Below are 67428 nucleotides of genomic sequence, written 5' to 3'. Positions count from 1 at the left end.
AGGTGGACACCCTCAAGCTGCCACGCTCACAGCAGTCCCACCAGTTCAATGAGCTGGTGGATATTCCTGTGGGGGTCGGACAGGCCGTTCCTGATGTTCTCCAGCAGGCATCTCTTCAGCTCAAACACGGCCTCACTGTACCCCAAGCTCACGGCAGCCATGGGAGGCGCTCCGTGCCACAGGCCAGGAACATGCCAGACGTGCTGCTTCTCAGGGTCACAGAAGGCCAGGTCCGCCAGCGTCCGGAGGCCGTCTCCCTGCTTGTCCACGTGTGTGGAGGCTCTGCTCATGTCCGAGGGTGACTCCAGTAGCGGCCTCCTCTCCCGTGGCTTCGGGCCAGGGGCAGACGTGTCATGAAGGTTCTGGTACACAAACTGGTAGTTGGGCATGTGCCCCGTTTTCTCCAGCCGCAGGAAGGCATGTAAAATAGCCGGTGGGATATCCCTTGTTTCCGCTAAGCTGACCACGGTGACATCGCTCAGCCCCATAATCAAAGTGGCCAGGGAGGCCTCCAGCTCAAAGCGCTCCCCAGCTGTGGCTGGGGCGCCTGCTATCAACCCTCCTGAATCTATTACCAGGATGTGGTCACAGCCCAGGTCCTGGCTGAAGCTCTCGGCCACTGTGACAAGCTGCATGAAGGCCCCTCGAGGACCCCGACCCCTCCCTGTGGCAAACCGAAGCCCAAACATGGTGTTGAGAAGAGTGGACTTCCCGGTTCCGGGCACGCCCAGCGCTGACAGCACTACCAGCCGTGACCTTCTCTCCAGGCGCGTGTGCAGCTCCTTCAAGAGCCCCGTGACCCAGCGCAGGGGGGTGCTCCGCGTGCTCCCGTCAACCAGCTCCAGGGGCAGCCCCCTCACCAGCAGCTCCAAGGCCAAGCCTGGGAAGTGGGCGAACCGCCTCTGGCCTGTGGGCAGCTTCCCAGCCTCCACCAGGCAGCTCTCTGCCTCGTAAAACTGTCCCATCTCCCGCAGGAAGTGCTCCACCCCCAAGGGCTCCGGCCAGAGCGGCTCTCGGTCCCCAGCCCCACCCTGCTTTGGTCTCAGGGTCGGAGCTGCCTCTGGAAGCTGCCTTGGCCTTGGCTGGGCCACCCAGGCCAGGCCCCACTCCATCCACCTCAGGAAATACTGCCTCTCGCCCAGAGAGGGGCAGCTGATGCCTGCAATGAACTCCTGCATGCCCCCCGCAGGGTCGTGGCCACTCTGCTGCGTGCGAAGTTCCAGCAGCCGCTGCCTCAGCTCGGCCCGGCGCTTGTCCGCCGGGTCCCCGGCCCACTGCGCCTGGCACAGCTCCTTCTCCACACGAGCTGCTTTCCTCCACGGCTCGCCCTGCAGCCTCAGCTCTTCCCTGCGGTAGGCATCGGGGTCTCGGATGCTCCTGGTGATCCGCTCCATCCGGTCCTTTGCCCGCTGGCACTCCTCACAGTCCTCGTCCACCTTCAGCCCCAGCCTTCGGGCTGCATGGGCCATGTCCTCCACAGACACCCTCCTGCAGGGGGACCGGGCCACGCTCGCCACGATGGCGCGGACCCTGCGTGTGAAGCGGGCACCATCTGTGCTGCTGACCTTGACGAGCACGTGGGAGTGGTCCATCCTCAGCACAGGGGTCAGCCTGTTCAGGAACCGCAGGTTGGAGTTCCGCTTCCCACGGTAGGGACTCAGGATGAAGTAGTACTTGGTGGCCGACCCTTTCATGGAGGACAATAGCTTGTATTCCTTCTTGCTGATGTTGTCGGTCAGAATGAACACGGCCGAGGAGACCTCTGTCAAGAGCTTAAACTGCAGCCAGTGAGACCCAATGTCACCTCTGAGGTTCAGAAAGGCCACGGGTTCTGGGCAAAGGTCCAGGTCCTCCCTGCCGGTGGGCAGGAGCCAGGAGACCTCCACCAGCCCGTCCGCGATCTCCCGGGGGCTGGTGCCCAGGCTCAGGTCCCGGTGCCAGAAGCAGTCGCGCTGCCTGTGGCCCGGGCTGAGCACGGCGTTGAGCAGCTGGGACTTGGAGTTGCTGCTGACCTCCATGCGCACAAAGGCGAAGGCAGGTGCCCGGGCCAGGACCACACTGTCCTCCCTGAGGCTGCCCGAGCCCCTCGGGGGCTGTGCCCACCACGTCCGCACGACACCCCGCATGGCCCACAGCAGGAAGGTGTGGGCATGGTGCTCCGAGTCAGGCAGAACGAGTGGGAGCGCAAACTGGCAGAGAGACATCCTCAGCACGATTTCCTGCTGCAGGAACCCATCGGAGGCGAGCAGCAAGGCACAGAGCAGGTCCAGGGGGTTCACGGGCGTGTCGGGCGTGGGCAGCTCCGAGAAGGAGTAGATGTCCGCGGAGATGTCGTCTGCTGTGTCCCAGTAGATGACCTCCTCCTCCATCTGGCTCTCCTTCTCCGCGGGCCGGGCACCCGAGGGCGAGGCCAGCACTGCAGTGCTCCGGGCCTCAGTGCTGCGGGCCTGCAGCTTCCTCAGGAAGGTCCAGGGCAGGTCTCTGGGGGCCTGAGGCGCCCAGTTCCTCACACTGTCACTGCTGATTTGCAGGGCGTCCTGCAGGCCCAGTTTCTGGGCCTGGTGTGTCTCCAGTCCCAACAGCGACAGCATTTCCTGCAGCCGGCTCCTCTCCACTGTGGAGGGAAACGAAGATGTAAGTGCTCGCTGAGAGGGTGGGGCCCAGGGTAGAGGCAGGAAGGGGCGCCAGCAGCAGGACGCCCTGGGCCCCTAAGACGAAGACACACATGCATCACACCACCCAGTCCCAGCACAGGCAGACCCGTGGGACAGGAGAGGGGTGAGGACAGGCCGCCAGGGCCACATGCAGACGTCTACATGGCTGCTTCTCTGGAACTACGGGCTCCAGCAGCACCAAGACCAGAGCAGCCGCCTGGGTGAACGCTGTATGTCAGGAGGCAGGCTCCCCACACTCGGCAGCAGTGAAGCCCTCACACTGTCACCGGAGATTTTCCACGGTGACACCATCACCGAGTCACTTGATTTTCTTATTCATGTTCTTTTCTCTTTTCAAAACTGGAGACAGGGAGTTGTTACTAGGTACACAGTGCTGCAGATCATAGCTAATCTATTTTGCACTCTGAGGCCAAATACTATGGGTTTACATTTTCATTGTATTCAAGTATTTATTAGAGATTATCGTACTTCTGCACTTATTTATTCAGATCTTCACATGTCAGCCATTACGATACAGACTCTTACAAACTCGGGATGCTCATAACAGTCAGGCCCTGCCAAGTTTCATCCACTTCTCTGTGTTGGCCATGGCTCTCACCAATTTCCATACTACACATAATTAGTCGCTTTAAATGCTACATAAGCCAACAGAATAATTAAACCTCCTGCTGCTCTCCAGGATTCTCTCCATTCCTTTCTCGAGAGAGGAAGCACCGCCTGTGATGCTGCCGTAGGTGCTCATGGAGCCACATGGGACGGGCTCAGGGCACGTGGGGCCAGCAGCACTGGGCACAGGGACACATGTCTCACTCCCCTGCAAGGTCCACCTGCTGCCTGTGCCTGCACGGGCACTCAGCGGGTTCTCGGGCCGTGGCTGCCATCGGACCCGGGCTGGAGACCTTGTTGCAGGGACACAACTTGTGGGGAGAGGGACACTGGAGAAGAAACCCTTCAGGTTTCTGAGTTTTGTCAGAATGAAACCAGGGACATTGTTTTTCTCATCAGACATGGAACAACTGTCCTTATTTTTTAAGTAGTTAAGTACAGTAGGGAAAAGCCAGCACAAACAAGCCTATTTAAACGCCAACTGCTGCCCAGTGTGTGACCCTCTGTGGATCTGTACATGAAACCACAGACCACATGAGCGGTGCACAGACTGGCTGGGCTTTAGAGTCCCTCGGAGAACTTGTTTAAAAATAACATCCAAAGTGCCAACTCACTATGTTCCTCTCTAACGTGACACTCCCAGGGGCTTGTTTTCCGGCAGAATTACTAATATATGAGTTGATATAAAGGGCTGCTGGACTGGAGGTGAGTTTGATGCAGCCAGGGTGAGAACCAGCAGCGGTGACGCTATTTCCTTCAACAGGACAGGACGCTGAGCAGAGAACGTGAGAGGAGACACATACCTGTTGGAAAGTCACCGTCCTGAGCCTCGTTCATACCATCTGCAACAGCAAAGGAACAGGCGTGTCAATCAGACCAGGGGCCGGGACCCACACCGGTTAGTTTAAGCTACACTCAGAGCCCTGTGTTTCTCACTAAGACAGCAAGTTCTCCTGACTGTTCAAAACATAAAACTTCACTTAGGTTTCACTTTGCCCATTCCCTACCCCTGCCCCACCCCCCACCCCCTCCACCCACCCCCGTTACCAAACCCTGTGGCTTCTACCTCCATACTGAAGCTCGCAGTCATCTCCTTCCATTTCTCTCCATTCCAGATCTGGAAGAAAAATGCATATGCGCTGAGTCTGGTCAGCAAGTTAGAGCGACCACATGTCCCAGCAATTCCATGTCAGGGGTACACCTCCAAACACTAAAACAAGGTCTTGAAGAGATATGTGCACACTGTGTTCTGATATCATTATTCACAATAGCTAAAACATAGGAGTGTCCATCAATGAATACACAGATAAACAAAACGGGGTCTGTATATATAATGGCAGGTTCTGCAAAATGCTGCAGCATGGAGGAACCTGATGCTGAAGGAAGTAAGCCAGTCAAAACCAGACAGATACTGTTCAGAGTCCCTCATTGGAGGTACCTACAGTACAGACAGACAGAGTAATGGTGGATGCCAGGGGTTGGGGGAGGGGAAGGGGGTGTTACGGTTTAATGGGTATAGAATTTCTTATTTACAGGGTGAGTAAAGTTATGGGATGGATGGTGCTGATGGACACAGTACAATGTGAATGCATTTAATGCCATTGAACTGTACACTTAGAAATGGTTAAGATAGTAAATACTATGTCATGTGTATTTAACAAAAAAGGGAAAACCTTTGGGGAAGAAAACCATTTTACAGTGAGTGATTCTGTGGCAGTTAGCACAGTCACCAGTTGTGCCACCTCCACTTCTTGTCTACTTATCTCCAAACATTTCCATCACTTGAAAGTAAGGCTCTGTCCCCAGGAAGCAGTTTCCCACATTTCCCCTCTCAACCCCTTGAGCCATCCTGCACCCACGGCAGCTGCACCCCTTACACTCCCACCAGCAGTACATGAGGGTTCCAGTTGCTCCACATCTTGGCCAACACTGGTTCTTTTCTGTTTGTTTGTTTTTTTATAGTTTTTTTTATAGTTGCTACTCAAGTGGGTGTCAGGTGGTATCTCACTGAATAAATATTTGTTTGAATTAATAAAACAAAACGTGACTGACCCAAACTTATTTACATATTTTGTGGAGTTATTTTTGCGTAACACTATTAATATCCAATAAAACACATTAATTTGGAGACATACCAAATCTATGAAAGATACATCCAAAGTGAGTTCCCAGGAGAAATGAAGGTGTCTGGAGTGTGGCCACACCTTAAAGCTTAAGTCACGAGGGGCAGCTACAGCCCACCTTGCAAATCTCTAGAGCAGCGGTTCTCAACCTGTGGGTCGCAACCCCTTTGGGGGTCGAACGACCCTTTCACAGGGGTCGCCTAGGACCATCGGAAAACACATATATAATTACATATTGTTTTTGTGATTAATCACTATGCTTTAATTATGTTCAATTTGTTACAATGAAATTGGGGATCACCACAACATGAGGAGCTGTATTACAGGGTCGTGACGTTAGGAAGATTGAGAACCACTGGTCTAGAGAAAGACAAACCAGCGTATAGGGACCATGACCAGAAAGACCCCAAGCCCCAGCCTGCCCAGGACAGTTCCAAGTTATACCTGCGGTTCCAATAACATACACCTTTCCCTCTCAGAGATGCCCAGATTAGAAACTGGTCAGTCAGCCCAGACATGTCTCGGGTGGCAGTTATGATATGCTCATATGAGACCAATGGACAGCAGTGTGACATCACCTGTGTAACACTGAATCCTAGTTTGAATATAAAAGAGAAGTTTAAAGGACTCCTCGATGGAATATTCTGTGAATGGAAAAACAAAGCCTATGTTTATTTACTTTTTAGGTGCATGACCCCTGGCCAGGGCGGTGCTGGGAGCAGCATCTCGAAGGGACAGAGAGCCTGTGCAGTGTCTGCTGGGGGTGGGCGGGCCCAACCTTACCTGCAATGGCCACAGCTGCTGGTCTCTCAGAGGCTTTTATTTCGGGGGCCACTTCTCCCAAATCTGACTGTCTGAAACAATTTCAGAAGGATATTAAAATTAAAATAATAAAATATCACATTGGCTGCATATCAAAATCTCTTGGGGAGCCTTTAAAAACTACAAATCCTGTTCGCACCCCAGATCCTCGAAACCAGACTCTCAGAGGCTCTGAGTCCGGGCCAGGCGTCACTGCTTCTGAAAGTGCCCTTGGTGGTTCTGATGTGCAGCCACACTGAGAGACATGGGCCTGGAAAACCAGGAGCCATCACAAAGACATAAAAATATACATACCCTCTGACCAGTAACTCCACTTCCACCCTAAGGAGATAATTAAGATTTAGTTACAAAGATGTTGATATCAGCTTTATATATCACAGAAAACAACTGGACACATTTTAAAAGCAAAGTCCAATAACAGGGAGTTCTATGTAGTCTTATTCTGCTACCATTACAAAGTATTCTATGGATCTCATTTTGTAGACAAAGCCATGTTGGATAAGATGTTGTGGAGCCTGGCCGGTGTAGCTCAGTGGTTGAGTGTTGACCTATGAACCAGGAAGTTCGATTCCCAGTCAGGGCACATGCCTGGGATGTGGGCTTGATCCTCAGTGTGGGGCGTGCAGGAGGCAGTTGATTAATGATTCTCTCTCATCATTGATGTCTCTATCCCCTTCTCCCTCTCCCTTCCTCTCTGAAATCAATAAAAAAATATATTTTTTAAAAAGATGTTGCAGAATGGTGTTGGGGGGAAGTCAGGCGAGAGTGTGCACAGAGCAATGATGATTTATCTGCAGGTAGACACAGGAGAGCCAGAGGTGTTCACCCAAAGTGGACAGTATGGGCAGGGAGGGGTGGTCCTGACTCTTGAATAGGTGTGATAAGTACAGTCCACTTCAGAATCCTATTTTAAGTGCGTCATAGGGATGAGGAACCGTGCTGCCTTGGTCAGGAACCAGGGCCCACAGCTGAAGATGGACACACAGATGAGGCGTGGAAGAAGTCAGACAAAGGACTCACGGAGCCGCACTGGGAATGCAGGTCCACGTGTGACCTTGTGATTCCTGCCTGCATGCTCGTGTGCACATATGTTTGTGTGTGTGCGTACACATGTGTAGATTTCCTAGCTCTGTCCACTGACAGGGCCACAGCAGCAATGAGCACACCAAGCACACCTTAAAGTCATTCCTCGCTAACAGGCACCAACTCTCCATGGAGAAATGGTTGATGCCAGACCTGGAGCAGAGAAAGAACCGGGCGAGCCTAAGTATCTAATTTCAGAAAATACAAAGTGCTCAAACATAAATAAATAAATAAATTAATTAATTAATTAATTAATTCCAGGGCATGTCACAGGACACAGCAGCCAGCTGAAGGGGTTCCCACTGCCACATCTGGGACAATTTGAGCACGAACAACACTAAATACAGTTATTAAAAGCCACTGAAAAGCAGGAATCAATGAGTGCGTGCAGACAATGAGCAGAGCAGCCAATGGGGGACGAGGGTGCTTGTCATGACAGGATGTCTCCATGGAGCTGCGGCAGCTGGAAGGGCACAACGTGCAGCATCACAAACAGAAAACACCACGACGCCAGGTCCGGGCAGAAACGCTGGCAAGGACGAAGTGTCTGTCCAGCTTCGCAATGTCTTCTCCGACAGCCTGCCAGGTACCAGGGAGAGAACCCCGTAACCCCGAGAAGGGAGGGCTGTGGCGGAGAAGGCTGAACCCTGATGGAATCATGAGCACAAACCCAAAGTGAAACTTCATGCCAGATGGGGAGGAAACTGCATTTTCCCAAAGTATGAGAGTCATAGCACAAACAGAAAGTATTGAGGACATGGTCCAGACTGAGTGCTGTAGAGGCAGGAAAGCAAAACGCAACACCTCACCCTCGACTGGATCTTGAAATAGAAGGAGAAACTTTCGGGTCTGCTGACCAAATTGAAATATGGGTGCTGTCCATGTTAAGTTTACTGATGCTGACAACTGTACTCTGGTTGTGTAAGAACATCCCTATTCTTAGGACATAGACACAGGAGGATTCAGGGATAAAGGCGATGATGTATGCAACTTGCCCTCTAATGCTTTTTAAAAAATGGCACATGTGTGTAACTTATGTGTGCATGTGTGTATACACATACAGACACATAGAGACAGCGAGAGAAAGAACGACAAATGAGAATGGCAAATGAGCTAAATTATCAAGAATAGGCCACTCTTTTTTAAAAATATATTTTTATTGATTTCAGAGAGAAAGGGAGAGGGAGAGGAAGATAGAAACATCAATGATGAGACAGAATAATTGATTGGCTGCCTCCTCCACGCCCCCCAATGGGGATCGAGCCCCCAATCCAGGCATGTGTCCTGACCGGGAATCAAACCCTGACCTCCTGGTTCATAGGTCGACACTCAACCACTCAGCCATGCCAGCTGGGTTAGGCCACTCTTGATAAGGGGAATTTTTATTTTTATAATTTATTTCTAAGCAGAAATTATTTTTAAGTAAAACGCTTAAAAGTTAATACAGGTTATATATTTCTGGGTATAGTATCAGTTTATTCTGTCTTATTTGAAGTCGTTAAATACAAGCATGTACTTATTTAATAAAATTAGAAGGGCTATGAAAATGATGCTGTGGGGAGGGGGGTCAGGACCAGAACACAGTGTGTGGGTGCCTCAAGGAGACCCAATGCTCTGGGGCCTCTTCGAGCCAATGTCAGCTGTGGTTTGTGGCAGGCACCTGGGAGACACACAGTCCAGCTCCGCTTAATCCACCAGCAACACAAGCGCTGTGTGCACCAGTCCCCGCGCCTACCCGCCCGCCCCCCCACCCCCAGGAAATTTCAGGAACCGCACTGGTTATGCCAGCATGTTCCTTGGGTCCCCCTCTGCCCTCTCTGAGGAGTGCCAGTCCCCATACTGGTCACTGTGCACTAAGTAACTGACTTCATAGGAACTGCTGCTGGCAAACATGGGTGTTCACCTTCTCACTGTTCTGCAGAGAACATATATTGCTTTTGTAATAAGGGAAGAAAGCAACCGTAAAAGGAAACAGCAGGATGGGTTAAAAAGAGTTCCCCTGAGGGCAGGTATTTAAAGCCCAGGTGAGAACAGCAACAAAACCTCACTTTCATCCAATGCTTTTTGTTGTTAATCTTCATCCCAGGATATTTTCCCATTGATTTTTAGGGAGAGGGGAAGAGAGAGGGAAAGACAGAGAGAAACATCAATGTGAGAGAAACACATCTATGGGTTGCCTCCTGCACGAGCCCTGACCAGGGCCTGGGAGGAGCCTACAACAAAGGTATGTGCCCTTAACCGGAACCAAACCTGGACCCTTTGGGCTGCAGGCCAACACTCTATCCACTGAGCCAAACCAGAGAGGGCCATCCAATGCTTTTCACTGACAACTCTGCTTCCAGTACCTGAGCTGTGTCCTTCCAGTCCCCATGCTGGAGCCATAACCTCCACTGTGACTATTTGGAGAAAGGGGGGCACCGCCTGGGATCAAATGCGGTCATAAGGCGCAGCCCTGACCTGATGGGACTGGTGTTCCTGCGGGTGGCTCTCTGCCTGTGGGCTCAGGAAAGGCCACAGCAAGAAGGCAGGCACCTACAAGCCAGAAGTGGAGCCCCAGCAGAAACCAAACCAGCCTGCAGCGTCATAAAGGTCTGCTGCTCAGTCCCCCAGTCCTGGTACTTGGTTGGTCACAACAACCTTGAATCGTGGGAGCCTCCTCAGGCCATCCACAGCTGACCAGACCAAGACAGAAAACCAACAACCCTTCCAGCAGCTTCAGACATGGGCAAGGGGGCTTTCAGCACAGCAGTGTTTGAAAGCCACTGATATCATTAATATCTGGGTCTGATTCCAAACATACGACAAATATAGGACACAGAAAAGTACAAAGAAAGGCCTTTGCTCTTTGCAAAATACTCGGCGTGTTAACCCGTCTTCTCCTTTCAATCTAGTCACGTTGCTCTGCAGGTCATTCCATGAACTGACAAGACTCAGGACTAACTCTATGGCTTGTTCCATTGCTGAGGGGGCTACTGAGGTTTCCTCTCCTGTCCTCTCCAGACACCAGGGCACAGGCACAGGCGAGCCCAGCGCAGGCACTGCCTGGGGCACGCACGGCACCACACGGGCTCCCCTTCCTGCTGGTGCACCTCCCCACACACTTCTCTCCAGGGCGAAGGGTGATAGACTGCTTCTCAGTCAGGAGATGGATGTCCTGCTGTGCACGCTGGACTTCCTTCGCGTATGCAGGTAGCATCAAGACCCTGACCACTGTGCACTGCGGGTGGGAATGCAGACTGGTGCAGCCACTGTGGAAAACAGTATGGCGTTTCCTAAAAAAATCAAAAATGGAACTTCCACTTGACCCAGGGACCCCACTTCTAGGACTATATCCCAAGAAACCAGAAACACCAATCAGAAAGGATATATGCACCCCTATGTTCATAGCAGCACAATTCACCATAGCTAAGAACTGGAAATAGCCTAAGTACCCATCAGCAGATGAGTGGATTAAAAACGGTGGTACATCTACACAATGGAATACTATGCTGCTGTAAAAAAGAAGGAATTCTTACCATTTGCAACAACATGGATGGACCTGGAGAGCATTATGCTAAGTGAAATAAGCCAGTCGGAGAAAGATAAATATCACACGATCTCACGCATTTATGGAATATAATGAACAGCATAAACCAATGAACAAAAACAGATCCAGAGACAGAGAAGCATCAATCAGACCGTCAAACCTCAGAGGGAAGGTAGGGGAGGGTGGGGGTTAGGGGGAGAGATCAACTGAAGGACTTGTATGCTAGCATATAGGCCTAACCAATGGACAGAGACACCAGGGGGGTGAGGGCATGAGTGGGGGACTGGGGTGACAATGGGTGGATAAATAATACACATATGTAATACCTTAATCAATAAAGAAAACAATTATATTAAAAAAAAAAAAAAGAGGGAGAGAGGGCTCCGCCACGGCAGTGGGTGCTCGCAGCGCCGCCCAGGCCGTCACCATGGTGAAGCTGAGCAAAGAGGCCGAGCAGAGGCCAAGCAGCTCTTCAAGGGCGGCCAGTTTGCCATCCACTGGGGCTTTATCCCTCTCGTGATTGACCTGGGATTTAAGAGGGGTGCAGACCCTGGAATGCCTGACCAACTGCTCTGAGCTTACTTTGGCGATAAAGGACTGTTTGGTCGTCTGGGTTTGGAAGCAGTCAATGGACAGTAACAACGTGGAAGGTGTGCCCTCTGGCTGGCACAAGAGACGGGACATCGTTCACACGTTCACCAATTGAACGGCACGGGCTCTTCTCAGACGCCTCTGCGGCAGAGTGGAGCCTCTACTGACTTCTTCTTTTTTTTTTTTTAAATATATTTTATTGATTTTTTTACAGAGGGAAGGAGAGAGATAGAGAGTTAGAAACATCGATGAGGGAGAAACATCGATCAGCTGCCTCCTGCACATCTCCTACTGGGGATGTGCCTGCAACCCAGATACATGCCCTTGACCGGAATCGAACCTAGGACCTTTCAGTCCGCAGGCCGACGCTCTATCCACTGAGCCAAACCGGTTTCGGCCTCTACTGACTTCTTTATGGTGGATTGTATCCAAATAAATATTTTTAACAATGTTAAAAAAATAAAATAAATACATAAAAGAAAACAGACCCTGACAATTCTCAGTGTCTGCCTCGCTGGCTGCCTCTCCGAGGACCTACCCCAGGGGCTTTGTACTTACACCTGGAGAGTCTGGCTCAGGAGACCGCACACACACACACACACACACACACACACACACACACAATGGAGGCGCCTGTGACCACTCAGAGCTGTGCGCAGCTTGCAGTGTCCCTCGGTGCCCAGAACCGCATCCAAACCTCAAGAACTGGGCCAATTCCTAACAACAAACCCAGCTCCTTCCCTGACGGTGCCAATCAAACACGAAGGCACAGAACATATCCACACAGAAGAACCACCGGGGAGCACACGTGCTCTGCTCACTGTAGTGTGATCGGCAGCATGTGGTTAACTGCTTTGGATAATGAAGATTCTGACAAAATTTTTGCTGTTTGATGCCGACAGCTTTCAAGACCTGCCACCTGTGCTTGCCTCGGCAGCACATATACTAAAATTGGAATGAAACAGAGAAGATTAGCATGGCCCCTGTGCAAGGATGACACGCAAATTTGTGACGCGTTAAAAAAAAAAAGAGAGAGAGACCTGACATTTGCCCCTCCAGTTCCACATGTGGGCCCGAAACACAACAAAGCCAAAGCCAGTTACTCTGCTCATGAAGCTTCACAAAATTATTACAAACCTTCTCAAACCCTCTTGGTGTATGTTATGGGTTGAACTGTGACTCCCCCCGCCGCCCCCCCCCCCCCGAAAAAAAGAAAAGATTTGTTCAAGTCCTAACCCCAGACTCTTAACGGGAACTTGTTTGGAAATGGGTCTTTGCCAATGTACTAAGTTAAATTAAGATGAGGCCACACTGGGATAGGATGGGCCCCTCGTGCCATGGCTGGGTCCCTGGAAGGGGACCATCTGGACACAGGAAGACATGACACTGGAGGCTGAGATGCAGGGAGGTGTCTCCCATCCCAGGAGCACCAGGATGGACAGCAGCTGCCAGACACTCGGTGAGAGGCACGGGACAGACTCTCTCGAGCTTCCAGAAGAAACAACGCTCCAGCACCTCCGTTTTGGACTTGTTTTGCTCAAGCCCAGTGTGTGGGGCTGCTGCAGCCCCAGTTCTCCCCTCGAGCGACTGTGTCTTCTCTGCTTCTTACGAGGACATCAGTCATTGGATTAAGGCCCAGTCTCAGCCAGGGCAACCTTATCTTAACTAGTCAACTCTGCAAAGAGCTGACTGAAAAAAAAAAAAAGGTCACATTCACAGGTGCTACAGGTTAGGACTTCAACAAGTTTCAGGAGGAGGGTGGGCACACGTGAACCCACAACAACATCCATAACTAGGGGTCATACCTCTGCAAGGTGACCAAGGGCCCCGGCATCCGCTGGCCAGGGGGCACCCCCTCATCGGGTTGCCTGCCAGGCCCTTCAGCAGGCCCTGGGGCAACCATATTGCAACACCCCAACTAAGGGTGCTCCGAGGAGAGGAGGTGTCCTGAGCACCCAGTCCTCGCCCCGAGTTCATGCTGCGCAGGTTTGCCCGGGGAGAGGACATTGCAGCCCCGATTCTGCAGGAATTTACACTAGAGCAGGGCTGGAAAGAGGTCGTCAACACTCACTGCACACACTACAGCGGCGGTCGCCAACCTTTCGGATCTCATGGACCACCAGTGGCCTGTGGACCACCGGTTGGCGACCGCTGCTCTACAGAATACACATGTGGTCACGGCCCTGCACACCTCATAAGGTTAGTGTCAGGATCCAGAGAGCCTGACGGACATGATGCGGGTTTTCAGGAGGCAGTCAATGTTCTCTTGGACTTATCCCCATGGTCATCTGCTGCTAGAATTTTTTTAAAATATATTTTCATTGATTTCAGAGAGGAAGGGAGAGAGAGAGAAAGAGCGAGAGAGAGAGAGAAAGAGAAAGAGAGAGAGAGAGAGACAGAGAGACAGACACATCAATGACGATGAGTCATTGATGGGCTGCCTCTTGCACGCCCCCTACTGGAGATAGAGCCTGCATGTGCTCTTGACCGGAATTGAACCCGGGACCTTTCAATCTGCAGGCCGACACTCTATCCACCCATCCAAACCGGCTAGGGCTAGGAACTTTTATAAAAGTCTGGGATGCATCAGTGAAGGGCACAAACATCCCTGCTCTTAGGTTCCACTCAACGAAGTGGGGGAGACTGACAATGAACAATGACGGGTGTTGAGTAGAGGACACCCAGGAAGATGTTCAGGGTGGTGAACAGGTGGGCATGCTGCTGTAGCTACAGGGCACTCATGGCTGTTCTCCCAAGTGGCCTGTGTCCGACAGGCTTGGCAGGAGGTGAGGACATCACCATGCAGCTCTCCCGGGGGTAGTGGACCCGGCAGAGGCAGAGGGAGACGCCCGGTGGCACTCAGGGCCCCAGTGAGGCCGGTACAGAGTGAGCAGCAGGGGAGGCGGCAGGTGAGGTCAGATGGGATGGAGCTTCTAGGCCCTAAGAACTGGCTTTGATTCTGAGGACACACAGTACCAGCGACACGCCTGTCTTACGTTGACAAAGACGAGATGAAGATCAGACCTGGGTGGCAGCACCGGAGGTGACACTGCAGGGTCGGGTTACAAGTCTCTGTGAGGATGTCAACAGACTGGCCAGAGCGTGGGAGAGAGACCCCAGGAAACCTCTCCTGTTCAGGCTCAACAGGGTTGCCTAGCTCAGGTGGAAGGGTTTGGTGAAAAGGGTGGAGGGGGTCACGAGCAGGTTGGTGCTAGGTGCCAGCCCGGGGCACAGGGCCCACCCCCCCACCCCCCCCACCCCCCAGCGGATGCTGCACAGACACGGGGCTGGAAGGGGCTTGCTGGCCGGGGAAGTTAGCCCTCCATCATGCACGGGCCAGACCACCGCCGCTCCTTCCCTGGAGAGGCACGACCCACAAGGAAGGCAGGATGAACTTGCTGATGTGCCCATGACAACAGAAAATAGCCCCGGTGCTGAGAGACGTGGGAAACCCGAGGGCAACTGCAGTGCGACTGCATACAAAGAGAACAGGGGGCTGGGGACACCCAGCTGCCTTCCCTCTATGGAGGGGAAACTCCCACTTACAGTATCAACCAGGGGAAACTGAGGCATCTACCTTATAAATGTGCAACATGTATATGAAAAGACTCTGAATATGAAAGAACATAAGACTTGAACAAATGAAAAGCCCAGCTGTTTGGGGAAAGGAAAGCTTGAAGTAAATTCTCCCCCAGCTCTAGCCGGGTTGGCTCAGTGGATAGAGCGTCTGCCTGCAAACCAGAGGGTCCCAGGTTCAATTCTGGTCAAGGGCACGTACCTTGGTTGCAGGCTCCTTCCCGGGCCAGGGCCCTGGTCGGGGCTTGAGCAGGAGGCAACCAATCGATGTGTTTCTCTCACATCAATGTTTCTCTCTGTCTTTCCCTCTCTCTCCCATTCTCTCTAAAAATTAATGGAAAGCCCTAGCTCAGTGGTTCTCAACCTTCGTAATGCCATGAAACTTTAATACAGTTCCTCATGTTGTGGTGACCCCCAACCATAAAATTATTTTCGTTGCTACTTCATAACTGTAATTTTGCTGCTGTTATGAATCGTAATGTAAATATCTGATATGCTATATATGTTTTCCGATGGTCGCGACCCACAGGTTGAGAACCGCTGCCTTAGCTGGTTTTGCTCAGTGGATAGAGCCTCAGCCTGCAGACTAAAGGGTCCCAGGTTCAATTCCAGTCAGGGGCACATGCCCGGGGATTGTGGGCTCAATCCCTGGTAGGGGGCATGCAAGAGGCAGCCAATCAATGATTCTCATCATTGCTGTTTCTATCTCTCTCTCCCTCTCCCTTCCTCTCTGAGATCAATAAAAATATATTTTTTTAAAAATCAATGGAAAAATACCCTCGGGGGAAGATTAACACCAACAATAAAATAATACAGTCAATTCTCCCTCAAAAAGCCTATCAGTGAATTTAGGTTCAAAAACAGATATGCCAATCCTGTGGGGAAAGAGCTGTCCAATACTAACGGGGAAAATTCTGAGAACGAACAGTAAGGGAGGAGGACAAACCCTGCAGCGAGTGACGCGAGACACAGGCAAATGGAGGGTCTGGCCCTAGCGCAGCGCCTACTGTTACTCACAACTGCCTGGAAAAATACAGGGAACCCCTAAAGCTGCTTTCACCAGAGTCAATACCAAATGAGTCTAAGAGTCAAACTAGAAAATGAAACAAAAAATACACTGAAAGAAAAGATTAAAGACTTGAAACCTCAGAGTATGGTAAACTCAAAAGGCAAATGACAGATGGACAAAAGTATTTGTGTCAAAAATGACAAAGAGCTCGCTTTCTTGAAGTACAAACATCTATAAATCCATGAGAAAGAGGCAACAACACCGCCATAATGCATCTCTGGCTTAGACCAAGTCTCAGCAAGGAACAGGTGCAGGGGGCCCTGAATTTTCATCTAATTCCCTTCCATACATTTTGAAATGTGTTCCAGGCACATGTATTACTTACTTTTAAAAATAAGGCAACTAGCCGGCCAGTGTAGCTCAGCAGTTGAGCATCAATCAACCCAGGAACCAAAAGGCTGCTGGTTCCATTCCTGGTCAGGGCACAGGCCTGGGTTGCGGGCTCCATCCCCTGTAAGGGGCGTGCAGGAGGCAGCCAATCGATGATGTTTCTCTCATCAATGTTTCTTTCTATCACTCTCCCTTCCTGTCTCTATAAAAAAAATCATTAAAAACATATTTTTAAAAGTAAAATAAGGCAACTAACAATTTTATGAAAAGCTACCATGCAGCCGTGTCGCTGGTCCGGGCTAGAGTTATCAGGCCCCCGTGCGAAGGCTCTGGGTTCCAGGGCACGTACCTAGGTTGCAGGTGTCCGACTGTGGCCAGTTGGGTGTGTGTGGGAAGCAACCAATCTCTGTGTCTCTCTCACATGATGTTTCTCTCTCCTTCTCTCCCCTCCTTCCCCACTCTCTCTAAAAATCAATGGAGAAAAAACAAACCAAAAAAAGGCTGCAATGTAGAGAATCTACAGAACCACCACATCTGAACTACAACAGCAAAGGCCATCCTCACGGACGGGCACGGTGGATCTCAGAAAGCACAACCGCGGCTGGAATCCTTCTTTAAAGGAAATAGCCACTTCTAAGTTCTTCCCTTTTCAACCAACTTTTGTAAAACCGTAACCGAAGGGACAACCGCTTTCCTCACACAGCTTCGTACACCAACAAAGAGCGAGAATACATCCTCACTTCAGCTTCGTGCAGAACACTCTGTGGTCAGAACAAAATACAGAATCCGGCATTTTTGTTTGTGCTTCATTAACCAAATATAAACCATATAGCTCCCTTAACGTGATTGTTCTACACCAGTTTTTAAACCTACACTGCTTAGCTAGGCCTCGGTTTCCTACCTTGTAAATGGAGATAAAAACAGGATTTATTGATAAGGTTGTGGAGAAGATTCGGTAATTGAATACGTGGAAAGCACCGAGAAGGGGCTTGACAGCTCCTCCACGAACAACCCAGCAGACATCACAGTGCCCTTCCCATCCGTGCCCTGAACCCTGCACCGTTCCCAGAGCACCGAGCTCAGCAGACGAGCGCCCGCTGGTCAGCAGCTGAGACAGGCCAGAGGATCTAAGGAAGCCAGGCCTCCCAGGCTGAGCTCTGTCAGCGAAGCCTGCAGAACAGACACCTCTGGATGTGTGGCCGGCCCGGATCTGTCCACAGCATCAAGGCACAGCTCTCTTCATGAAACAGCACAGTGTGCACTAAAGGTTTTGGGGCTCTGGCTTTGCAGTGGGGACTGACAGATCTGCACCAACTGCAGACTTGTGGGGTCATTCACAAGTAGCTGGAACTGCAAACATCAAGTTTGCACTAAGGCCACCTTCTCCAGGGACACGGTGCAGGGCCCTGCCTCAGAGAAGGGCACCCAGCCTGGCACTGAGTCCCCTTCTGACCATGCCTGTCAGGCAGAGGGCCTGGATGCCAGAGGCACCATCCCTTTCTAACAGGCCTCATGGCTTCCCCACCCAGGCTCGGCCACCTGCAGGCTGCCCCGCCCTGAGGGCCGGCCTGCCGCTGGGGACCTTGACCCCCTGGTGAATCAGCACGGCCTTCGGAGGGATGGGCCCTTGTTTATCCATTTATGAGCTCAAAGTACTGACCACTGCTCCCCAAGCCGAGAGGCAGCCGGTAAGGCGGGAAGTGCCGTGACAGCTGGTCAGAGCCTGTCACTGTTGGGGGGGGGGGCGCTCCCCGCACCGCTCATCCCCCGCCCCCGGGCCTGGCCCACCACCTCCACCCGCAGGGCAGGCCCGCACCCACACGGGCCCGAGAAGTGGAAGATGCACAACTTGATCCGTCTCACACGCACCAGGTCTGCGCCCGCGGGAGGGTGGACAACAGTCAAATGACGACTCCGCCAGCTCCAGCCATGACCTTGAGTCGAGTCTTCCTCCGCCGGAGCGGGAGCCGGAGCCGGGGAGCCGGACGGGCATGGCCGGCTCACCGACCACATTCCCAAAACAAACAGTAGCCCTACGCATGCAGGTTTCATTTTGCAAGTAGCATTTCTTAAAAATGGCAAACTCTGCCCGTCACCATCGTTTCCTCGGAAAAGAACATTGAATACGGAGCCGGCGGAAGGCAGGGAAGGTCAGACCCGGGGCCGCCGCCCCACAGGCCCGCCGCGCACCCCGCAGCCCGCACTCCCCGGGGGCCGGCGCGAGGGGTCCCCGCCCTTGCGCTGCCCCTCGGGGCGTCCGGGCCGCTTCCCCGCCGCCGGCGAGCGAACCAACCGAAGCGACAGCCCCGGGCGCTCCCCTCCCCCTCCGGCCCGGCCCGGCCCGGCCGCCGCGTCGGCCCAAGGTCGCCGGGGTCCGCGGAGCCCGCGCAGGAGGCCGGGGGGAGGGAGGCCGCCCCCCGCCGCGCCCACCCCCGCCCGGCCCGGCCCGAGCGCGGCACTCACCCCGGTGACGCCATGAGCGCGGCGAGGTCTCCGCGCCGCCGCCGCCTCCGCTTCCTCCGCGCGGCTCGGGGAGGGGCCTCGCGCGGCCACCGGCTGCCCGCGGGGCGCTCCGGGCGGCGGAGCTGGCGAGGGCGGGGGCGCGGAAGGCGCGCGTGGGCCCGAGGGGGGCGGAGGGGGCGGGGGGTGGGTGGATCCGAATCCTGGGGACCGGGTTAGGAAGGCTCTGGGGAGGGGCAACCGCTGGAGTGAGGGAGGTCGGGTAATTTCTTCAGTGGCTGTTGCTGGCTCTAGGATAGGTCTTTAAGGATTAGTATAAGTTCACTGAAATTAAGTATTGTTTCTGGACGTGTTGTAATGGGCGGGAGGCATTTCACCGCCGGTGGCCGTCCTGTGCGCACCAGCCCTGGTGGCACGCCTGCTGCTGGTGTTCCTGCCAAACAGCCTGTCGGGGCAGCCCAACTTCCCACGCTGGTCGCCGGCTTCCAGGGGCTGAATGTCCAGGTCAGGGGATATCAGGATTTGAAGCCTTTTCAGATACCATGTCTCTGTACGCACACAAACCTAAGTACCAGTACACGTCCACCCACGTGTAGATACCACACACACATACATACCAGATACACCCATGCATGCTGTGCCCCAGCAAAGCCACCAACAGGGATGACAGGGCCAGTTTCCCAAAACTCTGTCAATTCCACATGTTTGCTGATCGTCGCCCATTTCATAGTCTAAAAGCCAGTCTTCCCCAAATGGCGGATGAGCAAGTTCCAAGCTCTCTCTCTCCACAGAAACATGGAGAACACGACCAGAAACTGTCCGCACTCCTTTTGTAGGGACTTTGAACAGAGCGGAACCAAGCAAACACTCAGGCAAGGAAAAGCCACCTTCACAAGGACAGGGAGGTTTGATGGCCTTTTACTTGCTATTGCCCGTCCTTCACCAGGGTCCTAGTGGCCCTGGCCCAGAGGCCTGTCTGCTCTGCTGTCTCTAGTTCAAGGGGATACGGGGGCTGAAAAATGGGGCGGTGGAGGAGTTCCCATTAAGTCCAGCTTCTTTGGTTCCCAGTAGGAAAGGCGAGGTTAGCGGGGAGAGAGGGACTATGGTTCTGGTTGTAGGTGGAAGAACTTTTTTTTCCTTAACTGATTTCAGAGAGTAAGGGAAAGGGAGAGAAACATCAATGATGAGAGAGAATCATTGATCGGCTGCCTCCGACACGCCCCTACAAGAGGGATCCAGCACGCAACCCGGCATGTACCCTGATCAGGAATCAAACCATAACCTCCTGGTTCATAGGTCGACATTCAACCACTGAGTCACATCAGCAGGGCTGGAAGAATATTTTTAAAAAACAGCAAAATGGCAGTAATTCCTTCTCATCAGTAATTATTTCAATGTAAATGGATTAAATTATCTAATCAAAACGCAAAGATTGGCAGAATGGATTTTTTAAAAATGATTCGAGCCCTAGCTGATTTGGCTCAATGGATACAGCGTCGGCTTGTGGACTGAAGAGTCCTGGGTTCGATTCCAGTCAACGGCACATGCCCAAATTGTAGGTTCGATTCCCAGTAGGGGGGCGTGCAGCAGACAGCCAATCAATGATTCTCTCATCATTGCTGTTCCTATCTCTCCCTCTCTCTTCCTCTCTGAAATCAATAAAAAAAATATTAAAAAATAAATAAAAACTATTTGAATATACACAGTCTACACTCTAAAGCAGGGGTCCTCAAACTTTTTAAACAGGGGGCCAGTTCACTGTCCCTCAGACCGTTGGAGGGCCGGACTATAGTTTAAAAAAAAAACTATGAACAACTTCCTGTGCACACTGCACATATCTTATTTTGAAGTACAAAAACAAAACGGGAACAAATACAATATTTGTATTTGCATGTGGCCCGCGGGCCGTAGTTTGAGGACCCCTGCTCTAAAGAAACTCACTTTAGATCTAATGATAGAAAAAGGTACAAAGTAAAAGAATGGAAAAAGATATTCCATGCAAATATTAACCAAAAGAAAGCTATACTAATATGAAGAAGAGAGCTACCCAGCAATTCCTCTTCTGGAGATCTACCCCCCAAAAATTGAAACCATTTCTAAAGATACATGCACCCCTACATTCACTGCAGCATTATTCACAATGGACAGTACCTAAGTGCCCTTCAACTGATGACTGGATGAAGATATGGTACAAGGGAATATACCACTTAGCCATAAAAAAGATGGAATACTGCCATTTGTGACAACATGGATAAATCTTGAGTATCAAGCTAAGTGAAAGAAGTTAGACAGAAAGGATGAGAACCATGTTATTTCACTCATATGTGGGACATAAAAAACAAACAGCCCTGACTGAATGGCTCAGTTGGAGCTTCATACATACAACAAAAGGTTGTGGGTTTGATTCCTGGTCAGGGCACATACCTGGGTTGCAGGTTTGATCCTTGGTCAGGGTATGTTGCCGATCAATGTTTCTCTCTCACACTGACTTCACCCCCACCCCTCTCTCTCCCTTCCTCTCTCTCTCTCAAATAAAAAATGAAATATCCTTGTGTGAGGGTTAAAAAAAAAAAGATGTCAAATCAACAACTTAACTCTATGCCATAAGGAACAAAAAAATTAAGAGCAAACCAAATCCAAAGTAAATAAAAGGAAGGAAATATTAAACATTAGAGCAAAGAAAAAATAGAGACTAGAAAAACAATAGAGAAGAATCAATTATAATAACAGTTTGTTCTTTTAAAATATCAACAAAATTAACAAATCTTGCTAAACTCCCTAAGAAAAAAGGAGAGAGCCCTGGCCGGGTAGCTCAGTTGGTTACAGCATCGTCCCTATAAGCCAAGGTTACAGGGTTGATCTCCAGTCAGGGCACATGTACAAGAAGCAACCAATGAGTGCATAAATAAGTGGAAGAACAATATCTCTCTCTCTCTCTCTCTCTCTCTCTCTCTCTCTCTCTCTCTCTCCTATCTATCTCTATCTTTATCTCTATCTCTATCTCTGCCTCTCTATCTTTCTCTTCCTATCGCTACAATCAATAAATAAAATTAAAAAGAAAACGAAAAAAGGAGGACTCAAACTACTAAAACCAGAAATGAAAGTGGGGACATTAATAGTGATTTACAGAAATAAAAATAACTGTAATAGAGTAATATGAACAGTTATGCAACAACTTCGATAACTAACTGGGGAAAAAAAAAGGTTTCCTGGAAACACAATCAACCCTAACTGAAATAATGAAGAAATGGAAAATCTGAATAGATTTATAATAAGTAAAGGCACTGACTTAGTAATGAAAAATTTTTTAAAAACCTGCCAAAACAGAAAACTGTGGGTCAGATGGCTTCACTGGTACTTCTACCAAACATTTAAAGAAGAACCAACTCTAACATTATCTTCCCAAAAAAGCAGAGGAGAGGCTTCCCAACCCATTTTATGAGGACAGCATTACCCTGAAAACCAAAACCACACAAAGACCATCCGAACATGGGAAACTGCAGATTAATCTCTCCAACAAACACAGATGCAAAAATCTTCCATGAAGCACTCATCAGTGGAGCTGAGCAATAGAGAGAGAGCTAGGGACTGGGGAGGATGGCAGAGCAGGAAGCACCAGGAGTCTGACTTCTTGCCTGGACGGTGCTGCTGGAGAACCTGCTGGTAGGACTGTGTTGGGACTCTGGAGTCGCCAGAGATTTGCAGCTTTGCATAGAGTAGATCTACCTTCTTAGCAAATTTTTAAGTTTCTCCACACAAGTTACTTTTTTTAAATGAATTTTTTAAAATATTCACAATGGAGAAATCTGAAAAATGTCAAGAAGTGCTCAGACTTAACCAGTCATACTTACCAATGTCACTACCCTCTGATGCAAGGCCCTGCGAAGGGCACAAGGTCACCTCTGAGACAATCTTCTGTAAATGCATAGACTGACTCATCAATCAGAAAACCCAAACTGAGGGACAGTCCACAAAATAACTCTCCAATACTCTTCAAAAGTGTCAAGGTCAGCAAAGACAAAGAAATAACTAAAGAACTGCCTAAGATGGCAGGAAGCTAGAGGGACAGGATGAGCAAATGCATCACGGGATCCTAAGTCGGCTCCTGAACCAGAAAAAGGACCTTAGTTAGACAATTAGTGAAATTTGAATAAAGTCTGTAAATAGTTCATAGTATTATACAGATGTTAATTTTCTGAATAATTGTATTACAGTTATATAATACTGGAGGCCTGTTGCACGAAAAGATTCGTGCAATAGGCCCGGGTCCCGGGTGCCAGAGGAAAACCAGTGCCACTCCGGCCGGAGCCGCCTTCAGTCTTCACTCCACCGCTTCGCGCCTACGTATGCAAATTAACCGCCATCTTTGTTGGCATATCTCTCTGATTAGTCAATGGGAGGCATAGGGAAGGTACGGTCCATTTCAATCTTTGTCTATTATCAGATAGGATGCTAATGTTAGGGGAAACTGGGTAAAGGGCATACAAGAATTCTGTGTGTTATTGTTGTTACATTTTAAACAGCTTTACAGACATATTATTTTCCAATTAGCAACCACTGCCTATTCCCTCACTCCCTCAGCCCTATGTGACCACTAAATGATAGTCTTTATACAGTTGCCTATTCTGAATTTTTTTAAAATATATATATATATATATATATATATTTTATATATTTTTTTAATTGATTTTTTACAGAGAGGAAGGGAGAGGGATAGAGAGTTAGAAACATCAATGAGAGAGAAACATCGATCAGCTGCCTCCTGCGCATCTCCTACTGGGGATGTGCCCGCAACCCTGGTACATGCCCTTGACCGGAATCGAACCTGGGATCTTTCAGTCCGCAGGCCGACGCTCTATCCACTGAGCCAAACCGGTTTTGGCGGCTTCTTTCATTTAGGGTAATGTTTTCAAGGTTCATCCACTGTTATATATTGAATTGTGTCTCCAAAAGAATATTTTGGAATCTTAACCCCCGGTACCTGTGAATGTGAATTTATTTGAAAATTGGGTCTTGCAAATAGATCAGGTCAGAGGGGTGCCCTAAGCCAATATGATTGAGTCCTTATGAAAAGGGGGGCATTTGGACACAGAGATAGACATGAAGACGACATCAAGACACAGGTAGGACACCATCCACAAGCCAAGGACTGCCTGGAGCCGCCAGGAGCTAAGAGAGGCCTGGAAATGTTCTACCTCGCAGCCCCAAGAAGGAACCAGCCCGGTCAATAAGTTGGTTTCAGACTTCTAGCCCCCAAACTGTGTGAGACAATAAATTTCTGTTAAGCCACCCAGTTTGTGGTACTTTGTTATGACAGGCCCAAGAATCTAATATATCCATGTTGTAGCATATATTGGTACTTCATTCTTTCTTATGGCCAAAAATTTCCATTAGGTGGATATATCACATTTTTGTTTATCAGGTCAACATTTGGGTTGCTTTGACCTTTTTGGTTAGAATGCATAATGCAGTTTATAAACACACTAGTAGCCCGGTGCATGAAATTCGTGCACATTAAACGGGAATTAATTAGCAGAGATATTTTAATATTGCTAGTTGCCCTTTCTCTATAATAGAAGGGTGAGAGATGAAAGGAAATTAGTAAAATGTATATGAAAATAATATATAAATTTATTAATAAATAAACAGCAACAAAAGGATATAACAACAAGAGGCATGATATAAAAACAACAAAAATATGATATGAAAACAACAAAAACATGATATAAAAACAAAAAACATGATATAAAAACAACAGTGATGCAAACAATGACTGATAAAGTGATTAAACTTATTCTAATATCTCCCTGTACACCATATTAAGAGTGAGAACACTTTCAGAGTGCTTAACTAATTTCCCTTGTGATGAAGTATTTAGAACTTTAACATCACACACTCTTCAAACTCAAGACAAAGCAACATATAACTGACCAAGTGCGAAAACGGGTTCAGGTAGGAATATGCCTACTCTGTCTAGAGTTTGTCCTTGTGATTTATTAATAGTTATCACAGATGCTGGCATCACCGGAAACCGTCGTCGAATCAATTTAAATGCGAGGCCAGTGTCAGATGGGGACAAATTAATTCTTGGAATCAGAACAACCTCTCCCTCTGCAGACCCTGTTAATACTTCAGCTTCGATAATGTTAGGTCATAATCTTTTGATAATAAATCTGGTACCATTACAAAGACCCCATTTACTATTGAGATTTCTCAGTAGCATGATGATTGCACCCACTTTCCATTTTAATTTATGACATGGCATTCCCGAAGGAGTAATACTATTAAGAAATTCGATGGGAAAATTTTCCTTTTCAGCATCATCTGTGGAATCAATGGAATAATCACTCAAATATGTGTGAAAATCTCCATCGAGTATATCCAAGATTTCTTCATTTAATTTTTGAACATGCTCATTTTTTGGACAAAGAATTGCACATTTAGATATATTATTAATATTATCTATAGATATAGTACTTCCAAAGATAGCTTCAATAATAGATCCATTACAAATCATTTCACAGGGGATTTTAATAATATCCATTCCTAAATGAAAACTGCTATCAAGTTTGCATCTCCAAGTTTTACTAACCATCCACTATAAGCAGAATCCTCTGATCTCATATTTGTTGTAAGAAACAACATTCTAGCCGAAACCGGTTTGGCTCAGTTGGTAGAGCATCGGCCTGCGGACTGAAAGGTCCCGGGTTCGATTCCGGTCAGGGGCATGTACCTGGGTTGTGGGCACTTCCTCAGTGGGGGATGTGCAGGAGGCAGCTGATCGATGTTTCTCTCGCATCGATGTTTCTAACTGTCTATCTCTCTCTTCCTCTCTGTAAAAAATCAATAAAATATATTAAAAAAAAAAAAAAAAAGAAACAACATTCTGAAACATCCCCAAACATTGCAGTACTTTAAACTCGTTTGTACTATGGCCGATCACATAGCATGTGGTACAATACTGAGACATTGTCGAAAATCCCCTCCAAGAAGGAGAACTTTCCCACCAAATACAACATTCAGACTCATAATTTCTCTTAGTAATCTGTCTATGGCATTTATGGCATGACTGGATGCCATGGTGCATTCATCAATAATGAGAAGTTGGGCCTTTTTAATAGTTTTAGCAACTTCACTCTTTATATTGAGTCTAGAAATTGAAGTTTCATTTAATGAAATCAGTAATTTATATTAGGAATGAAAGGTGCTTCCACCGAGAAGTAAATTTGCAGCAATTCCTGTAGACGCTGTGGGTAAAACAGTACCATCACGACCTCTAATATAATGTATTAAAACTTTATACAGATATGCAGGTGAATAGGATTCCTAGCTGGCAGGCCCCTGACAGCAAGCTGGCCACCTGTGGATTCAGTGAGGAATGGGGCTCCCTCCTCCCTCCTGTCAGGGTCCGGGGTGCAGGTGAATGGGGTTCCTGGCTGGCAGGCCACTGACAGCAAGCTATCCAACAGCAGATTCTGTGAGGAATGGAGCTGCCTCCTCCCTAATGTCAGGGTCTGGTTTGAAGGCCAGACTCAGTACTTCCACGTTCTGCTCGGAGGGTGGGTTCCTGCCTGAAACCTCCTGGGGGGGGGGGGGCGGGGGGGGGGTGTAGGGCACAGCCTTTCCCAAGAAGACCCCTGCAGAACTGACTTCCTTCCGGTTGGTCAGGCTTCTGGCTGTGATGTTACACCCAGGGTTTTTATATAAGTAGATGTGTTTAAGTTTCTGTATGGACACGTTTTAATTTCTCTTGGGTATAACCTAAGAATGGAATTGCTAGGTCATATCATTGTGTTCAGCTTTTTAAGGAGGTTCCACACTGTTTTCCAAAGTGGCTGCACCATTTACATTCCCACCAATGAGAGCGTGAGGGTTCCAGTGTCTCCACATCCTCCCCAAATTGTCATTGTCATTGTCCTTTTGATTAGAGGCATATTAGGGTATGAAATGGTAGTTCACTGTGGCTTTGATTTCCATTTCCCTAATAACTAAGGATGTTGACCTTTTTTTGTGTTATGTGCCTAATGGCCATTTTCTATATCTTCTTTAAAGAAATTCCTATTCAAATAATTTGCCCACTTTTTAATAGTTTGTCTTATTTTTATTACGTTATAAGAGTTACTTTATGTATTCTGGATACTGAACCGTTATCAAATTGCAAATACTTGCTCCCATTCTGTGGGGTGTCGTTTTGCTTCCTTGATGGTGCTGTTTAAAGCACAAAACTTTTAAATTTTTATAAAATCCAATTTATCCATTTTTTAATTTTTAAAAATATTTTCAACACTTCTGTACATTTAAAACTACTTTCAAATTTAAAAAAACTATGCATAAAACTTTATGTAAAAAGTTTAGAAAGCTATGCATTAAACTACCAACAGGAAATAGAAATGAAATTTTCATTTGCTATTCAACACACATTTGCTTCTATTCCTTTTTCTGATTAAACAAGTGATGCAAATTCTCTGAGGAAATTTTGGAAGTTAACATCTTAAGTCACCACCCAGAGACAACCATCATCGTAATTCAGATTTATAGTCTTAAAGGAATAAATAAACATTTATGAAAATGTAGGGTCATTTGTTCTATGAGGGCACAGCCAGGTAAACAAAGTGGCCGTGGATGACCCGTTGACCAACAGGAGCTTGTATTGCACAGAAACAAGGAGCCACTGGGGGCGGGAGGCGCTTAACCAGGCTTTGCAAGGGGAGTGATGGCTCTGCTTTGGGGGAAGGAGAGAGGGCTGTGCAGCCGGGGCAGCCGGGAGTAAAGGAATGCGACAGGGGCAGGGATGGGACCCGCTGGCAGTAAGCCAGGCGGGGCGATACTGGTTCTGAAGGGCCTGTTGACAGTGGATGCATGTGACCCTTGTAGAGCACAGGGCATCCCTGCAGAGTGTTAGGCAAGGACGCGTCAAGATAAGACTTACATTTGAGAGGCAGTTCATGAAGTTGTGTGTAGAGATTAGAGGAACGAGAATGGACGCCAATGACTCGTCTGGGGACCATGGAAATGTCTGTGATGCATTTTATAGTCGAGTGCGCACACGCAGTGTCCACATGTCCCGCTTGGCCAGAGACAGGCTGGGGGGGGGGGGGGGCACCTTTGTCCTGATTAGACGGCACCTCGTCTCGTCTCAAAGGTGTCTCAGTTTGGAGGGTAACTATCTATACACGCACAACAAAATGTCCACAATCCTTACCGAGTGAGACGCACTGATACTTTGTATTCTATTTTATTTTATTTTTCTGCTGATTGCAACCCATCAAACTTACTTTGTGGCACACGAATTGTTCCTCGCCCAGTTTCAAACGCTCGATCCTGGGTGCCTGCAGGTCTCGGGAAAGGGAAAGGATGTGCGCGGTGTGAGGCCGCGTCAAAACCGCCGCGCAGACCCGGGAGCGCACATCGCAGCCCCGCGGCACCCGCGGCCGTGCTCAGTGTGTCCCGCGGAGAGGGCGGTGCACCTGAAAGGGGGCGAGACTGACGGACACGTTCACGGCGGGCTGAGAGCCACGACGCGGCAGCCGGGAGGGCGCCCGGAAGCCGGACGGGGCCGCGAGCCAGCGCTGCGCGCTCGCTGCTGACCTCGAGCGCCCCCTCCCGGCGGCCTCCGGACCCCGCGCACTCGCTCCCCGCGCGGCTCCGGACGCGGCCCACAGTGCCCCGCGGCGCGCACGCGCAGGCGGCCGTTCCCCTAGCGGCGCTGCGCGGCGGCGGAGCCGGCAGCCGGCAGCCTCTGGCCGCCCTGGACCGGCAGCTGCCTGGTCCCCAGCAGCGGGGCGAGGATGGCTCTGAAGCGGATCAAGAAGGTAAGGAGCCCTTTGGTCCGCGGGCTCCTTGCGAGTCCCCAGCGTCCCCTCGCCCGCGGGTCGTTGGCCCGAGTGGACGCGGTCGGAGGGGCACCGAGCGCGGCGACACCTGCCCGGAGGGAGACGAACCGCCGCCGGAACGGCTCGCGCAGGCCGGGCCGGTAGCGCCGTTAGTGCGAGCGGCCCGGACGCCTGGAGTGCGGTTGGACCCGCTCAGGGCACGTACAGTACCAACCAGTAGCGCACAAACCAGCGGGCGACAAGTCCACGCTTCCTTCCCTCCTCTTTCTCCATCAATAAACTCAGTTTTAAAGTTTAAGGCGGCCCGCACCTGCGGCCGCGCCACCGCCAGCGCCCGTTAGGGCCGCGGAGCGTACGGACTTGTTTTTCTGAAGCCACATTGTTCTTCCTTTGAATGCCAGTGAGCAGTTGGCGCTCCTCGGTGGTGTTGGACTCCCTCCATCAAGACGCGCGGCCTTGCCCTGGCTGGTTTGCTCAGTGGATAGAGCCTCGGCCTGCGGACTGGGGTCCCGGGTTCATTCCAGTCAAGGGCACATGCCCGCCCCCAGTAGGGGGCCTGCAGGAGGCAGCCAATCAGTGATTCTCTCTCATCATTGATGTTTCCATCTCTCTCCCTCTCCCTTCCTGAAATCAACATATTAAAGAAAAGAAAAAAAGACAAGACTCTCGGTCTTTCAAGAAACATTAGGTCCCAGTAACCGTTTCCCACGCCCCGAGAGAAGGGCCGCGTTCTGGGGGAACCGGGAGCCCGGCCTGTGCTCGGCCCTTCCAGGTCTCTCCACGGTTGTCCTGACAGCCGCCCTCTCTCCGTGGCCGTGGCCGTGGTGGTGGTGCTGGGGCTGCTGAGCGTGGGCGTGGGCAGGAGGACCTGCTTGGGAGGCTTCGGCGGCCCCACTGCATCTCCAAGGTGCCTCCCGTCCTGTACTGTGGCCTTAGTTGTTGCCCAGGTTCATTTCTGCTTTGTCACTTACTGTGAGCTTACCGAGGGCAGCTCATGTGGGCACTGTGGGCAGCTGCGAGGTGTTTACAACCGATGCTCTGGGATGAAATGTGGCCGGATGTGCAGTGCTTGCTGGCCACTGTGGTGTAAACACTGCTGCGTGGCCAGTATTTGAGGGGAGGAGGAGGAGGCACAGGTGGCATGAGAGCCAGAGTGGGGAGTCGGGGGAACTAGAATGGTCAGCATGCCCCAGACATCGGGGGTCAGGCGGGGCTTGGTGCCTGGGCTCATTTTTCAGGCTTGTTCAGGGAGGAGGAGTGTTGCCAACCAGGTGTGAGCTTTGTGCATGTGCTCCAGACCCGGGGAGTTCCCCTGCCACCTGCTGGACCTTGGTCTGTGCCTTCTTCCTGGGCTTTAGAGCCTCCCTGGAAACTCTGAGGTTGGCCCAGATCTGGAACCTGGGAGGATGGAGAAGATGAAGACAAATAAATGCAAGGACATGCAACTCACTTTTAGAGCCACTGTCCAAAACCTTGGGCTTTGATGCTCATGCTGTGCCAGGAAAACAAGGGGATTGTGACTCTAGCTGTCATGTGACTCCTGTTTCTCTGCAGGTACACAGGCAGCTGCATCAGTCATCGTGGCCTTACTCTCTCACCCAGAGCCCTGAGCCTTGCCACACTCATGGTGGGTCAGGTGGGAGGGGAGCAAGATGGAAGTGCAGGAGCCCTGTCCTTCCTCTGGGCTGAAGGCTTCCATGCGTTAACTCTGGAGCTCAGAGCTAAAACCCTGTCTTCACTGTGTGTGAGCGAGGGTAGGCTTGAGGGTGAGGTACGCACACACAGAACTCCTTGCCCTGCCCTCTCAGCTCGGTGATCTTGGGTAGGCAGCTTAACCTCTTCACATTTCAGTTTCCCAACTTACAAAATGGAAATTCTGACACACACTTGACAGGTGTCTTCACAACCACAAGCAGACCTTCCGGTCTCTTGTTTCCATTGCCAGGCCAATTGCTCCCCCAGGAGGATGCACTTCTGGCCAAGGGGTGTGGGTGCAGAGCAGCCTCCGGCACACAGCTCTGAGCCGCTCCTTGTGTTCTAGGAATTGAGTGACCTGCAGAGGGATCCTCCTGCCCAGTGGTCCGCAAGACCTGTGGGAGATGACTGTGAGTATTCTCTTCCAGGCTCCAGGTCACAGGGGCCTTGCCATCAAGACCCCGAAATTTATTAACCCAGCTGTTTCCTAAGAAAACTCGTTTTCCCTCATTTGCTCGTGAACTGCTTTTTCATTAGACGCATTGAGTTCACAGCCTGGCTGATGAGGATGGTGCCTGATGTCACCACCCCTCCACCGGGGCTCCTGCAAGCACATTGGCTTCTGGAAAGTGCCTCTGACCAATGACAACGTGTGACGTGTTCATGAAAGCGGTGGTGCTGCTGCACGGGGGGCGCCTGGCCTCTGCCAAGGGTGGGGGTGGGCAGGAGGGCCTATGCTTTCCCCCACTCTGGTCCTCCCTGGGGAGCAGCAGCCAGCCCTCGGCTCCTCCACAGCTGACCGGCCGAGGCCCAGCTGCCCAGCTCATGGGCCCCCAAGTACATGTTCTGCTCCCACCTCACCTCCACTCTCACTCATCATGACCATGAGATGGTGTCAGAGAGGGGGTGTCCTGCACAGACACCAAAGAACTGAAAACAGGGACTCCCAACAGAACTCGAAGGTACTCAGTCACCGAAGGCCCAAGTGCCCAGCGACAGGTGAAGGGGTAAGTAGAGTGTGGTGTGTCCACACAGCAGCATGTGGTTAGCCTTGGAGAGAAAAGGAGTTTTGACTTGTGCTGTAAGACGGATGAGCCCTGAGAGCACGCACGGTCACACAAGCCTTACACAAAAGGGGTAACGTGTGGTCCCGGTTGGGGAAATACCTAGAGTAGGCAAGTGCCTGGGACCAAACGTGGAGGGAGCTCATGGAAGTGGAGAGAGGCAGAAACGGTACAGGATTTCTGTTTGGAGTCATGAAAGATGTCAGAATGGGCAATGGTGGAGGCTGGGCAACACTGATACACTTAATACCCTGAACTCACTCAGAGCGGCTAAGATGACATTTTACACGTGTGTTTTTTATTGTGTGAAAATGCACATAACGTTTACCATCTTAACCACCTTTAAGTACACAGTTCAGTGGTGTCAAACACATCCACACCGATAGGCAGCCACCGTCACTATCCATCCTGGTAACTCTGTCTTATCACCAATGTGTTACACATGTTACTGCAATAAAAAAGAAAGCGTAACTTCACCAAGCCGGCAGGAAAGAGGCGGTGGGGTCACATGCACGTGCTCTGGGCTGCAGCACTGACAGTGGATGTGCGAAGGCGCCTGTGACAGTCTGGTGAACAGGGCGGCTGTGGTGCCGCTGTTTCCTGGTCCTGCTTGGCACCTGCCCTGTGCTGTCTCTCCAAGCATCCAGGTCTCCGTAGCATAGTTTCCCATGTTACCTGTCACAACGATGCCACACGAGGGTGGCTGGTAAGATGGAGCTGGTCCTGACTCAGCCCAGCTCCCTGGTGGCATGCTCACCTTCACGGCAGACCCATGCCGGAGGCAGCGTCGTTGCTGGAGGGCGTCCTAGTCCCCCTCCCTGCTCAGCACCTCCCCGCCGAGGCGTATACAACCTTGGACACACCTACGCTTTGGGGCTATTCCATGCCTCCCTGTGGGCAAGCAGCCCCTTTCCAGCAGTCCCTGCAGTTTCCTTCCTCTTCCTCTATTTTGGGGCCTTCTCTCCTCACCGGGCCCCAAGCCCTGTGCAGCCCCCTCAGCCCTCAAAGGTCCCAGAAGGAACCACTTTCACTCTCTACTTCTCCCCATGGGCTCCCAGTCCCTCGTGTTACTTATCAAAAACACTTAATAAGGAATTTCATTCTACAGTATTAGGAAAGGTATATCCACCTGCCAACCACAGCTAGTAATTAGCACGAGTTGGCATAAAACCAGTCAAAAGCAAAAGTGACACTTTGGTCGGCTCAGGCAGCCTTGTTACAGGTCACGTGTGCTCTTTGTACCGGTTCCTTGAAGTATTGAAAAGGTCCTGGGTGGCCGTGACTCCTTTGGCACCTCTAGGGTCTGGAAAACCTCCCTTTAGTCCCTGCACCTGCCCCTCCTTTGCCTTGATGATTTCCTGTTCTGCTTTCAAGGGAGAGTGGGGGGGGGGGGGGTGGACCTGTGGGGGGGTGTATTGAACAGATGGCAGGAACCCAACACGTCTGAAACTTTGGGTTAATTCCCACCACCCTGGAGCCATAAGACAGAATTCCCTAGAGCGGTGGTTCTCAACCTCAGCTGCACATCAGAATCACCTGGGAATCTTTGTAAAATCTTGATTTCTGGGCCCCATCCTCCAGAAATTCTGTTTCTGTGTCACTCATGTTGTGGCCTCACCCCATAACAAAGAAACAGAATTTCCGGAGGATGAGGCCCAGAAATCAGGATTTTACAAAGATTCCCAGGTGATTCTAATGTGCAGCCACGGTTGAGAACCACTGGTCTAGAGAGTGACACATCCCTCTAGTGGTCTCAGTAGCCCACTTGGTGGTCGAGATGTTCCACAAAGATGAGTCACTGCCCTGGGAGCTTGGAGGTGAGTCATTGCCCCCCCCCCCACCACCACCCCCCCCCCCCGCCCCCAGGCCAGCCTTGCCAAGGGCTCTGGAGCTTCTCTGGGACTGAGATGCAGAGAGAGCACAGGCATGATGTCACTGAATCCCAGAGCGTGGGCAATGCCCAGGGCGATGTGTGGGACAGACACCATGGAGGGGAGCCCCAGAGAGGTTCCAGGGCCAAGGGCATGGCTCCTGAGAGACCTTTGGCAGAGGGCTTCAGAACGACCCAGGGAAGGAGGGAGCGGAAGCAGTTTATAAAAAGGAAGATGGAAAATGGCTGAAGCCTTAATTCTGTAAAGAATTTAGTTCTGTCGAAGATCTGCCTTTGTCCGCAGCCTTGGGAGGTGATCTCTGCAATTTTCTGCCTGTTGGACAGTCTCTGCCCACCTGAGGCGCTGACCCGCCAACAGTGTGACTTAGGGTGGGGCTGGCCACATCCGAGAGACTGGCCCCTCAAATCGGCCGTGTGGGAGTCCATTGATCCGTCTTGGTCACTGATGAGGCTCCCTGGTGATAACCACTACCTGTGAGCCCGATCTCCTGGGAGTCTGGGGGCCCCTGGGTGGAGTAGACATTTCGGGGGGTGGGGGGGGGGGTCTCTGACATCCTCCTGTTTGTCTTGCAGGGTTCTGCTGGCAGGCCACCATCACCGGCCCGGTAGGTAGTTGCTGCTGAGCGCCACCCCTGCGCGTCTCCCTTGCCGCATGCTTCTGTGCGCACTCACTGCCTGTCTCATCCTTCCAGAATGACAGTCCTTACCAAGGAGGCATTTTCTTCCTGAACATCCACTTTCCCACAGATTATCCATTCAAACCCCCGAAGGTGAGGACGGCTCAGAGTGTGATGAAGGGGCCCTTCTAGTCAGTGGTGCAGCAAGCTGCACCGTCACAGCCCAAACTTGAAACCCTGGAGCCATCGGGGACGGTGCTCTGCCTGATTGTAGCTGCATCTGGCCCTTCCTTGCAGTCCCTCTCACTCTCAGCCAGGAGTCCTCAGCCCTGTCCCAGGGACATTGGACACTGTCCTGGGATGTTTGGGCTGTAAAAACAGGACGGGCGGAAGGGGGATTGCTACTGGTTTGTGGAGGGGGAGCCCAGGAATGTTGCTCATAACCTAGGGCAGCGGTTCTCAACCTGTGGGTCGCAACCCCTTTGTGGGTCGAACGACCCTTTCACAGGGGTCGCCTAAGTACATCCTGCATATCAGATATTTACATTATGATTCATAACAGTAGCAAAATTACAGTTATGAAGTAGCAACGAAAATAATTTTATGGTTGGGGGTCGCCACAACATGAGGAACTGTATTAAAGGGTCACGGCATTAGGAAGGTTGAGAACCACTGCCCTATGGGCTCAGGACCTGAGTGTCAGTGGGCCTGGCAGTCACCTCCCTGCACACACACCATCCCAGCCATGGGGCCTCAGAGGGAGGACAGCACCACCAACCGGAGGGAGAAGGCGGGAGGGTCCTGCTCCACACCCTGGCCCAGCAGGGCTGCCCATTACTCACCAGGAGCCAACCCAGAGGAGCCCTGCCTCTTATGGAATAGTCCTGTCTGGTGGCCAGCGCCAAGAAGCACAGAATGGCAGGGAGGGTGGCAGCAGGCTCATTTTGAGCAGGTCAGGGGCCTCAGGGTCGGGAGGAGGCCAGAGGAGCCCAAGGAGTTGTGCAATGGGGTGGAGGCTAATGGGGTGGAGGCTAATGGGGTGGAGGTGACAACAGCAGGCACATGGGGCTGGGAAGAAGAAGTGCATTTTGATTGCTCACGGCGGAGCCAAGAGGACAGGCACAGGTCAAGGGCGGTCATAGCAATGGATGTGGGTCCACATTTTAGATTATTTTTCTGACTGCACAACTGGTAGATTGATTATTTTAAAATTAGAACCTTGGTGCCATGGAACTGAAGGGTTCCAGGCTTGATTCTGGTCAAGGGCACATACCTTGGTTGCAGGCTTGATCCCCAGCCCTGGTCAGGGCGTGTGCGGGAGGCAACCAGTCGATCTTTCTCACATCAATGTCTGTCTGTCTGACTGTCTCTCTCCCTCCCCTCCCTCTCTAAAAATCAATAAAAACATATCTTCCCGTGAGGATGAAAAGAACCGGTGCCTAAGCCCATTACTTAGGACACTTCCAGTGCGGCTGCCGCCCTTGTCGCTCCTCAGAGCCCACTCACTGCTTTGGGGGAAGTGGGCCAGGCCCCATGTTCAGAATGAATGGGTCAGGGGACTTCCCTCAGCTGTCCCACCTGAGTCCTGTCAGGGTTCAGGGTAGGGGCCCAGCTCACCTAGGCCCGTGGAGCCAGCAGCGGCCTCTTCTGCCTCCCTCGGTCCCTTTTCCAGAGACGCTGTCTAGAGCGCCCCTGTTGCCTATCTCACTTGAGGTCTCTTGTCTCTGCAGGTGGCTTTCACGACCAAAATTTACCACCCCAACATCCACAGCAATGGCAGCATCTGTCTGGACGTCCTGCAGTCCCACTGGTCTCCATCACTGACAGTGTCTGAAGGTAGCCTCACAGGCCCTGGCCCGGGCTTGTGGCTCTCACAGCAGCCCTTCTACCCCCGCATCCCTGGCTGGAGACTGAGGCTCAGAGACAGCAGGCAGCTTCCCACAGCTCCTGGGGGAGGAATTGGGAGACGCTGTTCCCACCCCAACCAAGTCCACAGGGTTCGGTTGCCTATATGGGATTCTAGAGACCAGTCTAAAGGGGGCTTCAGAAATGCAGCTATTCCTTCTGAACCTGAATGAAAACGATGTGAGTGTCTTGTCAGTGGAGTGGCTGGGATGGTAAAAAAAATCAGCCAGAGAGAAACAGCGTCCCAGAGCCCAAGAAATAAGCAGAGGGGAGTGTGAGGCAAAGCAGGCAGCAGAGCCTGACAGGCAGCTGAGGGGAGGGTGGGAGGCACGGGCAGCTGGCGGGCCAGGTTTTCACAGGCTGCATGGTGAATATGGAGGGAAAGCTGCCCCCCACCCCCATTCCAGAGTGTTCCGCGTTCCACATCCTGATGAGGAAACAGGCCCCTGGGAACACACACCGCAGGGGGGTGGCAGCTGCGGCCTCCCTAGAGCAGCTGTGTCTGGGCCAGCTCGGTTCAGCTGATCGATGAGCAAAGCGAATCCTTTCATGACTTTTGGGGTGTCAAACAGAATAATTCAGACAGAAGAGAGCTTGAGTTGGGGGGCTCACCAGATCCAGGCAACCAGGCAGCCTCCAGGCTGACCCAGCTCTTCGTCTCTTCCCAGTGCTCCTGTCCATCTGCTCCCTGCTCTGCGAGCCCAACCCCGACGACCCGCTGGTGCCAGAGATAGCTCACACCTACAAGGCCAACCGAGAGAAGTACGCATCCTCTTCGGGCTCCTTCGAGCCCCAGTGGTACCCACCCTGACCTGGTGCCTCCTGGCGGACCAGGTTCCCTCAGACATCTTCCTGCCCTGCCCAGGCCGTGCGGGGCTGCAGGGGTGACCCTCTCATGAACATCCCCTTTGGCTCTGAGAAAAGGGAGGAGATAAAAGCAGTTCACCCTCCTTGGTCGTTCATCAGCTGCTGCCACAAAACCCTAAACTCTGGTTGCCCAGCCTGCCCTTAAGGTCAGCAGAGTCATGGTCAGCCAAGAATGGGCTCAGAAGAATCTGACAAGAAAATACTGGATTACATTCTAAACTTGATAGCATAGGAGTGTCTTCTCAGATAGGCCAGCGTAAGGCGGAGGCCTCCTGATTGAGGCTCAGCAGTCAGCAGTGCGTTACTGACACACCCTCATGGCCAGCCCTATTTTATTTTATTTTATTTTTTTGTAGATTCCACATATAACTGAGATTATATGGTATTTGTCTTTCTCTGACTTATTCACTTAGTGTAATACCCTCCAGGTCCACCCATGTTGTCACAAATGGCAAGATTTCATTATTTTTTATGGATGAGTAATATTTCCTTATATACGTACCACACCTTCTTTATCCAGTCATCTTTTGATGGATACTTAGGTTGCTTCCATATCTTGCTATTATAAGTAATGCTGCCATGAACATCGGGATGCATATCTCCTTTTGAATTGGTATTTTAAATACTAATACCCAGCAGTGGAATTGCTGGATCGTATGGCAGCTCTCTGTTTAGATCTTTGAGGAACCTCCATGCTCTTCCATAGTGGCTGCACCAATCTGCAGTCCCACCAACAATGCGTGAGGGTTCCCTTTTCTCCACATCCTCGCCGATCCTTGCTTTTTGTTGATTTTTATTGGTAGCCATTCTGACAGGTGTGAGACAAAATTTTATTGTGGTTTTAATTTGCATTTCCCTGGTGATTAGTGATATTGAGCACCTTTTCATGTCTATTGGCCATCTGTATGTCCTCTTTGGAGAGATGTCTATTCAAGAACTCTGCCCATTTTTTATTTAGGTTGTTTGGTGTTGGTGTTAAGTTGTATGAGTTCCTTATTTGAATGTAGCATTAGCAAATATCTTCTCTCATTCAGTAGGTTGCCTTTTTGTTTTGTTGATGGTTTCCTTCACTGATGTAGCCCCATTTGTTTTCTTCTCGGAGTTTTATAGTTTTGGTATAACATTTAAGTCTTTATTTTGATTTTATTTTTGTATATTGCGTAAGAAAGTGATCTAGTTTCATTTTTTTGCATATCTGTCCATTTTTGCCAAAACCACTTCTTGAAGAGACAGTTTTTACTCCATTGTACATCCTTGCCTCCTCAGCTGTTTAAACACTGATGACCAGACCCAGAGTCGTAGAACTCCACCCATTAGGCCAGCACAATCACATGAACTGTGGCCTGAGGGTGTCTTTGATGGAGAAGCAGATAGGGGAAAGGACTGGGCCCTCACCTCCCCATGGGAAAACCTCTGGCATTGACAGTCTGCTGAGAAGGGGCCTTCCTGGTGGGGCCCTGGCATCAGGAGCCTGGCCTGTGAGCAGTGCGTGGTGTGGTGGTAGGAGGGTGGGGTAATTGCTGGCTCTTTTAAAGAACATCTCCAGAGAGTCTTTTAGTTTACCAGTTCTCTTGTCTGAAGAGATTAGAATGGAATGTGATTTCTCCAACTTATATTAATCTTGAAAGCTTTATAGAGATCATTATTTCCCTCATTGAGTTTTCCAGAATGGCAAAGACATTTTTAATTGACTACATTACGAACTGTATCTATTTAACACTTATGAGATACTTTAGATACACCCAAAGTGGTTTTTTCCTTGCCCTCTAGCTACAAATCTGTCTTACAGTCCCACGGCAGGAGAGCTCATTACACTAATGAGAATAAACACACATGCCGCATGCTTACATGGCCCTCCACGGGCACCAGGCCTGCTGCATGGCAGGCACCACTCCCTCTCTGGTGGCCAGGCTCCAAGGCCTGCATCCTGGAGTCTGACTGGGCAGCCCCTTTCCTGACCCTCCTCGTCGGTGCTGTGAGACAGGAGGGAGGAAGAGAGATGGTCGATGCATTACCACGTCTTCCACAAGAGGCAGTTATGGAGCATCAGGCCTCCCCACGGGAGGGGCTCACAGGCACTGTGACATGTCCTCATGCCGGGCCCGTGTCCCACTCACTCCTTGGTCCTCGATGTCTGCCAGCAGCAGCATCCCTGCGTCAGTTCTGTTCTCTCCTCGACATTGAATGAAGTGACCATTTTGAATAAGCATCAGCCCCTCTGCTTTTTTCTTCCAGGTACAACAAACTGGCGCGAGAGTGGACACAGAAATATGCTATGTGAGTGCCTTGGAGGTTGCACAGGGGACACTGCTCAAGAGAAGCTGAGCCCCTGGCTGAGCCTCCCATAGGGCGTCAACTTTTCCACAAGTGATTGATGGTCCCACCCTCTCCAGCCGTGTGGCTTTGACACCATCCCATCCTGATGCCAAAGCAGTAGTCACCGTTACATCTGCAGCCTCCTCGCTACGCTGGAATCAGTCCCTCCACCCGACTCACTGCTGGCCTCGGGGACAGTTTGCTGTCGCCTCCCCTACCCTGCCTCACTCATGGTGGCATCACTGGCTGTGGCACCACACAGCCTGGCCCTCACCTTCTGGGACTAAGTGCCAACCTGGGCATCCAGGGCAGAGCTGGCAGGCTTTCCTCACATCCTGTCTGCCATAAGCCATATCCCAGGAGGCTCCAGGGATATGGGAACTGTCCCTCACACCAAGAAGCAGCAAACGGTGTCGGGATAGAAAGCATGGAACACCCAGGAGATGACTGTCTTTTCAGAAGCAAGACCTGGAGAGAGTGGGGTTTTGCCTTTCTGTGGGAAGAGGTTTTTCACCACCTCCCTCCCTCCCTCCCTCCCTCCACGGAGCTTACACTAAGTCCAGTGTGTGCCACCCACAGACCAGAGCACAGGGTCAGGGAGAGACTTTTAAATGTAAATAAAATGTAATTCATGCATACCCCTAAATGATAACTGATATTTGAGTCTACTTTTTTTTTTCCAGGCAAAACATAAAATATGGAAACTTGTAACAGGTTCCTTGGGACCTTGAATTAGAACAGCCTGTTGAGTGGCTGGCCTCCTCATGGTTTTCTGGGGAGACACATTTTAAGGGTTGTCCTTAGAGTTCAGAGCTTTGAGATTAGATAAGCTAGAAGGGCAGGCGGGGTGTTCCAATTAAACCTCCTGAGAGAGGAAATTTGAAGGGTTTCAAACCTCTACAGTCAAATCTGACCTGGTCTTTCCTAAGTGGTCAGCCATGGAAGTAACTTGGGTGAATAGGAGCAGGGGATGAAGCATGAAATTCCGCCCCCAAATGGCCAGGCGGGGCCTGTGCAGGCTGGGATTGAGAAAGGTGACCACAGGAGGTGAGCCTGCTCCAGGAGTCCCCAGTTGTCACACAGCTTTACTGCCAAGGTGCCCTGGGCAGCAGTCTGAGCCATGTGCATTTCCTTTACGGGGGATCCCCATTCAGCACCCGGATACCATAGGCTACTTTGGGGGTACTATGGGCCTGTTCCCCGCCTGTCACCATGGTGAGGTTGCCTTTTTAATTTTTGTCTCTTTGCCACCCCTTTGGTCTTTGCTTAAACAAAATGTTAAATCTTCATAGACAGGAAAATGACATTATCATGACCCCTGGGAAGGCCATCAGACAGTGGTCACAGTGCACCTTAGCCAAGCGTCACAAAGCACAGGAAGGTGGGGGCTGGTTCACGTTTCAGACAAGTCAGAGGATCAGAGGGGAAATCCCAGCCCGACCTGGTGTTGAGACTGGGTCACTTTCGAGTGTAATAGGACTCCCAGAAGCTGATGAATTCCCCTTGCCTGCTGTCTTTGTTGGAGACATGGTGGAGAAAGTGAAATCAGCCCTTTGGGATCCCAGTGCAAACTGCTGTTCACCCTCTGCCAGCCTGAGTTATGCTGTACCTGCCAGACCTGGCGTGATCCTGGCAAGTCCCCTGGAGTGTCTCCCCCTAGGAAACTCACCCGCCTGTCATGCCTGAAGAATGGGTTTCTCAGGTCAAAAATCTTACTTCAAGGATGCCCTGTGCTGTGGAGCTCCCGTGTAACCCACGTGTGCAGACATCCCGTTTCCAAGGTGTGACGCAGGTGGACAACTGGACAGCAGGTCCAAAAAAAACAACCAATGTGACTTTTTTCTCTGTGGAACAGAGACATCAGGGAGATACATGACCCTAAGCAATCGATCCACCGTGAACAAGTGACTATTGACTATGGCCAGAAGCGCCTGGGTTTGGGGGATAGCGCTGAGATCGTGATCCTTTGTCAGGCTCCAGGAACTCCAAGAATATGGCAAAGGGTCACAATCTCCTGCCCAGGGATAAAGTGCTAGATGCAAACGTCCCCAGCCTCACAGCTCAGAGCTGAAACTGTGTCCACACCACTCACTGCAGATGCTTAGGGGGGGCAGGTTTCTGTCTGTGAAGTTCAGGAGATAGTTTTCTTAAGTGCCAAACAAGTGCCTGCACAACTCCTGGCCTGAGGTCTGTCTGGTACCCAAAGGGAGGCAAGGAAGCCTCAAGATCAGCATGGACCCCTGGTCTCTCCGGCCCCCGGCCCCTCCTTCCTGTGCCTCTTGTCAACAGTCACACGCTTCCTCCCCAGCAGTGCTGAGCAAGGCTGGACCTGGATTAGATCTAGTCATGAATGCGGGACCTCCAAAAGTGGAGGGAAGGCAGTCAGCACCCCATGACGGCAGGAGTCCTGGCCTTGCCTCCCTACCACCCAGGTTTCTCCCTGTTGACAGGTTTATTAATAACAAAATCATAAAACTATAAAGAATCTGCAAAACCTATCAGCCTAGATAGCAGCTTCTTAATTTTCCTTAAGCTGTCCCCTTCCTCTCGCTTCTGCTCCCAGACCTTCACTCCCCACCCTCTTCAGGACAGGGCTGCCACCCTGGTGTGGCCATTTCCGCATCGGCGTCAGGTGCGCAGCAGTGCAGGCCTGCATCCCAAAGCAGGAAGGACTGAGGGATTTGTTGACAATTTGGGGTTAAAATGTCAGCAGAGTTGTGAAACTTCGAAATCCCCGCTGCCTGTGTGTTCCGTTCCTCCGTGCGGCTCTGCTGGTTCCTGGGAGCCCACACTTGACAGCAGGAAGCTGGGCTGAGGCTTCAGGCCAGACCTGAGAAGCCAGGGACGCTCAAGGCAAGAGGGTAGGTGGCTGGAGAGCCCTGCTCCTGAATGAAGGAGGGCCTTCACCCTCCTGAGAGCCATCTTGTCCTGGGTGGTGGCTGCACTCAGCCCTAAAAGACGAGGCCCTGCAGCCACTGCCCCCAAAGGCCTGTGGGCCAGACCCCGGCCAGGACTGCAGCGCCCGCCCACCTCCTGCCTCTGTTCAAACCCTCACAGGGACTCTATGAGGTTTTCCTCATCTCTCAAGCTGTGAAGTATTTGTTTCCTGGATTCCACTTACCACGCAGCATAAACAAGGTTTCTTTTTAGGGCAATGATTCCATTTCTCTAGCTCTGCAGTCATGAGGCCACGTGGGGCTGGAACAGAGGGAATCCTGGGGTTTTAGGAAAACGACTTTCCTGGCCATTGGCATTTCTGGGGGTGAACGCTCTGAAAACAGCCGTCCTTTCTGACTGGTTGCTTTGGTCTGAATGCCTGCATCCCCCAAGTTCCTATGTTGGAATCTTCACCCCGCGACGCTGTTAGGACGTGGGGCCGCGCCCCCAGGAGAGTCGCGCGGCCCCGCCCACTTCCTGCTTGGGCGGGGCTTTCCGGCGGGATGGGCGGGGCTTCCGGCCGCGGGGGCGGGGCGGGCCCGGAAGCCGTGGCGCTGGGACGAGCCGGGCCATGGCCGCGAACCTGAGCCGGAACGGGCCGGCGCTGCAGGAGGCCTACGCGCGCGTGGTCGCCGAGAAGTCCCCGACCGACTGGTGGGCGCCGGGCCGGGGCGGGAGCCGGGGCAGAGCCACGCGGCCGCGGGCGGGAGGACGGGCGGGCGGGCGGGCTCACCTGTGCACCCACACCTGCGCCGCGCCCGGAAGGTGGTCCGGCGCCGTGCCCGCCGCGTGCGCCTGGGCCTCCCCACCCCTCGGCCTGGCTCTCCGGGCCGGACTCCGCGCTCGGCCGCGCTCGGGGGCCGCGCCGGCTTCTGCTTTGCTGCCGGGACCTCCCAGCCCCCTGAAAAAGCGGAAGCCACGCCCGGCTTCTTGCAAACGCTGAGTCCCCGGACGGGCCTCCGAGAGCGGCTGGCGGCCCGGCCGGACCGGAGCCCTGCCCGGAGGCGTCCAATAGGGAGGTCGGGGGTTGGGTCCCTGCTATGTGCACGTAGGTGTCAGCACCTCCCTTTCTCCAAGGAGACCCCTTCCTGTGCCGGAGCCCAGGGGAGCGGGCTGCCTGTCGGTGCTGCTGCCGTCCTCCCCACCCCCACCCCCTTCCTCTGCGAGGCCTGACCTCCTGAGGTTGGGGCTTTCTGGCCCCTGGAAGCCTGGTCCGAGTCTCTGGGGTGACTGGGCAGCCCCTTTGCTTACATGGTTTTACCGGACTGGCTCTGAGCCGGTCCGGTTAGAAATGCCAGGCGCGGCGGACTAAGAGGCCCCTCTTCGGGGCAGGGCCCGCTGGGTGCAGCTGCGCTGCTGGGACCGGCCTCCACTTGTCAAGTGCTGCTTTCTCCTCGCTGCTTCCCCTGGTGCCCAGCAAAGTGGCTTTCGCGCAGCCTGACTTTGCAGCCCTCGCCGGTCCTCCCGGTTAAGGGCGTTGCTCCTTTGCGTGCTCGGGTGCAGCCCTTTCCGACTTACCTAGAGGACTCCTGGGTGTCCTGTGGGCCTTCCAGGTCTCTCTTTATCCTGTTTTCTCAGCGACTGTCCCTGGTTTGGGGATGATGTAGTTCAGGGATCCCTCTTCAGGCCTCTCATGTTTCAGCCTTGAGCTTCTTCCCAGAGCTGCCTGCAAACCCACCCCACCCCCGCCCCTCCTCTGAGGGTGCCAAGCTTCCTCTTTCCTCCTAACCCAGTGGTCGGCAAACTGCGGCTCGCCAGTCACATTTGGCTCTTTGGCCCCTTGAGTGTGGCCACGAAGTTTCAATCGCACTGCACCTGCTCACCCGCACGTGGTATTTTGTGGAAGAGCCACACTCAAGGGGCCGCAGTTTGCCGACCGCTGTCCTAACCAATCAGAGCCCATCCATCTCACCAGCCTCCTCCCCACCCCTGGGCTCCAGTGGCTGTGCCCCTGGCCTCTGCCATCATTGTCAGCCGACACTGTGTGGCAAGTCCCCACTCTCTGAAATCGCTTCCCTGTTGTAGCCCTGCAGTGACTGCCGTTGCTCATTCAATAAAGCCCAGACTCCACACCTGGCTGACAGGCCCTGACTGCCCCGCTGCTCACCGTCACTCCCGGGGCCCTTCCTCTTTTCTCTTCCTCAGACTTGCAGGCTGATCTGCCCTCGGAGCCCTTGCTGTGGCTGCCTCTTCTGCTGGGAGTGCCCCCCTTCCACATCATCCCAGGGCCCCCCCTCCCCCCCCCCAAGTTGTTCTCAGCTCCCCAGTGGCCTTTTTTCCAGGGGCTTCCTCACTGCCTCGGCCCCTGGCTGCGGTCCCGTTTTCCCAACTTCTCCAGACCCATTTGGTCTTGTGTTGCCTTTCTCTTTTCCAGAAGCAGCATAGTGGGCCCTGTCTGTCCCTGGTGCAGGGCTGTGGTGTGTGGTCAGTGCTCAGAAGAAGGGTGGAATGAGGGAGACAGGAAAGATGGTATCAGAGCAAGAAGAGGTGGTCTCCGGTGTGGTTCGCAGCGCTGGGTGATCCTGGGCCAGGCCCTGAGGCCTGTGGGGACATCAGCTCTGCACCTTGGCTCTTTCTCTTGGTTCTCCCTGGTCATTCTTCCCTAGATCACAGCCTGGGTCAGCTCCTGCACCCCCTCCACCTGGCAGTGCTCGTGTTGCTGTGTGTCCCTCTCGGAGGCTTTCTTGTGGCTACATTCCCATCACCAGCACGCAGCTGGTTCTCAGTGTGTTTGGAAGGAATGACTGGATTATAAGGTGTCCAGTGCCCCATGCTTCATGTGCCATGAACAGGCCAGGAACCCCTCTTTTCATGTTCATCAGAAAGAAGGGGGGACTTGAGGAAATGTGGAATGAGCCTCTGAACTGGAACATCCAAGAATGGCTAAGGCTGGAGCCCAGGGTAGAAAGGCGAGAGGCCAGAGGATGGGGGCAGGCACGGAGCGTGGCTCTTGGGAGCTGCCGTGTCCCTTCTTGGAAGAGCCCGGCTGGGCGGCCATCGCTGTCCCTGCTGCAGGTCTGTGCTCCTGCCTTCTGTGGCCTTCAGGGGGAATAGCGTTCTCCTCCGTTGGGGAGAGGACATGCTAGACCAGGTTTCCCCATCGACTCGCTGTCCGACAGCACGGCCTGGAGCTGGGCTCCTGCAGAGTTGGTGCTGGTGGCTGCACTACCGGAAAGCCACCTCTTCCAGAATGTTCTCTGGGAGGTCTACCACCTGCCAGGTCTCCTTTGTCCCTCTTTCTCTCCTTCCATATTCTCTCTCCTCTCCTGTCCTCCCTGTCAACCAGATCCCCTGGGCCTGGATCGAATTTCGTTTCCTCCGAATTTCTTGGATCTAGGCAGCTCTGCCCAGTGGTGTTAGCAAGGCCGTGGGGAGCCGAGCAAGAGCTGACTTGGTTCCCGTCAGACCGATTGCCATGGATCCTGGTCTGTCCGGCTGGCTCCACAGGCCTGTGCTCTGGCAAGGAGCCTTCCATATGTATCCCTCATTTAGTAAAACTGACCTTATTTCCTAAACACCTCTGGGGCACATGTTTTTAAGCCCAAATCTCTTCCAGAGTTCTTATGAATAATTAGTCTTACAGGATGAAGAGTGGTGTGGGCTGGGTCACCTGTGCAGAGGGAAGACTCTGGTTGGTCTAGATCAGGATTTTAAAAAGATTCCCATGTGATTCTAATGTGCAGCCAAGGTTGAGAACCACTGGTCTAGATCTTGCCCCCACAAGGAGCCTGTCCCCTGAGGACCAGGTGCCATGCTGAGTCATGACCTCTGTGGTTTCTGGTGTTGCACATTTTTTTGTCAGGGGAGTCACGACCCAGACAGACCTGCTGCACCAGCCTGCGGGCCCCAGAAGACGGCAGACGTGCCCAGGGGGCAGCACCCTCCCAGGGGCCTGGTGCCAATCCCTCCTTCCTGCTTCTCCTTTGTGCTTTGGGTTCAGGAATGTGCAAGTGTCTTTGTCTTTTCAAATTCACACACCTGGCAGCCAGGCGACTATTTCACGCATGCATGTGTAAAAAGTTGCCATAACACCTTAGGCTCAGCCTTCCTCAGAGTGGATGTATGCTCCCGTCTTCGGTCCATCGCTCACACGCCCCTATGGTCAGGCAGGCCAGCATCGTTGCAGAGCTGCGAAGGCCACACTTCGGCAGGCACAGTGGGTCACGGTGGGGCCCGTGTTGGCCCACAGAGACGGCCATGCTGAGCTGTCAGGGATGACGGCAGACAGTGCCCTCGGTGCTGGCTACAGAGCCCCCCTGCTTTGTTTCAGGGCTCTGTTTACCTATGAAGGCAACAGCAATGACATCCGTGTGGCTGGCACTGGGGGTGAGTATGGCCAGGGGGATCCAGGGGCTCCTGGAGGGAGGGTGAGGGGGTGGAGGGAGAGTGGCTGTCAGGGCCCCAGCTCCAGTGGCATCTAAGCCCTCCCAGCAGCAGGAGGGCTTGGGCAGGCAGTGTTGAGGAGTTCTCTGGCCCCTGATCAGGCAGGATGGGGGGGTCTCGGAGGTTTCCAAGTAAAAGTAAGCCCTCCTCCATGTTCTTGGCCTGAGGTGCCAGGCAGGGCTGTCCTGTGTTGTAGCTGGGAGAGCTCACGGTGGCCTGGGCTGGAGAGGGGAGGAGGAAGAGCAGACGCACTTTTCCCTCCGCCCCATCTGATGGTTGCCTGTCTGCAGGCAGTCCCCCAGCAACAGTGCCCATGCTCAGCTGGGACGGGGTGACCTGGAAAATACTGCTGGCATGCGTGTCCGCGGGTGGTCTTATAAGGAGGTCTCTCCTGGCCAGAGTTGGTGGGGGAGGGGCGAGCTGCAGCCCCCAGAGGTGCCTGGCTTCGTGTGCTCGAGGCCAGCTCCCCGACCTGGGCCAGGCACAGCTTTGCTCCCAGTGGCTGGTTCTGAGGATTTGTTGGTAGAGAGCCCTCCCTCTCTCCAGCACCTTCCCCACGGCCCTCTTTCCAGAAGGACTGCCACTGCGGTGGCCTCATGCGCTGGGACGCCCGTGGCGCTGGGATGCCACGGGCGACCGTTGCAGGGTTTAGCAGTTGAGCCCCTCTTCACAATTTGGGGAGGTGTGCAAGGCAGGTGAGAGCCACAAACCCTAGCACATGGTGGGCCTCGGTCTCAGGGTCCAGAGAGAACGTCTTGGGCAGCCCTTCCTGCCCCGTCACTTCCTGCGAGCATCTAAGAGCTGAGCCCTGAGGGTCGGTCCTGTCTGCTCACAGCCCTCCAAGGTGGCCCTGTAGTCTGAGCAGCCACATGGGCAGGGCCCTTTGTGGGGTCCAGGAAAGAAGGGAGGTACGGGGAGAGAGAAACATTGACATGAGAGAGACACATCGATGGGTTGCCTCCTGTACACACCCTGACCAGGGCTGGCGATCAAACCTGCTACACAGGTACATGCCCTTGACCAGGAATCAGATATGTGACCATTCAGTGCACAGGCTGACACTCCAACTGCGGAGCCACACCAACCAGGGCTCATTTCTATTTTACAAAATGGTGTTTACACTAGTGCGATAAAAGTCACCGGAGTTTCATCAGCATGGTCCTGCATCCGCCGGCTCGCCCTTCAGGCCAGGATCTTACTCTGAAGCAGGAGGCAGCTTGGGCTTCCTTTCCTGATGGGTGGGGTGCTGGGTGGGCGGGGTGCCTGCTGCCTGTGACCCTCCTGTGACTGCTGCAGAGGGGGGCCTGGAGGAGGTGGTGGAGGAGCTCAACAGCGGGAAGGTGATGTACGCGTTCTGCAGGGTGAAGGACCCCAACTCTGGCCTGCCCAAGTTTGTCCTCATCAACTGGGTATGTGAAACCTGGGGCTCAGGTCCCGTCTAGGTGTGACCGGGAAGCTCTCTTTCCCTCCCGCCCTGAATGATTGGAGCAGAGGAGAGTTCATAGCCAGAGGGCTGGTTCACTGTGGCCCAGAGAGGGCCCCCACTCCCTCCGAGCCCAGAAATACTCCTGCAGAATGAAGTACCAGCAACCACAGGACACCCTGTTCTCGTCCCCTGGGAGCTGAGGGCTTGGAGAAAGGCCGGGGGGCTCTGGTAGTGCAGGGCGGGCTGGTGGGGACAAGGATTTTCAATGCCCCATAGTGGAAGCTGCCCCAGCAACCTGCCGAGTCCCTAGGAGGGCAGTGGCTTTAGGGCATGGGTAGGTCATGCTGGGTGTGTTGTGTTGCAGACGGGCGAGGGCGTGAACGATGTGCGGAAGGGGGTGTGTGCCAACCACGTCAGCACCATGGCCGGCTTCCTGAAGGTGAGGCTGTCCCTGCAGGGCCTGTTCCTCAGCCCATGTGCGTGGAGGGAGCGCTGGGACCCACAGTCAGAGTGGAGGTGTGCCCCACGTCCTGCTCTGTCTGGGCCTCGGGGTGATGGAGGCTGCTCAGCGAGTGTGCAGAGGGGCCGGGGATGGCTTCAGGGGAGGCGGGGCCAAGGACTAGGAGCACCGTGCGGGCGGGAGCTGGTCCTGGCAGGCCTTGCTCCTGCTGGCCTCCTGAGTGCTGTGAACAGGACCCAGCCATGATGCTGGGGTTTGAGGAGGCAGGGGATTGCTGTGCCCACACATGTCCCCTCGATGCACTGGTTCCCATCCGTGTCTGCATGTCAGTCGTAAATGGAACCTTGTGTGGTTTCAAAAGCATTTGTTTTTGGGGGTCAGGTGACTGCATTTCCTTGGTCACTAGCAAGGAGACCTGGGACTTCGGTTTCCAGTTCTGCCAACACTTCCTCAGATGTGCCTCCATTTCTCCAGCTAGGAGCTGGAAGAGAGGGTCACTGGGTGTTTGGTGACAGGCAGAGGCCATAGCTGGCTCCTCCGCAGTCAGTGGCCCGTGTAGATGATGTGTGCTGGCTTCTACATGTCTGTCAGGGCTGGTGTCACTGATGAGAAAGAACCCTCTGATGCCTGAGCCATCTGCTCAAGGCAGAGCCACAGGACACGCTTCAGACACTAGGGCCTCACGCACGATCAAGACGGGGGACCTAACCTGCAGGACGGCATGTGGTCTTTCCTGGAACTGCAGCAACTGTTCTCACTGCAGGGCGCCCACGTGACCATCAATGCGAGGGCCGAGGAGGACGTGGAGCCTGAGTGTATCATGCAGAAGGTGGCCAGGGCCTCGGGTGCCAACTACACTTTCCACAGGGAGAGTAGCCGCTTCCAGGACATGGGCCCCCAGGCCCCAGTGGTGAGTGGAGCTGGGTCTGTGGGTGGGGGGCATTCCCAGCGACCAGACGGCTGCCTCGACCTCGGCACCTGATCCCTCGGGTTGTCTCCTGCCTGCCTGGTCTCAAGGCCACAGCACCAGTGTGTCCTGTGTGGTGGCTGCCATGGGGGAACAAGTGGCAGACGCCTGTGGGCCTGTGGCCTTGGTGCTGGGTGGAGAGCCGAGACCCCTGACAGTAAGCAGGGGTCCATAGGGATGTGGTGGGCGCTGCCATGGTGGTCAGCTGTCTGCAGCTGGGGGGCCATCCTCCTAGGAATGGCTCCTGGCTAGAGGTAAGCCCTAGACCTGCCCTGGTTTTACCCACAGGGCCTGGCGCAGCCAGAGACCCACCCTGCTGTGTGGGCTGCACCTCCCTGCTCAGCAGTGTCCAAGGCCTTCAGGCCAAGCTGCTATCAGCCTCCCTCGGGCACTGGGCTGGGGACACTGCGTCTGCCGGGTGCTGTCCTGACAGTCCCTGCCTGGGCCCTGTGCTCTGTCCCCGTCCCCGCAGGGCTCCGTGTACCAGAAGACCAATGCCGTGTCAGAGATCAAGAGGTTCGGCAAAGACAGCTTCTGGGCCAAAGCAGAGGTGAGTGCTGCCAGCGCAACAATGATTGCGGGCATTTGTGGAGCGTCCAGTGTGCGCCAGGCATGGACTAAGCACGTCACTCTCTCTCTGCCGGTTTTCTCATAACAAGCTCCTAGAATAACCCATGGGCACAGACAGTAGTGTGGTGAAGGCCTGGTGGGGGGGCGTTGTGGAGAGGAGGGGGACGTCTGTAACACTTTCAACAATAAAGATAAAATTAAACAAAAAACTGGTGCCATGTTCTCGTCCATGCTGACCCCAGGGGTTAGCGGGTTAAGTGAGGAGCCAGGGTTGCGCTGGGTTGGGCTGAGCACGCTCCCTGCAGGAGGAGGAGGAGCAGCGGCGGGCCCAGGAGAAGCAGCGGGCGGAGCAGGAGCGGCAGCAGCTGGAGCAGGAGCGCCGGGAGCGGGAGCTGCGGGAGGCCGCCCTCCGGGAGCAGCGCTACCAGGAGCAGGGCCAGGCGGCCAGGCAGAGGTGAGCCCCGGGGAGATGGGGCTGCCTGTGGTCAGCAGGCAGAGGCTCAGCGCTGCCCTCTGCCCTCCCAGCAGGAAATCTGAGCAGCAGGAAGTGGTTTCGAGGAGCAGAGAGGAACAGGTGAGGGGTGCTCACACCGGAGGGCCCGTCCCGCACTGGGTGGAGGCCGCCCGCTGCGAGCTGCCCTGCAGGTGGGAACCTGGGATGTGTGGGCGCACCGCACCCCGTCCCGGGGAGGCTGTGAGCCCCAGCACTGTGGGAGGTGGGCAGGCTCACGGTTCCCGCTCACCCTGGGGCTGTGCGTGCCCCCAGGAGCCTGGTCAGCAGTCACCTCGGGAGATGTTCATGCAGAAGGAGAGAGCCGTGTCCACCGCACCCACCTCCAGCCCCCAGCCAGGTGAGAGCTCTCTGTGCCTGGCCCTGTCCTGAGCAGGGCCAGGTGAGGGATGTGTAGGGACGAGTGACCAGGAGCACCTGTGCGTGAGGACAGCCTCTGCCCTGACCTCCTGCAGAGCCAGACCTGGAGGAGAGGATGGGGACCTCCAGCCCCGGCCCCATAAGCCCTGGTAGAGATCACACTTGGCTGTCAGCTGGGTCCCAGGCGCCCACAGCAGTCACCTCTCTGGCCCCCAGAGGACACAGGACTAGTCCTCCAGCCAGCTCTCCCCACTGCGCATGCCCCCAGGGGCTGCAGAGAGAGAGAGTCCCCATTCAGTCCTGGTGGGTGAGCAGGGTCCAGAGAGATCAGGGCTGTGTTCTCCCTGCTGCTGTGAGTCCTGTTCACTGTCGATTTGCAGGCAAACTGCGGAGCCCCTTCCTACAGAGGCAGCTCCCCCAGCCAGAGAGCCCCCTCGGTGGGGAGAGGGCTCACGCCGCCTCAAGGCCCAGCGCAGGCAAGGCTCTCGGCCATCCTGGGGGTTGGGGTGGGGGCAGACGGGGTGTCCTCTCCCTCCCCAGGGTCCGAGCCGGCTGCACTGCCCTTGCAGGTGTCTGTGAGGAGCCCGCGCCCAGTGCCCCCGAGTGCCTGGTGCAAGCAGAGGAGGAGGCCATGTACGAGGAGCCCCCAGAGCAGGAGACCCTCTACGAGGAGCCCCCCATGGTGGGTTCCCTGCACCTGGGTCAGGGCTGCGAGGACCTGGGCCCTGAGACAGCCTCCCCAACCACACCTGGGAGGCTCACTACCTTAAATTTGGAGCCGCTTGTGCGATGATAAGCTGGGTGGCAAGCACCGCTGTGTGGGAGGTTCTGGGTGGGGAGCACTGTGAGGTCCCCGAGGCCTGGCCTGGGGCACAGCCGAGGGAGCCAGGACCCAGACTTCTTTCCGGTCCGCACAGGGGGAGCAGCAGGACGCTGGCTCTGTGCGTGTGGACCACTACCCCGGGCTGAGCGGGAAGGGCCTCTGTGCCCGGGCCCTGTACGACTACCAGGCAGGTACCGTGCCAACCCACCCCAGCCACAGGCTCCTCAGGGGGGCAGCCCCAGGGGTGTCAGAAGACAGGAGGGCGAGAGAGGAGCAGGCCTCTCTGTGGGTCCTAGGCAGCTCTTCATCCACAGCGTGACTCCCCGGTGCCCGCCTCGTCGTAGAGGCTGAAGGTGTGACTGAGAGGTGGCTCTGGGGGTGGCCTTGGTGCGGGAGGAAGTGCTGTCTCCAGCCTCTGGCTGGGACAGGCCCAAAGCCAGGCCCTAGGGGAAGGTGTGTAGGGAAAGGCCCCTGGCACAGTGTGGGGACGGGTGGGCGGGTGCCTGGGGCTCCCAGTGCAGCTTCGGGCTCCCCTCCTTTCAGCGGATGAGACCGAGATCTCCTTTGACCCCGAGAACCTCATCACGGGCATCGAGGTGATCGATGAAGGCTGGTGGCGCGGCTACGGGCCCGATGGCCACTTTGGCATGTTTCCTGCCAACTACGTGGAGCTCATTGAGTGAGGCTGCCTGTGGCCTCGTCCCCGCCCCACGTGGCCTTACTGCTGGAGGTGGTGGCGTGACACTGCACCCCATCCTCTTTCTGGCATGGGCCGCAAATGCAGCAATAACCCAGTGGTTCCCACACGCTTCCAGCAGCCCCCACAGCAGGGGCCTCTGCCTTTCCTGTTCCCTGCAGCTCTGAGGGGTGGTGGTTGGGGAGCCGAGTCGTGGACTCGGCGGCTCATGCCCAGTTGGTCCCGGCAGCGCTGGCAGCAGCAGGTGGTCTGGGTCTTGCTCCGTGCTCCTGCTCCTCTGTCCCCTGCCTGGCTCTGGGCACTGGGGATGGGACAGCAAGGCCCCTGAGTACCTGGGCGCAGCGGTAAACACATCTGTGCTGTGTGCTCTTGCCTGCTGGCCCCGTGGCGACACCTGCCGTCTCCCCCTGTCCCAGACTCCCCTGCCCCCACCTCTGTTCGTGGAGTCAGCTTTGCCCACCCAGGCCCCAGCTCCGATGCCGTGACAGCCTGGCGGCCCCGGGTGAGACCCACCTTCCTGGTGTCTGGGAGTGCTGCAGCCACCTGGACGAGGCATAAAGATTAAGATGTGACTGAAGTCTCTCTCTCTCTCTCTCATCAAGAAAAAACAAAAAATAAAAAAGGTTAAGATGTGAGTGACGTGAGCCTCCTGCGCTTGTTCTCTGGGAAGGCTGAGGGCCTGCCTTGTCCTTTCCACAGGGCCTGTGCCCAGGCGGGACTGTGTGCGTGTGTGTGTGTGTGTGTGTGTGTGTGTGTGTGTGCGCGCACGCAGTGTGGCGCCTGGCACCCAGTTACACGGGGAGAGTCCACTTCCTGTGTGCCCTGGGTGGAGGCTGTACTGAGGAGGCCCCAGGTGGAAGCAGGTGGTCCGCCCTGTGTGGCCCTTGAGCAGGCCAGGCTGCAGGCAGGCCTCACTGATTTCTCTCCCACAAGACGATAGTGCCCCCCACCCCAGCTCTGGAGGCCCCATGAGTCAGGTGTCCCCAGTTTTGAGGCCATCTGTGGGCGTGTCCCAGGCAGAGGGACTCGGGGACAAGCATCTAAAGGGAGCCAGCCAGGTCACTTAGACTCCCTAGAGCAGTGATGACGAACCTATGACATGCGTGTCAGAGGTGACATGCGAGCTCATTTTTTTGGTTAATTTTTCTTTGTTAAATGGCATTTAAATATATAAAATAAATATCAAAAATATAAGTCTTTGTCTTACTATGGTTGCAAATACCAAAAAATTTCTATAGGTGCACGGCACCAGAGTTAAGTTAGGGGTTTTTCAAAATGCTGACTCGCCGAGCTCAAAAGGTTCGCCATCACTGCCCTACAGCCGTGGTCGGCAAACTGCGGTTCACGAGCCACATGCGGCTCTTTGGCTCCTTGAGTGTGGCTCTTCCTAAGCCTTAGGAGCACCCTAATTAAGTTAATAACAATGTACCTCCCTATATAGTTTAAGTTTAAAAAATTTGGCTCTCAAAAGAAATTTCAATCATAGTGTTGATATTTGGCTCTGTTGACTAATGAGTTTGCCGACCACTGCCCTAGAGCAGTTACCAAGCGGGTCTTTTGCTTTGGGGGTCACCACAAGGACTTGTTAGAGCCACCTCATGGACAGGGATGGGGGCCAGGTCCCCACACACAATGGGCTGGGAAGACAGGTGGGGCCAGGCGCCCCTTGGGCAGCGTTTGTGCATCTCGGCCCTGAGTGAGTGCTGGGCACGCGGGCCATGCTGGACGCGAGGTGGGGGAGATGCCTTTATTGCCAGAGCAGACACTTCACTTGGCCTTGCCCTGGGCAGCCACAGCCTCCATGGCCTTGCGAACGGTCTCCTCGTCACCCAGGAACCGCATGGGCTTGGTGGGCTTCAGGGCGTGGTCCAGCTCGTACACAATGGGGATCCCCGTGGGCAGGTTCAGCTCCATGATCGCCTGCTCCGACATCCCTGGATGGGAGGAACCAAAGGCCTCAACCCTGCTGGCCTGTCCACCAGCTGCTGACCTTTGCGAGCCACGGCTGGTCGGCCGGCACGGCCTCCCTGCCAACCGCAGGGCTGGAGACATGTGCCTGAGAAGGTCAGAGCAGACCGGAGATGAGGCTACAGAAATAGCCAGCAAAGCCAAGGGCTGTGTCCTGGGCCGGCGCCCGGTCTGGCCCAGTGTGGACTCTGGCCAGATGGCCAATGCTTGGTTCAGTTGGCACATTAGCCATTCGGTTACGGGGAGTGCTAAGGTGGGGCTTCCCGAGCAGGGGAGCAGGGGTGCTGCTGCCCAACAGGGTGGGCGAGGGACAGCAGGGGGTCCCTGGGGCCGCGGTGGGCAGAGGCTGTGCCAAGCAGAAGGCTGTGTTTTCTGAGGAAACTCGACCCGACTGCCTCCCGCCGGCCCAGCCTGGAATAGCTCGCCCTTTGGTATTTCCACCCCCAGGAAGCGAGGAGTCGAGTTCCCAGCAGTGGAGACCCCAGCATGCTGGCACGAGGGGGCATCGTCTGTCCGCCTGCTGGGCTCGGTGCCCACTGAGGGGTCTGTGGGACCTGGCATCCCGGGCAGGACAGGAGCTGGCCAGGCCTCCGGGCCGGCCTGTCTGCTCTGGCAGCTGCCCACCACCCCACCTCCCTTCCTCTCTTCTTGATCCCAAACTTGAAGGCCATCAGAGGCTAACAGACTGTCCCGCTGTCTGAACCTCCTGGAGGGCCAGGTCTTGTCAGGGTCTTTTGCCACGGAAGCCCCAGGAGAGCTGCCGTGCGCTTCAGCAGGAGCCTAGCTGTGAGCCTGGGGTCTGCAGGCTGCTGCACAGCTGCACCCTTTGGAGTGGCCTCACCTCTGCCTGAGTGGGTGGAGCTGGGGCAGGAGCAGGGCTGTGCCCTGGGCCCACGTCCAGCAGCCAGCAGTACCAGAACAGTGATGGCGAACCTATGACACGCGTGTCAGAGGTGACACGCGAACTCATTGTTTTGGTTGATTATGCATTTAAATATATAAAATAAATATCAAAAATATAAGTCTTTGTTTTACTATGGTTGCAAATATCAAAAAATTTCTATATGTGACACAGCACCAGAGTTAAGTTAGGGTTTTTCAAAATGCTGACACGCCGAACTCAAAAGGTTCGCCGTCACGGCCCCAGAAGGTGGTTGAGGCCCAGCAAGTGACACGACTAGACCAGGGACACACAGCAAAGCAGGGTTTGGAGCCAGACAGCCCTGCTTTTCCTGGGTAAGACGCCACCACAGCACCCCCACCTGCCCAGGGCTCACATCCAGGAAGCTGGGTGGCTCGGGGCCTCAGCCCCTGTGCAGGGCCTGGCCTGGGTCAGAGTGGGAGGCCTTTCCACCTTCAGTCTTCAGAAGGAAACGACACAGTGTCCCAGTACATGCACAGAAATGCAACCAAAATCCTACAAAGCTGTTTGCTACATGGTTTGCCCAACCCTCCCTTTTCAATTCCATTGGAAAGCCCCTCCCTGGCCCTGAGGCCTGCAGCGCCGCCTCAGCCAGGCAGTGGGCACCTGCTGAAATGCGAGCTGGGCAGGTTCAGGGCCCGGTGTCACTCTCCCCCCCCCCCCCCACGTCCCACGTGAGGTGGGCCTCACCTTCCAGGTGCTTGACGATGCCCCGCAGGCTGTTCCCGTGGGCAGCAATGAGCACCCTCTTGCCGGCCTTGATCTGGGGGGCGATCTCCTCATTCCAGAAGGGCAGGGCCCGGGCGATGGTGTCCTTGAGGCTCTCACAGGTGGGCAGTTCCCCAGGCTTCAGGCCTGCGTACCGGCGCTCCTGGGGGTGTCCACAGCACAGTTCACATTCCCAGCAGCCGGCCCCCCACCTGGCCACCCCTTCCCAAGGCCCCTGACCCCAGGCTTGCCCTCAGGCACCCTGAGTGGCCCACCTTGCTGATGATGCTGTAGTAAGGGTGCTTCTCGTCCATGGAGGGAGGCGGGATGTCGAAGGAGCGCCTCCAGATCTTCACCTGCTCCTCCCCGTGCTTGGCGGCCGTCTCCGCCTTGTTGAGGCCCGTCAGGCCCCCGTAGTGCCGCTCGTTGAGACGCCAGGTGCGCACCACCGGCAGCCACATCTGGTCCGTGCCTTCCAGGATGGTCCAGAGTGTGCGGATGGCCCGCTTCAGCACTGACGTGTAGCAGATGTCAAACTCCATCTTGGCATCCTTGACGGCCTGGGCCCCCCGCCTGGCCTCCTCGGCCCCCTTCTCACTCAGCTCCGCGTCGAACCAGCCGCAGAAGCGGTTCTCCTGGTTCCAGGTGCTCTCGCCATGCCGGACCATCACCAGGCGGTGGGTGGACATGGCTGCGGTGCTGGGGACCGTGGCAGGCTCCCGAGGAGGACAGCTGCCTCTGCCCTGGCACCAGCTTTATAACAGTTCCTCCCCACCCCCACCCGGCCAACTGCCAATCTGCATTCCAGGCCGACAGGCAGCCGCAGGTGGCCAGCAGCAAACTCTCTGACTCTCAGGGGAGGGTGGGCCGAGATGGACTTAAAATAGTTCCACAGCCACTATGTCCAGAGCCCAGGGCGTGTGGGGGTGGACACGGCTGCTGGGCAGGGCTGGGAGTGAAGGACGGAAGCCCTGGCCTGGACCAGCCTGAGGAGTGGGGCACAGCAGAAACAAGGTCTCTCCAGGGACCCCTCCCTCCCAGGGGCCTGGCACATGACACAGGCACAAAGTCTCCCCTCCCCCTCCCCCCCTCCCCCCCCTCCGCCCACCCCGGCTTCCTCCTGTCCCTGCGCACAGCTGGGAGCCCACCCGCATGCTGTGAGGAAGCACCTGGAGTCAAGGGGGGCTGTGCAGGTGTGTGGACTGTGCATACGTGCCTGTGTGCTGCACTCACATCTGTGTTGCGTGTGCCTACATGTGTGCATGGGCTTATGTGTGAATGTACACGTGTGTGGACTGCGTTGTTTAAGCCCAAACTTTCCTCCTCTTCTGTCCGGATGATCTACCCATGGTGGAGAGGGGAGTTCTGAAGTCCTGCTGGTCTGTACCCCGTCCTTTCTCCCTCGGGTCTGGTAGTGTGTGCTCATCTATGTCGGTGCCCCTGTGTTACCTTCTCTTGCTGGATTGACCCCTTTATTATGTAACCACCTTCTCTGTCCCCTTAGAGACTTTGAATAAAGCCGGTTTTGTCTGATGTAGGTATAGTCCTGCTTCCTTTTGGCTTCCATTTGCATGAAGTATTGTTTTCCATCCCTTCACTTTCTAAGTGTGTCCTTAAAGCTGAAGCGAATCTCTCACAGGCAGCACACAGGTGGGTCTTGTTTTTATAATCTATTCAGCTGCTATGATATATATGTACTAGGGGCCCGGTGCACGAAATTCGTGCACTGGGTGTGTGGGGGGGTGGGGGGGGAGAGTGTCCCTCAGCCCAGCCTGCCCCCTCTCACATACTTGGAGCCCTCAGGCGTTGACCCCCATCACCCTCCGATCGCCTGATCGGCCCCTTGCCCAGGCCTGACGCCTCCGCCAGAGGTGTCAGGCTTGGACAGGGGACCCCCATCTCCCCCCGATCACTGGCTCTGGCCCCCGCCCAGGCCTGAGGCCTCTGGCCCAGGAATCATGCCTGGGCAGGGGACCCCCATCTCCCTCTGATCGCTTGCTCCACCCCCCGCCCAAGCCTGACGCCTCTGACCCAAACTTCAGGCCTGGGCAAGGGGACCATCATATCCCCCCAATCCCCGGCTCCGCCCCCCGCCCAGGCCTGATGCCTCAGCCAGAGGAGTTGACCCTCATCACCCTCCGATCACCAATCACCGGATTGGCCCCTTGACCAGGCCTGAGGCCTCCGGCAGAGGTGTCAGGCCTGGGCAGGGGACCCCCAGCTCCCCGCAGTTGCAGGCTCCGCCCATGCCCAGGCCTAACGCCTCTGGCCTAGGCGTCCGGCCCGAGCAGCGGGGACCCGCAGCTGCAGCGGCCCCGCGATCGTGGGCTTCGCTTTAGGCCCAGGCAAGGGACCCCTAGCTCCTGGGACTGCCAGCTTCGACCGTGCCCAGCTCCCATCGCTGGCTCCACCTCTACTTCCTGCTATCACTGGCAAAGGCCCCCCAGCTCTTAGCTCCCCCCTGGGTTTCAGATCACTGTCAGTGGCAGGGGGCTTCTTCCTGCTTTCCCTTTCGCCTCCCTGCATTGTGCCTACATATGCAAATTAGCCGCCATCTTGTTGGCAGTTAATTTGCATATAGCTCTGATTAGCCAGTGAAAATTGTATCGCCGTACGCCAATTACCATTTTTCTTTTATTAGTGTAGATTATTACATATATATAAAATTGATTTCAGGGAGAGAGAGGGAGATAGAAACATCAATGATGAGAATCATTGATTGGCTGTCTACTCATGCCCCACACTGGGGATCGAGCCTGCAACCCAGACATGTGCCCTGAACCAGGAATCAAACTGTGACCTCCTGGTTCATAGGTTGATAGTCAACCACTGAGCCATGTTGGTCGAGCTCTACATCTTTTGATTAGAGAATTTAGCTCATTTACATTTGAAGTAATTATTGCTATTTTATTAATTGCTCCTAGTTGTTTTGTGATTCCTTGGTTTCTTTCTTCGCCTCTTGCTCTCTTCCTGTGACGTATCTTGTTCTGCAGTGGAACACCTGGATTGCGCTGTATGTACCTGTTACAGGTTCTGGCTTTGTAGTTACCATGAGGCTTACATGGAACATCTTATAACAGTCTATTTTAGGTGGAGAACAACTTAACTCTGAACACATACTATATTGATTTTCAGAGAGAGAAACATCAATTTGTTGTTCCACTTATTTATGCTTTCATTGGTTGCTTCTTGTATGTGCCCTGACCAGGGATCGAACCTACAATTCGATGTATTGGGACGATGCTCTAACCAACTGAGCTACCTGGCCAGGGCCTATAATATTCATTAAAAAAAAAAAAAAAAAAAGGCATGTAACATGGAGAAGGTGTAGAACTGAGAACTCAATGTTTTGACTTTGAAAATTATTTTTTGTTCCATTGACCCCATCTGGTACACATGGTTCTCTCAGACATTGAATTGCTGGAAGACATAACATTTATTTCATTGCAACCTGAAAATACTTCCACAGCACAGAGAGCTCTCACTGAGTGGCAGTGGCACCAACTTGTCAGGGTGGCTCCTTGGACTGAGTCGTTGTATAGTATAGGGCCCCCACAAAGAATGCACAGCCATGTACCCTGGGGACCATTGAGCTGAGAATCCTCCGAACAGGAAGCGGGAGGAAGGTTCCTCTGGGCACAAACAGGCCGGTGGCTGCCTGATCAGGGTACAATCCGTGCACCCAAAATTGAGGTGCTGTGAGAGGGAACTTGCCAGCCCCACAGATGTTGCTCCCATCAGAGAAAATAATTTCTTCTGAAACACATCTCCTTCCATTTCTTTATTTTTTATTTTTATTTTTCCTTCCATTTTTCATAGGAAGCTCAGCTCCGTTGTGACCTACGGGCCACGGTGGTGCCTGCAGTCCTGTTGACGGAACTGTCACGTGCGGCCACATCGGTACTAACAGTGAGGGACTGAAATCAGGAACATGATGGTCTTGGCCACGGCCGTGAGGTGAGAAAAGGAAATAAAAGGCACCCGCTGTGGAGAGCGGCTACAGCGTTTGGACAGGTTCAAGCCTCGGACTAATGAGAGGGCACAGTCCTCCCAGCACAATTACAGCCAAAGGCTACAGCTGTGAGCTTGACCTTATGGCCCGAACCTGTGGTCCCACCTGGCAGAGTGATGTGGGCTGCGGGAGGTGCAGCAAGTAAACAGAGCTGGATCAGGTGCGTGTAACTGCGTAGATTCGAAACCGGGGAGAACGTTGTAACCACGCCCTTGGTTTGCTTCGTGGAATCTGGCTATAAAATAAAGACTTGGCTTATAGGCTGTGGCGCTGTCTCTCCATCAGAGAGGACAGCGTCCCACCCAGCCTCAGCTTTCTTCTCTTGTCTGTCTTTTTCTAAATCCTTCACGGCCCCCTCTCAGGTTCACCCATGGCCATGCTGGCACAGCACAACCCACATTGGAAAGGAAGAACCAACGCTCTCTCTCTGTGCAGGTGGCATGGCCTTGTATGTAGGAAACCATAAGGAATCCTCCAAAAGGTGATCAGATGTAATAAAAAGTTCAGCAAGGTTCCACGATAAAAAATCAACTGTGTGTCTACACACTATTGAACAATCAGAAGGCAAAATAAAATCCACTTAACATCAAAATAAAATACTAATAAATTTAATAATTTATTAAAGTTTATAAATTTTTAATATAAATTTATTCTGAAAACTTTAAAGCATCACTAAAACTAAAGGAGATCTAAATAAACAGAGAGGTACTTGTGTTTATGGATTGAAAGACAGTACTGTAACCATGGCAATACTCTCCAGATGCCCAGCTCACCCTTCAGGACCCCAGGGTCACACAGCCATGGGGCCCACCTCACCAACAGCGGGTGGTGAGGCGCCCTAGCCCCCACCCCCACCCCTCCACCCCCTCGCACATCAACACTTTCAGAAAACAGCCTGGTTTGCTCCATGTTATCATTTCATTGCATCTTGGGCAGGGTGTGCATGGGGGGGTGGGGGTGCACAGAGGCTCCCCCAGGAGGGTGAGGGTTGCAGCAACCTCTCCGGCCTGCAGATGGTCAGTGTCCAAGGGCATCCATGATCTGGCTGCCTGAGCAGCCCCCATCCCGAGGAGTGGCTGAGGGCCGCAGGGGGGACTAGGCGTTTCTCTGCTCTGGGGGAAGGTATGCCAGGCCCAGATGTCTGAAGATGTCCTCCTCGGCAGCCGCTTGGAAAAAGGTCTTCTGCAACAGAGTGTGGGCCTTGGTGCTGGGCCCTCCACCATGCGGCTCCCCTCAGGACCCTGTCGGGTCAGGACCACCTGCCTTCTGCCCTGGCCACGTACCTGCTCCGGGTCAAACAGCCCATAGCTGTTCAGCCACAGACCCCGCTCCTTCCGGCTAAATCTGCGGAGCTCCCGCTCAAAATGCTGGAGGGAAGAGAAGCATCAGCAGGGCCACAGCCCGGCCCCCGGCCCCCGGCCCCCAGCCCCACACGCACTGCCTACCTTGGAGCCAGTCCAGCCCAGCAGGGCAAAGGGGAACTGGCTGATGGGGGCGACCACCAGGTCCACACGCACAGCCTTCCAGGAGGGGTGGGGACTCCAGGTCCCCCCCTTGGCTGTCCCTGGGGGCCTTGGCAGACGAAATATGCAGAAGCTCTGTTCAAAGATGTCCATGGAGTGGCCCTTTGGGACCAGGCGGGCAGGGTCTCCACTGGGGCTGCGCTGATGCTGCTGATACAGGATAAGGCCCTGTGGTGGGGGAGGGGCAGGTGTGACCCACTGTCCACGCAGCTGGAGGGCGGGGCCCAGCAGCTCCCTGGAGGGCAGGGAAGCTCTCACCTGCTGCTCCAAGTAGTGCATCACCCTGGGCAGCAGCCCCACCTCCTGGCCCTCCTCCGGGTGGGTGATGAGGAAGTCCACGTCATGGCCCTGCAACTTCCCCCTGAGGGTCGGGTCTGACATCCAGGCAGCCCAGGGACAGGGTCTCCCATTCCCTCGAGACCCTTGCGTGTGGGAAGGTCCACCGCAGTGGCCGCCCGGAGCCCAGCGCATGCACACCACCTTACCTCCGGAAGCCACCAGCCAGTGTGACTGTGGCCCCAGGAAGGGCCCGCCCTACGGCCGCCTCCACCACTTGCCGCAGGGCCTCGGCATCTGGCCGCTGGACGGGGCTGCTCAGGTCCTGGTAGTGCTGGAGGCCTGTGGGCACGGTCGGCTGCTCTGACCCACCCACCACCTCTCTACCCTCCTCTCCACCACCCCCCTCCCTTTCAAACAGCAAACTTTTATTTAGAGATGACTGCAGATTCACGGGCAGTTGAAAGAAATCAGAGGTCCCCTGGGCCCTCCCCCAGCGCCCTGACCTCCATCTTAGACCATAGTGTGCTGACGACGCTGGCCTCTGGGTGAGGTGGGGCCGGAGCTGATAAAAGGCACAAGGAAGACGCTCCATCTCTGAGGGGCAAGCACCGTCTCCCTCGTGACTCCCTCGTCCCTCTGCTCTGACCCCACCGGCAGCCTCAGCACTCGGGGTGCGAACCTTCAGGCCCAAGCGGGGGAGCCCACAGTGCGGTCACCTGCTTTCTGCTGCTGGGTCAGCCTCTGCACCTGCTTCCAGACGTCGTCCAGCGTCCGCAGTCCTTCCCGGTACCACTGGTCAGCAGTCCTCACTCCGACCCCGAAGATCCGGGTGAAGAGCTGTTGGGAGGGTGAGGGCAGCCCCGTCAGTGCTGGGTCGCCCCACACCCCGGTCCCCTCCTCCAGGAGAGGTCTCGCCCAGAACTTGCACTGTCACCAGCCACCTTGCAGCGGCTGAAACCCACCACGGCCTTTCTTCGCCTTCACAAGCGCAAACACAAAGGCTGCGGGAGGCAGGGGCTGGGGGAACACCGACCTGGCCCCGCCAGGGGCCAGCACAGAATCCAGGCCAGTGGGGAGGACCCTGCCAGAGCCGACCTCCCCCTGACCCTGGCCCCAGCAAGTCACTGGCCTCTTACAGCTCGCTGGCTGGGTAGGCACCGCCCTCCCTGGTAATTCCTGGAACTAAACCAGGTCAGGCCATGCAGTGGTGAGCTGCACCGTGGGGCAGGAGCACCTTCTGGGCCACACCTGACCAGAGAGGCACAGGCGGAGGAAGTCCCCAGCCCTGCTTCCTGCAGACCCGCTTCAGCCGGCCCTTCAGGCTGTGCAGACCATCCTTTCCTTGATCCCCTAACCAAAGGCATGCGCTGGCTCACTGTCACAGACAGAAACCTCACAGAAAAACACTGAGAATAACCTAATCATATTGTTTATAAAATAACTGTTAGTATACTTCCCTGCAGGCTCAGATGCACTCTGGGGTGCCCACAGGGAGGCAGACGGCTCTGTCCTCTGTCCACGCTTCCCCACTCACTAGCTCCTACCTGAGCCCCTCCATCCTTCACACGTGGCTCCCCCCTCCTCAAAGCCCCCCTTGGTCCTCATAACATCTGGGCAACCCCAGGGCAGCAATGACCCCGCCTGTCCGGGAAGCCCTACTGCCCACAGGTGGCCCATCTGACCACCTCTGGCCACAAAAGCAGGGCGTCCAAGCAGCAGGAGGGACTCTGGGACACTGACAGCTCCGCATCAGACCAAAGGTGAGGGGCAAAGGACCGGTGTGCCGTGGACCAGGTGGGACACACCAGGAAATGAAAGTGCGAGCTCGGCACAGAGACAGTCCAGTGAGCCCGCGCTCCTTCGTCCCCTCACGTTCTGCTGAGGGCCACAGAGCCGGCCACACACCGGAGGCCAGTCCGTCAGCAGCCCGACAAGGCCAGGCAGAGCTGGGTGATCGAGAACATTCCTGTGCTCAAAACAAGCTTCTCCCTGTGGTCTGTTTGGCTGCCTCATGCGAATCAGACATCAGCTGCCACTTCCTCAGAGGCCCCTCTGACCTGTGGGTGGGTCCCTGGGGAGGACTGGGTGTGCCCCGCCGGGGCTGCCCGTGTACCTTCATGCTCTGGTACCGCTCTGAGCGCTGGACTCGCTCCACCTCCTCACACACTCCGTGTTCCAGCAGCTCCTGTGGCCGAGACAAAGCAAAGCCCAGCCTGACCACAGAGCAGACCCCACGCTCAGCAGGGGCCCTGCGGGGTCAGGATCTGAGGGACTTGCAAATGGAGACTGTGCCCCAGAGCTTCTCCCTCAGATAAGTCGCAGTTTATGTAAATAATTACCTTTAAAACATAGGTGATGAACTCAAGGCCACTTCATTTAAAAGCAAACTGAATTCAAAAGCCTCTTTTGCCATGATGTCCTCTCCCGTGACGTGCACAAAAGCACGGCTTTCCTCAAACACTGCACTTAGACAGGTGCCCCACTCAGGCTGCTCTGCCACATCCTGGACAGTGTGGGCCGATGCCAGCAGTGCCCGAGACCAGCCTGCAGCCCGAGTCCTCTCAGCCGCCCTGGGCAGGTGCTGTGGCCCCCATTCACATGAGGTGTCTGGTGGAGGGTGGCACGCTGGACGGGGAGCCTGCAGCTCCTCCCCAGCTGGGCTGCACAGAGCCAGATGCTGTCACCAGGCTCCAGCCTCCCTGGCACCCACCTGCACTCACTGCTCAGTGTGGTGAGCACCTACCTGGATGACCCTGCAGGAGTGTTCTCCGAAATGGGGCAGGCCCTGCAGCTGGCTCAGGGCTGTGACGGGGCAGGGCAGCGCCTTGAGCACGGAGGCTGCTCTGGAGAAGGAAAGGAGGCGGCCCTCGCTGCCTGCAAAGCCCGCGGCTTCTGCCAGCATCTCCAGCGCCTCCTGCAAGGTGGGGCCCTTTGTGAGGGCAGGGTGGGTGGGGAGCCTCACCCATCCCTCCAGCTTCAACTCCCCCCCGTCCCCAAGGCTGGGACAGAGCAGAGTGGGGAGTGCTCACAGGAGCAGGCCTGGCCCCAGCTCAGGGGGGCTGGGTCCCCTGGCTCACCGAGAGGCTGGTGTTGTGGTGGGTGAGGGGCGTGGGACGCTGGCAGGCATAGAGTGGCATCCACACTGGGTTTGGCAGCACCTCCCTCGGCACAGCCACCTAGGGACAAGCAATGCACAGGCCACTTGGAAGCTTCAGGACTGGCAGCCCTCGAGGTCTTGCCTCGCCTGGGCAGTCCCCTGGGCTCTCGGGTGCACGGGACAGGAGCCCGCTCTGCGGGGACGAGACTACTGGGGGCTACAAACAAGTGGTCCCGAAAAACCGAAAGCAGAAGGCGGGATGGCCTGTCATGGCGACCTGGGCAGAGCCCTCACCGCCCACCTCATCTGGACACGCCTGCCCGTCACCTGCCCAGCTCAGCTTCCACCTGCTGGGCCTGTCTCTGTGCCCGACTAATCCTCCACCCAGCTCACCTGCAGGCGGTGCCGGCCCTCCACAGGGACCGGCTGCCCAGCTGCCATGCTCTCTGTGAACCAGCTGATGTCCAGCAGGGCCGGGGGGGTGCCACCTGGGGGCGGGGCCGGCCTGCTCTCCTGCCAGCGGACGGCCTCCTCGGCTGAGGTCTGCTCCATCACCACGTGTGTCACCTCGGAGCTGGGCAGAGGGAAAGAGCCCTTGCCCAGGCCTGCCGCCCTCCGGCTTCACGCCGCACCTGAGCCTCGGCTCAGCCAGGGGAGCGCTGTTCATTCTTCAAGCGTCACCTGGTCAGGTAGGCGGCCCCGCCCCCCGGCAGGCGCCCTGCCACGACCCCGCACCTGTAGGCGTCCAGCACGCGGAAGCCCTTGGAGAGCGCCAGGCGCGTGAGGAAGGCCCGGCGGCTGCGGCCCATGCGCGGCTCCGCCAAGTAGATGGCGACGCCGGGGAAGCGCACCGCGGAGGAGACGGCGCAGGGGGTCCCGACCCGCGCCTGCCGCCGTCTCGGGAGCATCGGGCCTGGGCCTCGGGCGGCGCCGGCAGAAGGCAGAGGGCAGCGGGCGGCGGGCGGCGGGCGGCGGGCAGGCGGCTGGGGGAAGGAAGGCGGTGGGAACCGACTGGGAGGAGAAGCGGCGCGGGCCTCCACGGAGGGACAGGCTCCGCCCCATGCAAATGAGGGTTCGGTGGGGCGCCAGAGGACACGCCTCTATGCAAATAAACAAGAGGACACGCCTCTATGCAAATAGCACCGTAGGACACGCCTCCTTTTGAGGGCGGGGCCGGGCCGGTGACCCGGGAGACCAGGCGGCGCGGGGTCCCGACAAGGCTCAGCGGAGCCGGAGCCGGGAGCGCCCTGGCGCAGCGGCTGCTTCCAACCGGGAGGTTTTCAGTTGAATGGCGTTGGGACAGCGGGCGGCCATCGGGGAGAATGGAAGTCGGGGTCCTCCCTCACTCCTCACACCAAAATAAGATCCAGCTGGATCAAACGAAGAAGGTTCTGGAAAGGGGATGAATGTTTTTATTGTCCAAGTGTCACCATAAACCTGAAACACGGGAAGAAAAGAATGATAGTCTTGACTACATACAAGTTTAAAATTTAAAAGGATCCCAGAGGAAAGTGTCTGTGGCACATTTTGAAGTTAAGTCTAATTCATGTAATTGTGAAATTGTCCACAGATAAATAAGGAACAATGACCTAATGGAAAAAATGGCAAGAGCAGCAATAGGCAAGTCACAGAAGAAACACTGCTCATAAACGTATGCCATGTTGCCGGACCTGTCCAATCATCGGGAAGTGCACACACAGGCGAGACAAGCCCACCTGCCGCCTTGTCGAGCGTTTAAACACTTAATCACACGTGTTGAAGGTGTGAGGGAATTGGCAATTTGTGGGAGGTCTTTTTGAAAGCTAGTTCGGCAACCATATCCAATTAAAAAAAAAAAATCACAGCCAGCAATTCCTCTTCCAAGATTGGGATTTCGCTGAATCTACAGATGGGGTTGGGAAAGCTGATGTCTTGGAGATACTGAGCGTTCCTGTGTCTCTCCTGCTTGAGGCACTAGGTTTTGGAGTCTCTTGGTTAGAGCAGTGTAGCAGACTAGGTGGGAGAGGCCAGATGGGACGGGTCTCAGCCTTCTCCTCCATCACCCCACATGCAGCGGGCACGGGGCTGAGGGAGGCAGGTGCCTCGCCCAGGGCTCAGCCTCCCACACCAGCTCCTAGCCTGCCCTCCTGAGTCCCCGAACACACACCCAGGAGGCTCTGTAAAGGGTGGGAGCCTTGGTCGGTTCCACCCCTCTGGTGGGTTCCACCTCTTTTCAGGGAGCAGCCCTCTATCCCCTGAGAAGACCATTTCCTTTTCTTCTAATGTCCACTGTCTCTGGCCAGGGCACCTGGGTTCTGTCCTGGGGGGCAGAGGCAGCTTTTAATGATCCATCACACGTGAGTATTTAAAGCACTGAGCAACTTGCAAAATTGAGGAACACAGGGCTTCCACAGGTGCAGTGAGGTTTTGTGAGGGTGAGGAGAGCCTCAGTGCCCACTGGAGGCCTGGGCACCAGTGGGCAAGGTCATGGATGGAATGCTCCTCTCCCTGGACCACCAGGTCACTGTCCAGCCACATAGGAAGCTAAGACCTCAGGCCCCTATTTCCAAAAACCCTGGCTTGGGGTTCCCAAGTGCCTATGTCCCCAGCCTCCTGCTCCCCACACCAAGACCACCCCCAAAAAATCAGAGAGGGTACCCAGATGAGCTCCTTGCTGGCCCTTCCGGCTGCCCTGAGGGTTGCCATCCCCCTCCCTGTCCCATGCTATGCTGTCTCATCCTGTGTTTTGGATTAATT

The 67428-nt window shown here is 54.3% G+C and overlaps 5 protein-coding genes and 1 pseudogene across 16 annotated transcripts in view; 3 read left to right on the top strand and 3 right to left on the bottom strand.

The window, feature by feature from the left end:
* The window catches only part of LOC308526663 (up-regulator of cell proliferation-like), a 19486-nt gene extending 566 nt beyond the window's left edge, over positions 1–18920 (bottom strand). The window contains exons 1-6 of the mRNA XM_081101846.1: positions 18865–18920; positions 6521–6547; positions 6188–6258; positions 4348–4398; positions 4085–4123; positions 1–2614 (exon numbers count right to left, since the gene is read on the bottom strand). The exon at positions 1–2614 is cut by the window's left edge and continues 566 nt beyond it. Of these exons, the coding sequence (XP_080957972.1) occupies positions 27–2614; positions 4085–4123; positions 4348–4398; positions 6188–6258; positions 6521–6547; positions 18865–18878 (2790 nt within the window). The 5' untranslated portion in view covers positions 18879–18920 and the 3' untranslated portion in view covers positions 1–26. The remainder of the gene's footprint in view (positions 2615–4084; positions 4124–4347; positions 4399–6187; positions 6259–6520; positions 6548–18864) is intronic.
* On the top strand, positions 11263–11428 carry LOC308527282 (mitochondrial import receptor subunit TOM7 homolog; annotated as a pseudogene). Its single transcript has one exon. The product of its transcript is annotated as a mitochondrial import receptor subunit TOM7 homolog (transcript).
* A 9618-nt stretch (positions 18921–28538) lies between the features above and the next one.
* UBE2D4 (ubiquitin conjugating enzyme E2 D4) lies at positions 28539–39695 on the top strand. Of its 3 annotated transcripts, XM_081101848.1 has the most exons (7): positions 28539–28673; positions 30736–30799; positions 33918–33949; positions 34037–34114; positions 35692–35797; positions 36535–36628; positions 38969–39695. In XM_081101848.1, exons 1-7 carry the CDS (start codon positions 28650–28652, stop codon positions 39012–39014), a joined length of 444 nt encoding a protein of 147 aa, XP_080957974.1. In that variant the 5' UTR covers positions 28539–28649; the 3' UTR covers positions 39015–39695. The 3 variants fall into 3 exon arrangements, with proteins under 3 accessions (XP_080957974.1, XP_080957976.1, XP_080957975.1); XM_081101850.1 differs by lacking the exon at positions 34037–34114 and having other exon boundaries at positions 28564–28673; XM_081101849.1 differs by lacking the exons at positions 28539–28673; positions 30736–30799 and adding an exon at positions 33150–33270.
* Positions 39696–42522: 2827 nt separating this feature from the next.
* DBNL (drebrin like) lies at positions 42523–52823 on the top strand. 6 transcript variants are annotated; one of them, XM_081101840.1, is made up of 13 exons: positions 42523–42640; positions 46257–46312; positions 47666–47778; positions 48160–48234; positions 49019–49165; positions 49695–49772; positions 50098–50246; positions 50318–50366; positions 50559–50643; positions 51044–51139; positions 51233–51345; positions 51581–51677; positions 52030–52823. In XM_081101840.1, exons 1-13 carry the CDS (start codon positions 42558–42560, stop codon positions 52167–52169), a joined length of 1281 nt encoding a protein of 426 aa, XP_080957966.1. In that variant the 5' UTR covers positions 42523–42557; the 3' UTR covers positions 52170–52823. The 6 variants fall into 6 exon arrangements, with proteins under 6 accessions (XP_080957966.1, XP_080957967.1, XP_080957968.1 ...); XM_081101841.1 differs by having other exon boundaries at positions 50321–50366; positions 52030–52821; XM_081101842.1 differs by having other exon boundaries at positions 51581–51839; positions 52030–52821.
* Positions 52824–53921: 1098 nt separating this feature from the next.
* PGAM2 (phosphoglycerate mutase 2) lies at positions 53922–56687 on the bottom strand. Its single transcript, XM_081101704.1, has 3 exons — positions 56057–56687; positions 55764–55944; positions 53922–54117 (listed from the first exon to the last, which is right to left on the bottom strand). Exons 1-3 carry the CDS (start codon positions 56468–56470, stop codon positions 53951–53953), a joined length of 762 nt encoding a protein of 253 aa, XP_080957830.1. The 5' UTR covers positions 56471–56687; the 3' UTR covers positions 53922–53950.
* Positions 56688–59298: 2611 nt separating this feature from the next.
* On the bottom strand, positions 59299–65643 carry POLM (DNA polymerase mu). Of its 4 annotated transcripts, none has more exons than XM_081102799.1 (11): positions 65428–65643; positions 65086–65266; positions 64673–64771; positions 64339–64509; positions 63709–63780; positions 62312–62432; positions 61802–61934; positions 61575–61677; positions 61239–61484; positions 61077–61160; positions 59299–60028 (listed from the first exon to the last, which is right to left on the bottom strand). In XM_081102799.1, exons 1-11 carry the CDS (start codon positions 65598–65600, stop codon positions 59810–59812), a joined length of 1602 nt encoding a protein of 533 aa, XP_080958925.1. In that variant the 5' UTR covers positions 65601–65643; the 3' UTR covers positions 59299–59809. The 4 variants fall into 4 exon arrangements, with proteins under 4 accessions (XP_080958925.1, XP_080958927.1, XP_080958926.1 ...); XM_081102801.1 differs by lacking the exon at positions 59299–60028 and adding an exon at positions 60696–60975; XM_081102800.1 differs by lacking the exon at positions 59299–60028 and adding an exon at positions 60696–60975 and having other exon boundaries at positions 61239–61677.
* Positions 65644–67428: the final 1785 nt, after the last annotated feature.

Source organism: Myotis nattereri (genome assembly GCF_964212035.1).
Source record: "Myotis nattereri genome assembly, chromosome: 11".
NCBI classification, from domain to species: Eukaryota; Metazoa; Chordata; class Mammalia; order Chiroptera; family Vespertilionidae; genus Myotis; species Myotis nattereri.
This window is presented reverse-complemented; position numbering and strand designations above follow the sequence as displayed.

What these genes read in the sequence shown, in the direction of transcription:
- PGAM2 (XM_081101704.1), bottom strand. Translation starts at nt 56,470, where the DNA reads ATGTCCACCCACCGCCTGGTGATGGTCCGGCATGGCGAGAGCACCTGG. An exon ending in ACTACAGCATCATCAGCAAG is followed by an intron (nt 55,945 to 56,056) that starts GTGGGCCACTCA and finishes GGACACCCCCAG; the next exon opens with GAGCGCCGGTACGCAGGCCT. An exon ending in CATCGTCAAGCACCTGGAAG is followed by an intron (nt 54,118 to 55,763) that starts GTGAGGCCCACC and finishes CCTCCCATCCAG; the next exon opens with GGATGTCGGAGCAGGCGATC.
- UBE2D4 (XM_081101848.1), top strand. Translation starts at nt 28,650, where the DNA reads ATGGCTCTGAAGCGGATCAAGAAG. An exon ending in AAGACCTGTGGGAGATGACT is followed by an intron (nt 30,800 to 33,917) that starts GTGAGTATTCTC and finishes TTTGTCTTGCAG; the next exon opens with GGTTCTGCTGGCAGGCCACC. An exon ending in AGGCCACCATCACCGGCCCG is followed by an intron (nt 33,950 to 34,036) that starts GTAGGTAGTTGC and finishes TCATCCTTCCAG; the next exon opens with AATGACAGTCCTTACCAAGG.
- POLM (XM_081102799.1), bottom strand. Translation starts at nt 65,600, where the DNA reads ATGCTCCCGAGACGGCGGCAGGCGCGGGTCGGGACCCCCTGCGCCGTC. An exon ending in AGGGCCGGCACCGCCTGCAG is followed by an intron (nt 64,772 to 65,085) that starts GTGAGCTGGGTG and finishes GCTTGTCCCTAG; the next exon opens with GTGGCTGTGCCGAGGGAGGT. An exon ending in CTGGCTGGTGGCTTCCGGAG is followed by an intron (nt 61,678 to 61,801) that starts GTAAGGTGGTGT and finishes CCCGACCCTCAG; the next exon opens with GGGGAAGTTGCAGGGCCATG.
- DBNL (XM_081101840.1), top strand. Translation starts at nt 42,558, where the DNA reads ATGGCCGCGAACCTGAGCCGGAACGGGCCGGCGCTGCAGGAGGCCTAC. An exon ending in AGTTTGTCCTCATCAACTGG is followed by an intron (nt 47,779 to 48,159) that starts GTATGTGAAACC and finishes GTTGTGTTGCAG; the next exon opens with ACGGGCGAGGGCGTGAACGA. An exon ending in CGCCTCAAGGCCCAGCGCAG is followed by an intron (nt 51,140 to 51,232) that starts GCAAGGCTCTCG and finishes CTGCCCTTGCAG; the next exon opens with GTGTCTGTGAGGAGCCCGCG.